General features: G+C 36.1%; 4 protein-coding genes across 4 annotated transcripts; all 4 read right to left on the bottom strand.

Annotated features, from left to right (window-relative positions):
• Positions 1-6,009: 6,009 nt before the first annotated feature.
• LOC114539668 lies at positions 6,010-6,939 on the bottom strand. Its single transcript, XM_028560278.1, has 4 exons — positions 6,644-6,939; positions 6,429-6,544; positions 6,221-6,303; positions 6,010-6,139 (listed from the first exon to the last, which is right to left on the bottom strand). Exons 1-3 carry the CDS (start codon positions 6,801-6,803, stop codon positions 6,229-6,231), a joined length of 351 nt encoding a protein of 116 aa, XP_028416079.1. The 5' UTR covers positions 6,804-6,939; the 3' UTR covers positions 6,010-6,139; positions 6,221-6,228.
• Positions 6,940-37,535: 30,596 nt separating this feature from the next.
• Positions 37,536-38,036, bottom strand: LOC114539651 (integumentary mucin A.1-like). The gene has a single exon (XM_028560265.1). It carries the CDS (start codon positions 38,034-38,036, stop codon positions 37,536-37,538), a length of 501 nt encoding a protein of 166 aa, XP_028416066.1.
• A 2,677-nt stretch (positions 38,037-40,713) lies between these two features.
• On the bottom strand, positions 40,714-42,560 carry LOC114539666. Its single transcript, XM_028560277.1, is given in 7 exon segments — positions 40,714-40,763; positions 40,766-40,881; positions 41,031-41,099; positions 41,176-41,369; positions 41,459-41,590; positions 41,700-41,776; positions 42,009-42,560. Coding segments are annotated over 7 exon segments (1,023 nt in total). The 5' UTR covers positions 42,394-42,560.
• Positions 42,561-55,964: 13,404 nt separating this feature from the next.
• LOC114539650 lies at positions 55,965-56,984 on the bottom strand. Its single transcript, XM_028560264.1, has 3 exons — positions 56,839-56,984; positions 56,333-56,599; positions 55,965-56,124 (listed from the first exon to the last, which is right to left on the bottom strand). The coding sequence occupies exons 1-3, from the start codon at positions 56,982-56,984 to the stop codon at positions 55,965-55,967; spliced, it is 573 nt and encodes a 190-aa protein (XP_028416065.1).
• Positions 56,985-72,089: the final 15,105 nt, after the last annotated feature.

Genomic DNA, 72,089 nt, shown 5'->3' with positions numbered 1-72,089 from the left:
GTCGACGGAATCTTCTTTAATATATGTATCCACACACACCTGAGTTGTGTTCTGAGTTTATAACATTGGCGACGAGGATTCACTTAAGCAAGTATGCCTCCTAAACCGAGGAAAGCGTTGAAAATTGAAGAATTCGAGCCAGACGAAGACATATTAGAAACCACATGCAAATGGAAACTGTGGAGACGAAGACTTGAAGTTCAAATGAAATACTTCGACATCGTAAAGCCTGAAGACATGAAAGCAGCGTTGTTAGTCCATGGTGGGGATAGAATTCTTTCTATAGACGAGAATGGAGCTGAACCGGAGGGAGATCTTGACGAATACGAGAAGCTTATTGCTAAAATCGAGCATGTATATGTTGCAACAAACACAAGACTTCACGCCAGATTTAGATTCAACAAAGCCGTTCGACAACCGGGCCAATCTATCGCACAGTATGAACTTGAACTTCGACGACTCGCTAAAGAATGCGATTTTCACGGACAGGATGATGAGATGATCCTAGATCGTTTAATATTAACGTGTAAAGATGAAAGCCTACAAGCGAAAGCATTAGAGAATAATTGGTCGCTTGAGAACTTCTTGAAATATGCAACTACAAAGCAAGACGTCGAAGCACAAAGAAACGAAATGAAAATCAAGAGCGAACTTCCCGAATTTGAAGTGCGAAGAGTAGCTAATAAAAGATTCGCGAGAAGGAAATCACAGAAGTTATATTCATTTAGAAATCGCGAAAACCCGAGGAAACTCTCGAATGACGAAAAAGAGAAGAAAGCTTGCACCAAGTGTGGACGTGATAGATCACACCCTATATGCCCAGCTGCCGAGAAAGAATGTTTCAACTGTCGGAAGGTTGGTCATTTCAGTGCACAGTGTTTCTCGAGAAAATTGGACAACAGAAATAAGCAAGTAAAAGCTGCCGAAGCTGCCGGATTGTGTGGTGGTCATGGACGAATGATTCCATACTAGACCGTGTTGCTTCATCTGATTCTGATCCCGAATTTTACAGATGTGTTAGCGAGAAATTGGGTATACGGGCGGTCAAAGGACAAAATGCTAGCAACATTTTATTACCCGTCCATATATTTGGAGTAAAAATCATCGTTGATCCAGATACTGGCGCTGACGTTGATCTAATCTCCGTAAGCGATTTCAAGAAAATTCATGAAGGAAATCCCGATGTTGAGAGGCAGATTAAGAAGCCAAAACAGAAGATCTACGCCCTGAATGGTGAAGAAATTGAAGTTATAGCTACAATTAAAGATGCAAGGATGTCAAACAAGAACGCAGAGACACTCGCCGATCTCTACATTGTTGAAGATTGTATCCATAAACACTCCTTGTTATCCGAAAGAACACTGATGAAACTCGGTATGATTAAATACAGCGCTGAGGGAGAGTTTGTTAAGAAAGTCGATGCGGGCGTAAGTGACGACACTGAACGAAAGTGTAAACCTGAAGAGGAAATACCGCTCAAGAAGAAAGAACTCAGAAACATCCTGCAGAAGCACAAGAAAATGTTCCATGGCATAGGAACACTAAAAGATCCTGAAACAGGTGAACCAATCCTTACCCACATCGAACTGAACCCCGATGCACAACCTGTCATACAAACCCAAGACCCGTGCCACATCATCTCGCAGAAAGAACCAAAAAGAAATTGGATTACTTCGTGGAAGAAGGGATAATGACTTGGACTAAACCTGGAGAACCAATTTCATATGCCAGTCCACTTGTTATCACGCCGAAAGGAGATCATGATGTTCGAATCACTGCAGACTTCCGATTGGCTAACAAAGGAGCATCAAGGACTCGCATCGTGCCTGGTTTACGAATAGACGAGCTGTCTGCGTCCTTTGGCGATTGCAAAGTGTTCTCACATTTGGATATGAATAATGGCTATCATCAAATGAAAGTTGACGAGGAATCCAAGAAATATTTAGTCGTGACCACGCCATGGGGGAATTTGAAGCATGAGACGCTTGCGCAGGGATGGATAACCAGTCAAGATGAATTCGACAGACGAATAAACGAGATTTTAGCGGGAATTCCTTATGTGAAATGTAACCGAGATGATTGTCTAATTGGTGGAAAAAACTGGGACGAGCATAATCGAACACTCGATCTAGTCCTGACGCGTCTGCAAGACCACGGATTGACATTGAGATTAGAGAAGTGTGAATTTGGAAAGGAAGAAGTCGAGTTTTATGGTGTCAGATTTACGGCAGAAGGAATCAAACCATCAGAGAAAAAAGTGAGAGCATTACAAGAATGTGGAGAACCCAACTCAAAAGAAGGAGTAAGAAGTTTTCTGCAAATGGTGGGATATATGTCTCGTTTTCTTTAACTTCGCCCAGATTGCTGCACCGTTGCGACAGTTAACGAAATCAACATCAACTTTTTCCTGGGGACCTAAAGAACAGGAAGCTTTCGAAAGTCTAAAGAACAGTTTGACGGAGCAAACAACCCTTGCCTATTTTGTTCCTGATAGACCAATGAGGATCTACGTCGATGCTGGAAAGAAGACAGAAAAATCTAGCAACGTTCCAGGGGGACTATGTGCCATTCTATGCCAACAAGACGACGAGGGACAATGGAAAATGTGTCATGTGGCCAACCGTGCTTTAACTGATGTTGAAACAAGATACGGACAAACCGAATTAGAAGCTGCTGCGATCAAATTTGCGTGTGCTGATGCCTTCTATAAGTATTTGGTTGGTGCGCCAAAGTTCGAGATTATCACGGATTGTAAACCACTTGTGCATCTCTTTAATAACCCAGCGTCGAAAGCACCGTTACGAATCGAGCGACAGATTCTTGCCATACAAGGTCTAGATTATGTGGTCAAGTACCAAAAGGGAGCTGAAAACATCGCTGATTATGGATCAAGACACCTGACGAAAAATCATAACGATGTTCCCACGGTGAAATCAGTGAACGAGATGGAGGAAGGATTACGAGCAGTAGTCTCTGAAGAAAACGTGTACCTTTCGAAAATCGCGAAAAATGATAGCGACTACCAGTTCCTGAAAGAAGTGATTCAGAATAACCTTTGGAAAAGACATGAAATGATGGAAGAATTGCAAGATTTCTCGGAGTAGCGTCCGACCTATCTGTTGTTGAAGAAATCATCCTGTATAAAGATAAAGTTATTCCCCCTCTCAGTTGTCAAAGAGAATTTGTCCAGAAAGCGCATAAGATTGGGCACTCAGGAGAAACCCGCACACTGAAGCTTCTTCAGGAGAAGATCTGGTTTCCTGGAATTGCCAAACTATGTAAAGAGATTGTACGAAATTGTCAAAGCTGTCAATTCACCCATCATCGCACCTACGACGAACCGCTCCAATCAACACCATTGCCGCCAGGTCCTTGGCATACGATTTCTGTGGATTTCAAGGGACCGTTTAAGGATGGAACTTATGCCCTGGTCGGGTATGATCTCTACAGCCGTTATCCTGTTGTAAGTTACTGCAGATCCACATCGTTTTCATGTGTGAAACCAATCCTGGATTTGTGGTTTTCAACGTTTGGAACAGTGAAAGAATTGAAGTCAGATCGAGGACCTCCGTTCAATGGACATGAATTCAGTGAATATGCTCGTGAGAAGGGATTCATACATAAACCTGTGAAACCTAGACATCCGAGAGGAAATGGTGAAGCAGAGAAATTTATGCAGAACCTGAAGAAGATGGAGCGGATTGCAAAAGTAGAGAAGAAGAAATACCGCAATCTGATTGAAGGAATGTTAAATGCATACCGTGCCACACCGCATCCTGCTACAGGGAGAAGTCCATTCGAGCTCATGTTTGGAAGAAAAATGAGACTTGGTGTATTGCCGGAGATATCAGATGCATTCAAGCACGAATATGATTGTGAAGTCAGAAAGAATGATGCTTCGTATAAACTCAAGTCCAAGAGATATCATGATAAGCGTAGAAATGTGAAAAAGTCCAGAATTGCTGTTGGAGACAGGGTTCTCATGAAGAACAGGCGAACAGATCCACTAAGTATTATTCCGGGTAGAGTAACCCAGATACATGGACACGGTGTAACAGCTCGATTTGATGATGGAAAGTGTTCGTGCGAGACAAGTCACATTTCAAGATCGTACGCGAGACATCGCAGTTTGAGAAAGGAGAACTAGCAGAGACAAGAGACGATTGTGACAAAGTAGTAGATCAGTCAATCAATCCACAATGTGGCAGACAACCTGTTTATGTGACGCGCCGAGGACGTGAAGTTTATCTGCCGGATCGATTCCAAAGTTGAGGAAGAAAGGGATGTTGTGAGATCATTATTGACATATATTGTAGTTATAGGCGAAACTAATATAAACTCATTATGCGAATTAAACAATTAAGTATTGTTATGTTAATCAAGTAAAAAACCCAAAAAGATTTGCTATATAAACTCGTGTAAATATTCTGCTGTATGTAGTCGACGGAATCTTCTTTAATATATGTATCCACACACACCTGAGTTGTGTTCTGAGTTTATAACAATATATATATATATATATATATATATATATATATATATATATATTATATATATATATATATATATATATATATATATATATTATATATATATATATGTTTATATAATGTTTTATATAATGTATATATATATACTATATATCAGATATATATATATCAGATATAAACTAGAAAATTAAATAAATTATGTGATGCTGCATGGACACAAAATTAGCTACTGACATGCATGTACATATAGTCAGACTATATCAAATAAACAGCTGCTAAGATTGTATACGATACCAATTATTCGTAAAGAGTTGCTGACCTTTTTCCTTTTGTCACGTCCCTTCGTTGCTCCTCTCTCCAAGATCTGTATTGGCATGAAAAGGTTATAAGTCAAACCAGGATGAATAAAAGCGGTCTGGATTTGTAGATTACATTAATAAAACCGTATAATCCATACATAGAAGGTTATATTTAAACAAAAATTGTATGTTTTATTTCATTCTTTTGTAATATAGATTTTATTTAATTCTTTAAATTCGTTAATCTTCATTGTGAAACTTACGAGTGTCCAGTTTAGCGAGAGTCTCTTCAGCAAACCATTCCCTTTGTATGTTAACAGCACACAGTTGCTGCCCAGCATGCCCTGCAGAGCAAAATTTAACCAGTCAATCAACACAGCCAATGCCACTGGATTTAATAAAGACCTTAATTGACTCTTCTGTTAGGCCTTGGACCATGTTACCTCCTACAACCTCTTTCACCCAATGCAACATCATCTCCACATTAAATTTTTAGATTAATGCTAGCTTTTTTAGATTCCAATGTTTCTGGAAGGCAACTGCACCCTTGCGCCTGGCCTCGCCTCGTACATCTATGCTTTTACTTTCATAAACAGAATTATACTAAACTAAAATTTATTGGTTCCCTTGTAAAATGTTCATTGTCGTGACAGATAAATTTAAACTTTAACAATGTGCACTGGAAAATAAACCTTTTAGCAGGGAACTTGCTACAGGCCCCTATTAGCTTACGTCTTTTGGATCCATCCTCAATACTGCCAAAGGTTAGAGTATCCTTCACAAAATCAGCGATTCGATTTTGATTGTCCATCCTCAATACTGCCAAAGGTTAGAGTATCCGTTAGAGTATTGTTTTTTGACGGCCCACAGTCTTTTTTTACGATGTCACATTATAATGGTAAAATAACTGCAGACAATTTTTTTACCACTAATTCATACAAGTGCAACAGGTTCACTTTTTCCAGAATCTAAAAGAAAAATATAGCACTAAAGTTAATCACTCCACTCTGTTTTAAAAAAGAAGGCTATGCATGAAATCTTTGGATTTTAAGCAACACAATGGGTGTTTAAGCAACACAATGGGCTGTAATTGGTATACCTTCATTGAACAAAACAACAATGTCTAATTTGCCTCTGCAAAATTTTGTTCTGAATAATTTCTTGGGCTTCTGATAATCATTGTCTTCTTCGCACTTGCACAACTCGCAAAATAGGTGGGATGTCACCATGGTAATGCTTTTTCGCGCATCTACAATCTTTTGGTGCAGATGTTGGGCCTTTATCAACGCCATTCCCTCAAGTCACGGAGATAGCTCCTTGAAATATAATGGTAACCATCGAGACTTGATTCTAGCAAACGAATGTAGATACACTTTGTTAATAAAAGTTTAAGATATACTAGATATGTGTATGCATTTCCCATAAACTCACTTCAACTCCTAACACTTTTCGTTTTTAGTAATGAGCGGGACCGTGTGAAGTTTTAGGGATGATAATAAAGTCGCACTTCCAGCCTAAAAAGGACGGTAATTGAAAAATAAATCGCTTACACATAACTCAATTAATAATATTATATATAAGAAATTAATACATCTTGCGCGTATACAGATATTGCCATAACTTGTTTCTGAGTACTCACAACATTGTATAAATTTACTGTCACGTTCTTCATAACTTTGACATTCAACAAATCGTCCCATCCGAAAGGAATCGTGGTCATAGACTGTCGTTTCTCAATGAATTTACTTGAGCATTCTAAACGTATACAATGCGTTATTTGTTATATAGGCATATACATTTGAGAGCCTGGAACTGGAAGACTGGAAGTACTATCATCCATTTAACCAGACATACCGCTGCTGAACTTGTGGATACCAAATACACTGAAAGCGGCTGCGAGAGCAGTCGTTTTCCCAGATAGGGGTTCGCCCATAAAAACTGGTGTAGGGCACCCACCAAATTCTTGAATGAGTAAATGGTACTTTGCCGCCATTTCACTTGCAGCATGCCCCATTACAACTTGTGGAAAATTGTTTTGAAATAAGTCTTTTTTGGCAAGAATCAGTTGTCTTAAAGCTTCACCATCTTTAAAGTCTAGAAAAAGCGATAAATGTTATTCACGCAGTGTAAAAAACGGGCTAACGTAACACCGTTCATGCATGGCGTTTGCATGAATTGCATGGCTATGAGGTTGGAATATGGCTGGAGGCGAGAGGGCAGGCGGAACATGCACTTATTCCATTTTAAATAGCTATGGGATGAAAAATGCATACATTTATGCGTGTGCATGGTACACATTTCAAGAACGAAATTGATGTTAGAGTAAAGTTACATTTTAAAGTTAAAAGAAGCGAATTTCTTTACGTTTGGGTTCGAAAACCAATCAAACCAACCAGGACCATGCATGAGTAAAGTACAAATGTATGTATAAGCAAATAGAAAGTTCCTCCTACTACGTCAGTTATCTGTGTGAGGGCGGTGTCTTTGCTCATTAGGAATGTCTTATTTTCGAGCGGAATCAATAATCCATTTTCATCCATCTGGACGTCTTTATTGAATACCCAAACTTTTTTATCCTGCTGCTTTCCAATAATCTACATAAAATGGCAGATATAAATCATGAACAAGCGTGATTTGTGCAAAAAATGAGGCCTCTGTACTGGTTTTTTAATTGTTTTTTATTTCATACGAAAAACAATAAGCATAGACAATTTCTAACACCAGGAAAGCTGCAAATTTCTAGTATAGACCACTTGGAGGCATGCACCATTTCGAGGGGCAAAAGTGCTTTCAAAGAGTCAAAATACCAGTTAATTTACCGCATTTTGCCCCCCAAGAAGGCGGCTAGTGAAACTTGTCATGTGTGACATCATGCGGAAGTGATCAAAATTCATTGCTGAATTATGTTATTTATGTATACAATTTGGATTCAGTAAAATGTTTTTACGAATATTTTCACGATTACCTTCACAGGCTGGAAGCGTTTTTTATCGCCTTCAGAATTGATATAATCTTTACACAGGTTAGAAATATATTATAAGCTAAAAATTTGCATTTGTCCTGAGCAAGGGCTGATCGACGATGACTATGTACAATAAAAGTGGATTAATGAAATTCTGCAATACATCATTAAAATACGTTATATATAAAGGATAAAAGCTATGGTGTAATAATGTATAATGTACAACATAGGACTAATTAAAATAATTTAGATTTAATAGAATCCGACTGTCTATTTAAGCTGGGCTTTAGTTCTTTAATGAAATTAATTTCTGCATTTTCAAAGAACCGAGAACCTCCCAAGCAAGTCATCCAAAATCTGTCCATGCGCTTCCTTGGCATGCCTTCCAACAATTGTGGTTTTATGCTCATCAACGCGTTGATATAAGTGTTGGCACATGTATCTGACATAACCAGCATCGCACTGGTCACACACGATACGCAACGCATTGTTGAGACAATAACACCGGTTTTCTTTCACATAACCTGAGCTGCTCACCAACTTTCTTACTGACCAAGACAGGTCTCAGGAGCTTTCCTACTTCGTTAGACAGATCAGACAGCTGCTGCTTGACAACTGTTGCTGATTTCTGATCTTTTAAGGGTAGGCTGATGTTTATACTGTCGCATCTGTCAAACTTACCAGAATGGACGCTATCTTGTAAACCAGGAGTATTGTCTACAGCATCTGCTGTCATAAATTCCAAAATCACGGATTTAACCAACGCCTCGGGGTATTTCAGCTGTACAAACCTTGAAAAAATTCTGCCACATTTCTCTTGAAAGAATTCAAATGATGATGACAATCTCTTGGCACGATATAGCATGGTTTTGATCAGTCCGATCTTGTATCGCTTGTCAACATGACTCTAGTAGTGTAGCAACAGCCCCGTATCTGTAGGCTTTCGATAGTTGCTGGTGGAAATGGAGGTATCTTTCTTTGTCATAAGCATACCAAGGAATGGGAGTTGACCATCCTTCTGAACCTGAAATGCGAGTGACGGGCGAGCGTCATTCAGCGTTTGATGGAATAAATTTGCTGTACCAATGTCAGTAGAAAGGTTGAAAGTGTCCTCAATGTAGCGACTATAATCTTCTGGCATTTTCCCATCTCTCTCCAATTTACCTTCGATTTTACACATTATAGCATTGGCCATAAATGGACCCAAGGGTGAGCCCATAGGCACACCATCCACCTGCTGATATAATTGACCATCGAACTGGAAGAGCTGGTCTTTGGTTGCAATTTCAAGCAATTCGGTTAACTTTTTCTTAGTCAAGTTAAGATTGTATGTTTCATTAAACCAGTTGCCTTTAAATGCCTCTTCGACAATGTATTCAATGGTTTCATCAACTGGTACGTTGGTAAACAAGGCTGTTACATCGTACAATACTATGACATCGTAAGCATATACTTGCTTTTGATTAATCCGATCAGCAAACTGAAAAATGTCGTCGATGACATATTTGCTTCTTGTCAACAGCTTCAGTTTCTTGTCTAGCCATTTGGCAAGCTTGTAGTCATAGGTATTAGTTGCGGACGCATTTCCAAAGTTACTTTATGTGTCTTTGGCAGGCCATAAAGATGTGCAAGTCTTGAACCATGAGGGGACAGGTTGTCGGCAACTCCCTTGGGTAGGATCTTCTTAATTGTAGATGCATCAATTTTTTCTCTTTGAAGTAGAGGGTGATATTGTCTCAACAATGTGTTGTGTATCGTTTTAAGTGTGACCAGTGCAATGCTGGTTATGTCAGATACAGGTGCCGACACTTATATCAACATGTTGATGAGCATAAAACCACAATTGTTGGAAGGCATGCCAAGGAAGCGCATGGACAGATTTTGGATGACTTGCTTGGGAGGTTCTCGGTTCTTCGAAAATGCAGAAACAAGTTTGACTGTCTGGTTTTCGAAATGCTTTTCATTAAAAACTAAAGCCCAGCTTAAATGGACAGTCGGATTCTATTAAATCTAAATTATTTTAATTAGTCCTATGTTGTACATTATACATTATTACACCATAGCTTTTATCCTTTATATATAATGTATTTTAATGATGTATTGCAGAATTTTATTAATCCACTTTTATTGTACATAGTCTTGGTCGATTATAAATATATTGGGGCAAGAAGGTTTCTTTTGATTGTGCTATCCACAACGCTGGAAATTTTGTAAGAGAGTTGATTATTTCAGAATGATTCCCCAATTCGCGATTTGATGGATAAATTTGGCTAAAAAAGAGTAAAAAAGCTGTTTTACATCAATTGAAAATAGCAGACTAATGAAAAAAATAAAATTAAAAAATTTTCAGAAATTTTTATGAAGCATACCCAAAATGATTCAACCCCCTTGGCATTGGAAATGATTCCATATAATTTATCTATCTTTCAGTTTGGTTACACAGGGATCGGGCATAGACAAATGTCTATTGTGCAGTTGTACGCAAAAGCTTGCACAAAAGTGGAGAAAATAGACTTGGCTCTGGTCAACATGAAATGCAACATCGTGAGTTGACTAATGAAAAACGATGCTCGCACCCAAATGAGATGAGGGATGATATTGAAGTCATTGGACATGTTCCAAAATTAATGGCAATCTGGCAGACAGAGTTTCTTAAACGAGCAACAAACTCTGATGAAGCAGTGATCAGAGGCAAGCGAGTAAATAGAGATGGAGGTTATGGGTTGGAATTTCCATGCAAATTTCATTTTACAGGTAGAATTTTCGATCAGTTGGCTAAGGGAAAAACTCAAAAAGGAAGGATTTGACGCAAAATAAAAGCAGGAAATAATATTTCGCATTTCTATGCTCTTTACACTGACACTTTTCTACTGACAATGCTTTTGAGGTGTAAAGTGGCATGTGTTATAACAAGTTTTAGGCATTATATTACAAATAAAGTAAATATCGGGACTTCGATATGTGGCCATTTCATAGAGGGTGGCCGCTTAATGGAGGGCCACTTAATAGAGGTTGTACCATATTTTAAGACAATGTAGGTATTATATACTGTAGTATAATATATCCTAGGCTAAGGCAGCAAGCTCTATATATATATATACGGTTTCTATAAAAAAAATTTGAATCCAACTTTGACAAGCTGCTGTGTATAAAATACTAAAGTAAACGATATAATTTTTATGTGGCAACAAAGATTAGTTTATTTAGTTTACGATTATACCGTTCTTATATCGACACGATCAAAACTGGCCGAGTTATCGTCTTTTAAAAATTGTTGTTTGAAATCAAATTTTTCCGCTGATGGGAATTTGAAATGAGACCCCCAGACAAAAGAAAATGCAAATCTAATTAATGAAGGCATTGTGTTCTTCAAACTTCAATCTTGAACATTGAATAAGCAGAATTCTTGCAATAAATTTGCATTTTAGTTTTCAGTAATGATTAGATTTTAAAGCCATTTGGGACTAATTTTCAATAAAACAAAGGTCCAGTTCCCATCGGCAGAAAATTGTGATTTTTATGAACTTTTTTTGTCGCACCAGTACTTTTTTCATTTTTCAACTAAATTACACGTACAATGTGTCATTTGAAAGAGAAATAAATTAACTTAACAATGGTGTAAAAATCAACCAAATTTGTCATATATATTTTGCATTATTACACGCAAAATTTCAATTCGAATTTTTTTTATACACTCTGTATATAGAAGTTGCCTACCTTAGCCCAGTGAGCTTTATATATATATATATATATAAAGTTATATACAATATTGAGGTCTACACATGCAAATAATCTGAAAAAGGCAAAAATATGTCAATTTATCCCTAAAACAAAGATAAAATAACAACAGAAATTAAATCTAAGATATTTTTATTATATACTGACTATATTTTATATTGAAAAAAAGTTATGGTGGCGAGAAAAATGCGAAGAGTTTTTGAAGTTGGGCGGGAAGATATACTGAGTATATAAGCTGAATTAATTTTGTTTTTTGACACACTAGAAAACTGACAATTTTCGCAAATACAGTGAAAATAACATAGTCATTGTATCAGCTTCAAATAATGCACTTACTTGGACGAGTTTACAATCCCTGGATCCAGAGGGTCGACTACAGCAAGCACAACGCTCAAAATATATCCTATAACATTTCCATGACCATCACCAACATAGCCAACAGCATCCAAGGAAAAGTTAGTGACTTCCTCAAAGCCACCAGGCTTTTCAAATCCTAACACATTTCCATCACTGTTTTTTGTTAATTTATTCGGATTAACTTCCACTGACAATTGGGAATCTACAAAGCAAGTTTCCGATGACATTTTCTTATGGTTTGCGTAAAAACAACAAACAAGTGCCAAGTTGCAAACTGCCAAGGTGGAGAGAATGAGAAGGGAAAAAATACTATTATACCATTTGTCAAAGTTTGGTGCTCGCAGTGTTTCATTGGTCGAGAGTGAATCACATGAGATGATGCGTTATTTCATGGGAAATAACAACTTTAATCACATGATGCACACATGGACATCTGACGTTTGGTTGACATTCGGCGAAGTTGACCATTGCAGCGTAAGCGCGCAAATTTTGTTTTTGACAACCGTTGAAAATGGAAAGATTTGCAAACAATACTACCAAAGAAATCGTACTCGGCTTCACCTCATGAAATATCGAAATGTTTCCTTCAGTCGCAGTAAATAAGTGTCAAATATACAATGCTTCCACTTCAAAATTTTTATGCCGCGACCACTGAGCTATATAATAATTCCTGGAGGACCGGTTCCAGTCAAAAAAGTGAAGCAAGAAACATGGCGGATTTTTTGTGCTGACGCCAGATATGGGCCCAACTGGCCATGGCAATGACCACTGACATGGCTCAATATTGAGCCCACACCAGTGATTTTTTCCCCCGGTTACTTTTTGTCAGTAAACGTGTTGGATTCGTTGTTTTGTGAATGACTGAACGTGTGTTTTACTTTTATGTTTTATAAACAATCCTGCCGCAACGGACATTAAGCAAATACTAAAATCACAGGGAATTGGAACAATTTTGAAGCTAAAGATGTATTTACAAAGTTTTCTATAATATTTTGTGAAGATATTTTCATTATTTTGATTGTATTTGATGGTGCAAATCTTTGAGATGTAACTGCTGAGATTGTTTTCGATCAGTAAAGAAACAATGTTGTTCATCTAGTAGTAGGCAAGAAATTTATTTAAGAATTGTTAGAAAGACACATTGCTTATAAGCCTTAATACCTGATCACAGATGAAAAACAAAAGCACAGTATAAATCCATTTGAAAACATGCGAAAATCTGTCGTTTACTTTTGATTGTCGTGTACTTCCCGATTCTCTAAATAGTTTTTGTTTTTATTGGCCTTGTCAAAGAAATCTAAAAACGACTAAAGTGGTAATGATATTTGAATCGATCTTGGGCTAGCTTGGGTGACCAGGTATATAAATATGGTTTTTCCATCATATTATGTATTTAAGTATTTCAGTTAATTATTAACTTAATCTAAACTAAAACTGTAGTCAGTTAGTTGCTAGCTTATGCCATATGCTTCGCCTGATGCCCCTCTGGGCAAGTCAAGTAAAGGAATACACATGGTATACAAGACATGTCCTTGTCTAGGTTTAAATCAGGTGAATCCCTCATAGTCCTCAAAAGGCCAATGCATTTTTCCCTTGCTTCATATTGTGAACTTCCAGGGTAACTAAATATAATAAACATGTGTTGTATGTGGGGTTTGTTGAGTACTTTTGTTTGGCTACAATGCACCAATCCTAGTATTTCACAACATATTATTTGTCTCCACCAAATTATGTTCTATGCAGAAGCATTTCTGTATTTTGAGTCATTTTCATTATCACATTTTGCAGAACCATGCAATCTCTGATGAACTAGCTGTGTTGCTAATGTGTTTGAAAAGAAAGGTATCACAAAATACTGATGGATTATTTTATTAGGAACTTTAACATTAACTTTTAGAAATTTAATTTTAAAATTATTAACAATTATATAATACATGCATCTTGTAAAAATAGTGAAAAACAGCAATAATTTATTTTGCAACATTGAATGTGCACTCTTGGCAATTTTTTAAAACGTATGTCAGGCCAAGACGTTCAGCCTGACAGTTTCTTGCCAGGTGGCCCACTTTTCCACACTTGAAGCATTTTTTTCTACAAAATACATACAACAATTACTGTAACTGGCTTTTATTTTATATCTAATAAATACTAGTATTAGTCATGCAATAGTTTGTGACTTTTCCTATTGGTTGCAAGATATAAGACTTTGTTCATCAGTGGAAGAGTTGTTATATGGTATAACAGCATAATATTTCTTACTTTTGTGGTGATCTCTGTTAAATTCTGAAATAAATAATATTTTAATTGTAATTAATAAGAGCAAATACATATGACAGGTGAAATGTTTCCTATTTCCCCTCAATACTTGTGCTTTGCTATCAAAAAACTTTGAAAACAATACTTCTTCTGCACATGGCAGCTTTATGGCCCCTTTGGCCACAGTTGTAACATTTTCCTAAATAAAAATAATTATGGTCAATATAATTTTATTCCTGATGATTTGTTATAAGGAAGCAATAAATTTTAAATGGTTTACCTTGGAATTGTCATCTTTCTTTATCATCTGTGTGAAAGATATTTTTTGAAAATTTTTTATATATGACAGGACAAAACACCTTAATCATAACAATGCTTTTTTTTAAGCCTTCAATGATATATAGGAAAGTTGGCATGTTTTTTATACATGGCTGTAGCTCTGCGGGCTATATGCTTAGAAACAAAGATAGATACAGGCATACTCTAGCTATGATATATTTTATCAAAAACCGGTCCAAACTTATTATGAGTACATGTCTTAAAAATTCATACTATTTTGGCGATTTCCTTCGGCTTTGCCAACCTCGGCAGACGTTGGCTCGTCGTTTTTGTCATCTTCGTTAGGCCCTTCAATATAGAATTTTACGATTTACTGAAGTGTAAATAAGGTAGTTATAACAACTATTACCTAACTAGCTTTTTTTGAAAGGCATCCTAAACTTTTTTTAAGGGCCTTTAAGCTTTAAATGTGAAATACGTATATCGCGAAACACATATGTACCGACCGTTTTTTTCTCCGTTTTCCATTTGAGCGCTCTAAAATATAATTTTTTTCTCAAATGTTGAAAATAATAAACTGATAAAACCCTATATAATTTATTATATTTAAAGACCAGCTCGTACCTTATTACTTTAAATACAATTTCCGGTCAATTACAAATGAAATAAACAAAAATTAAAAGAGACACTTTCACTATCTGTGACACTTTGCTTAAATGATTGATCACAGAGGAAAAATTCTTCGATCATATACTACGCACAACCAAATGACACTCTGCTAAGAGTATATCATTAACCCGTTTTCTTCACTACATATCATCCCATGATTTTGGCAATGTTTTGGATGCTATATATGGCTTGCACAGTGTGTGGTATCTCTTCATGGTAGTTGTATATTCAAATAAACTTGATAAAATGCAGTAATGCTAACAGTTGCTGTAATACATTGACATTTTTTCTTCAATTCACTTTTTTTTTGCATTAGGCTGTGAGGATTACACTTGCAATAATGTCGATACATTGCCACTTTTTTCTTCAGTATTAAGCTGTGAGGATAAATTCATTCACTTTTTTTTCAGCATTAGGCTGTGAGGATTACACTTGCAATAATGTCAATACATTTCCACTTTTTTCCTCAGTATTAAGCTGTGAGGATAAATTCATTCACTTTTTTTTCAGCATTAAAACATTCCAACAAACTTTGATTACCATGTTGATCAAGTAAAATTGAGGTGTTTTTTTTGGCTGAGTTATACTTTTCCAGTGAGTTAATTGTTGTTCTCAACTCGGTATATAAAGCGTCAAGAAAAATGGAATACTTGCTTGGCAAACTTCAACATCAGTATTTTATTACATATAATGCTTTTATGTCTTTGTGTTCCTATATTCATGTTTAAAATACTTTGTTTGACTCACAAAATAAGGTCATTTCGATCTGGTTCAAAGCCTAATTTGGATTGATTAAACCACCCAGATTAGGCCCATAAAATTTTAACAACAAGTTTACATCATACATATATAAATATAAAACATAATTAGTATATTACAATATATTTCACAAAATTATAATCTAATTCTTAATTTATTATTCATGGTTGCAGTGAAATCTTTCCATTTGCTCTTAACCTATTAAACAGATAAATTAAAAGGCACACAATTAATGGCACTAGAACTGAATAAAAACATTTTAAAAAAATTAGAAAACAAAAATGTAATATTACCTCTAGGGACATCATTAAATTTCAAATATATAATTTGTTTGTCCAGTTATTAAACACCATACATACACATTATTTCTGTCAACCCCTAGACACATCTAAAATGTGCAGGTTACGTTGACAATGCATGATTGTACCAGGATTCGCCCAACCTTTCGAAAGTGCAATGTCTATAACTGAAACATTGGAAACAAGGCAGATATAAATAATATTGTTTACAAATATAAGCAACTTTTGTCTTTATAGTCAAAGGTTTGCTTAACTTTGTAAAGATTAAAAAAAAATTTAAAAGATGTAAAGGAAAATGAAGGAATTTCAATTGATTCTGCATCATAAAAAAATGATAAAGGTTAAATAAAAGGTTAAATTCATGCAAGTTATATTGACATTGCATTCCAAGGCATACAGGCAAACCTCAAAAGCACCACTGCTGTGCCCAGGTCACTTGTCAGCTTTACTGGTCTTTGAATAACACAAGCTTTGAAAACTGCTTACATATTACCTTCTCATGCATACTTGCATTCCTTAACTTACATAAATGATGCATTCGAATCGTGACATAAATCTGAGAACAGCACTTTATCAGAGTGAACAAGTGGTTGTCCACTGCACTTGAGTCAAACATGTGTTGGTCTAACGTGCTAAAGACCCCACTCTTCACACATGTTTCCAGCATCGTCTTCGCAATTGCTCCTGATAGTCCAGCACTATGAGGTAAACCACCTTGGTTAGCATTCAGCATTCTCATAATGCACTTCTCCCGTTTCTTCACAAATCTTAATCAGACCGTGTGACGGTAGCTTCAAACCTTCGTTCGTTTTCCATGTTACAAACAAGTCTGGTATGTTCTCTTCCGTCGTCGTCAGAACCGTTGTACATTGGGTGTAATGGATCTTTTTCGTCACCATCTTTGAGACGTATCCAGCAATATACGATATTGCAGCTTCCTTGTACTCAGACAGTTCAATGGCATTAGACACATCACAGTAGTCATGATCAACGGCAGCTGGCTCTCTCAACTCCAGGTCGTATCGCCTTGCAATCACTATGTCTGAGATCCCAGTTGGCGTTTGTTCAATTTCACACTGATCTTTCACGCAGTCTAATATCTGAGTGTCATCTTGAGCAACGCAGTTTCCATGACCTCCTTTAATATTATGCCTCATCAGCAGTTTCTTGTACGCGGCTACAAACTGCCGTGTGGTTGGATTGTTATTCCATCCTCCGCATGCTCGCACAGCACCGAAGAACAACTCCAAGTGATCTTGACTCATCTTGTACATCAGAAGGTACTTCAGGACAGGTTTCTCCGGCATAACCAGATCGTCAGCCAATCCCAAAACTGCTTTGATGCAAGTAAGAAAACCAAGAAATCCGGTTTTTCTTTTCGACTTGAGAATCGATCTTCCATCAGGACCCTTTAGATTTTGAATGTACTCACTCGCCTGGTCCAGAAACTTCTTTGTGTACTGATAATTTGATCTCCTGATTGGCGCTTTGTAATTCTTTGCCAGCCGGTTTCTGGAATTCAGAACATCAAATAAGCGATCAAAAACACGAATAAACTTCACAGTTGGACCACATCTCTGAAATTGTGGCAATTTCAACTTACCTTCGCAGTATTTTAAAGCATCAGCGACACTCGAACTGAGCGCCTGTGTTGCTATGTTTACCTTCATCTTCTGTGGTTTCCATTTGATATGCCCTGCCCGAAGCTTATTTGCTAGATGTAAACCCTCTGATTCTTGCAACTGATGCATTTTCTCGATGAATTGCCACTGAATTGTGTTCCCTTCTTCATCCTTCAGAACTTGCCAGTCCGACATTGCGTTTCGCACCAACTTTATCATGTGGCAGGCATCCAGAAACACGTAGATCTTGGCCTCTGGGTCACACAGATGTGGAAAATACGCCTGCAGGCTATCAGCTGTAAGAATTACACCAAGCTGCTTTAACATCGCCTGGTGGGTTGATGGACCGTCGCATGTGAAAGAAATTACCTTTGCTCCGACTTCGTGCAATTTTCGAATGCATTCTTTCGTTAAGTTGGCCTTCTCTTCACCAGTCAGCCCATTCACCAGAAAATATCCACAGGGTATTTAGTTTGCGCAGTTTTCCAGTCTGCTGTTTCATCTCCATAGTAAAGTGATCTGAACATAATCGGCATTCCTTAGTAGGTACAAACTTAACTGGGGATATCTTATTCACATTTTCAATCCATATGGCACGTATCTTAGGATAAATATTCATGTCTGGAAAACTGCATAAATAACAATAATACATATTTTAATTAATAGTGACAAAAGTTAGTGACAAAAATGCAACAAAATAGTGAAAGTTATATAATTAATTGATGTACCACAACCAAGCAAACTTCAAATCAATCATATAATAAAAATAAAATTATACCAAATAATATCTAGGCTAGCTATGTATTGAAATCACATACTTATGTAATAATTGTCATTCCTCAGTTCAAAAAATGCAAAATATACAGAAATACTACCAGTCTTTAAGACTTTTCTAACAAGTGTTTTTGATACAACCTCACCTTTTTAGCAATACAAGAAAGACATTACTAATGCTTAAAACACCAGTCTGAGTGTCTGGCTATTCTGACATGATCTGATAACATATCCCTGAAGTCTGTTTAGTATTTACCAACCACTTACCCACTGCTTCGCAGTTAAAATTATAAAACTGATAAATTCAACTGACAAGATAATAAAACAATGTCTGAAAAAAACCACTAAAAAATATGGTTAAAAGTTTCTTACCGATGTGAGAAAATATTTTCCTTTAACAATAAGTTATGGCATCCAAAAGCAGCACAAAAACGCTGCATTTTTATGAAAATTTTTTCAAAAAACTTCGGTAACGTTTCAATACATGATAAACACTTTGAAAAAAATTAACAATGTGGGAATTTTTACAAAAAACCGGAGGGTGAAGGACAACTTCTTTTGGCTTGGATCGCGGTTGGTCAGTGGTCATTGCCATGGCCAAGTTGGGCCCATATCTGGCGTCAGCACGAAAAATCCACCATGTTTCTTGCTTCACTTTATGAGAAAAAAACATTAGGAGCCGGTCCTCAAGGAATTATTATATAGCTCAGTGGCCGCGACCCCCTGCAAAGTGAGATAACGTCAGATAATCTGATATACGTTTATTTGTTGTAGAAAATTTACAATAATCGACCATGCATTAAAACTAAGTATAACAGTTCTACAGACTTTACAAAAACAACTTAACTAGAATCCCTGATGTTTGAGTTCCATTTGACAAGGTGATGTCATTAAGTGATGTGATGGACAGAGTCCTCCAACTTCAACTGCCACGAACACATACCACACAAGCTTTAAGCAAAGCAAAGGCAATCTTTTGTCGTAACCAGCTAGATAATTAGCAATTATTGAAAGAGGTTGACATAGAATGACGGTGAATGACATAGAATTACGGTGGATGACATAGAATGACAGTAGATGACATGGAATGACAGTAAATTACAAGGAATTGCGGTAGATGACAAGGAATGGCGGTGGATGTCAGAGTAGAAGAATTGAAGGTAGAAGACAGGAAATGATGATGGATTACTATGAATTACTGGATTAATTTAGATTACGGTATCACTAAGGATATAAATGGTCTCTGGGGTATATTCGTGTATGTAGTACATGAAATTATTACCAAAAAATGGTTCAGATTGTCAAGTCCTTCCTTGATTTAACAAAAACAAAACATAACATTAATGTACAATAATAAGTGTTTCTTCACTAAAGTATATGCAAGGGCAACATCCATAACTTTGTTTTTTAACGTATCAAAGGTCCTTTAAAGTCTTCTCAAGCCATTTGGCATACGAGTCACCACGAAACCCTTAAGTACGCTTCAACAATTGCTCCCTTCACCAAAGAACAGACCATCATCCAAATGTCAAACAAATGTAGTCTACAAAATAAACTGCTCTGATTGTTTGTGGAGCTATATCGGTGAAACAGGTTGAGCGTTTATCACAAGGAAAAAAGAACATCTAAAAAACGTTGGGAAATATAAAGTGGGTTCAAACATAGCGAGTCATGCTTGGTCCTATGACCATATAATTGATTTCAAAAACAGCAAAATAATTGATAAAGCAAGCTATCGCCACAGAAAAACATTGGAATCCTGGCACACCGCTATCACTACTAACGCTGATAACAACTCAAAACATCTACCTGAACAATATTGCTTCTTGTTGAAAAATTAGAACATTTTTTATAACCTAGGCGGAACTGTCCCACTTAATTATTTATTTGTCACTGTAACTATAGATAAGCGTAGGCGTATGATTTGCAATTGTAAACCATATCGTCTTTATAATCATTGTATTTTATATCTACCCGTTGAAGGCTGCAGTCTGGCAGCAGAAAGCTCGTAAACAATAAATATTTTCAACCAGAGAACGTCTCAAGAAATCAATAGTATCAAAGGTCACTTTAATTGTTTTGTTTGCCTTTAAAATGGCAATCATGACTTTCTGTTGATTTGTAGTGTTTAAGTCCAATGAAAGATCCAATATATTTTTAAGTTCTGGGATCTCTTGATTGTAAAAAGCTAGACATCGTTTCTCAGATGGGTGGGAAGAGTTTTGCAACAATAGACGAACCATGCTTTGAACTTCACATTCATCAAGAAGTTGCAATGCACCACATCCATTACAGGTCACCAAGGTTTGATCATCTGGAACAGGGGAAACAATCTTTTTGCAATTGACACAGCTTTGTATCTTAACAACTTCAATTACACCAATGACATTGCCGATTATATTTGTAGATGTCCCATTGAGGTTTTCAGGAACATCCACTAATGGGGCATCAAATCCAATTGTTTGGTTTGCTTCAAACTGTTTATTCTTTGGACGAAAATCGAAGCAAAGACATACCCACAACTTCTACGGCAACGTCATTAACATCACCATCAAGTCAGAGTACTTCAAACTGCAAAGAAGCTCAAGAGCCCTTCAAAATTTCAGATCTTTGTTTGCTCCATACGGGACATGTTCAAGAAACAACTGGCAGCGTCCTCAACCTCCACTTTTAAAAACCTAAAAAGCACCATTCCATCTTAAGGAAACATGGACTCACAAGTTCTTTTGCTTAGCCAAAATATCTGCAATATGTGTCCCAACACAGCTGGAGAAGATAAATCTCCAGAATTCTGGTCTTGGTAAAAAAAAATAGTGTTCAAATGCAATGCCTCTGCTGTTGACTTGCTGAAAGTCATGCGGGGCGTCTATCTGAAGCTAAGCGAAGCTGGGGGATTTGAGTTCACTCCTGTCACTGGCTATTCGGTTCCTTTCCTGAGGAATTCAGCAGGATTAGGGCAAGAATATTGGAGATACAGAAAGATATTGACCTATCAACATTAGTTGTTGAAGAAACTGAACTGGTGTGTAAATAATCTATTAATGTCTACTATTAATTGGTAATGGTGGTTGATGGCTGCACATAAGATATTCATAGTAACAGAATGATGCTTTAGGAATAGATCCTTTCAGTTTGTCAAACTTTTTTGGCACTATACATTGCAAAATATATATTGTATAAAGTATATTATTAGTATATCAAATTTCAATGTGCTTTGGATTCACATATTATAATGTTGGATTTTAGACCACTCAGGACATTTGTTATGAAATTTAATGTTTAAATGTCACAATTTTTTATTATAAGTAGAATATGATAATGTGCCATTGGTGGAATGTCTTGAGCGCAAACAAAATTTTCGATGACACATTTTAGAAGCGTTGTCTCCTGGTGAGTCCTCATTTTATTGTTTGAAGAAACATTATATAAAGGAACATGTAATCATCATTTTCTATCATAGATTTTTTCCTATCATGTTCTGATGATAAGATTAAACATTTTATGATGAATGTATTAAGTATTAAGAGTGAATCATAATGATCATAATGCTGATGATGGTACATCAGTGGTGAAATTAAGTGAGATATTTAATTGCTGTTGTGTTACCTCAAATTCTTTTCAAATGCTCAAATTTTGTTGTGTTGTTTCAAATTTTGTTTGATATTCTTAAATTATGTTTTCTTTTAAATTGTGCTCTATTCTTTCAATTTATGTTTTGTTGATTCAAATTCCGTTCTGCTCTCTTAAATTTTGTCCAGCATGAAAAGAAAAGATACAAAGGGTTAAAAACTTGTAAATGCAGTTACTTGGTGTTGACATGGGCATCAGATTATAATATTGTAATGGCATTGGTTAATTGACATAGGCAAATATGTGGATTGAATAACACTGTTTAATATATATTGCATACAATCCTATATTTTTCTCCAAATTAATTTATTAAAATTAAACTGAAAGTAAACTGTAGATAATGGGTGTATGTCTGCCTCCACAATGGAATCTTACTAACATATTATATGAAACATAGGTCACAATATGACTGGCGCACACTGGAGGAAATAACTCAAGACATGTGCTTACTTTTTGCACAAAATTATTCAACATACTGAATATCTGACGTGGATAGCACGTATGCCAGAAAACGCAGAGTATGACACAGCAGACTTGAGGAGACAGCTCAGCCAACAGCCATAAGTGACACTCAGCTAAGCTGTTTCCTCCAGTGTAACTTGATGTCACTGTATCACAACTTTATGGTAATGAATGAGCTTGCCCTTTGACTAGGCACATGGCAAACTATAAAAAAGCCATGTGTTTAGCTTCATCAAAATTCACACAAACATTACTGGAAGTTAGTTTACCATTAATATAAATATCTAAGCTTTTGAAACCACACACACAGACTTAAAATTATATTATACTATAAACCTGGCCGCACAGGCATATTGTAGTATAAAGCCCGAAGCACACAATGCGATTTATTTCGCTTATAAAAGTAGGTCGAATATGCACACCAGTAACTTTGTAAATTTTTAGGCCAAAGCAGTTCAAACATTGTCAATTTACAAAGTTAAAACTAATTTAATATATTAAGCATCTTTTCTCTTGAACTAGGAAAAGGGCATCAAAACAATAAGTACAAAAACGGTTTTGAAAACACTCAAAGACGATACTTGTGCGCACATGTCTAAAAGCCTTGTTTTGAAGCAAATTTCTTTGAAAGCCATTGCTGATTAATTACTACATATGAAAATCTTATCCTTTCGTGTGGGACGTTTTTAGCAAGTTGGTCAAATGCAATCGGGCAACATCAAAACATTATAACATTGCTTGATAAAAATGCGCTGTGTTTAACAATACATTCAACTACACTACCTCAAAATATCATAACTTTGCTTCTTTATTTGTTCTGGTGGCCATTTTGAAGCCGTTGCCAAGGGTTTTTATAATGTCTACCGCTGCAATGTTTATTTGATTGTGGATGCAGATATTAAGGTCAAAATATACACAGAAAATTTGAAATTTGCTTGATAAAGTCGCAATTACTAACAAAAGTGCCCAACGAAGAACCAATTTACATTATAAATTCTTTGTTATTTATTTATATGATAAATCGTTTGGATTGTTATTGGCAATGGAAATTACCAATTGAAAGTCCTTCATTAGCATATGCTAATAAAGCTAATAGAGGGGATGTAGTTTTGGCTTTAGATATTTCTTATCTGCTATTGAAAGCTTGGTACAGCATAGTGGCATTAAAGAATCCTCTACATCCTATGTGTGACTGTCGTATGGTTTCTGTGTACCAGGATGAACTAACATTTGTGGACTTGCTTGAATATTCAGTTCCTGGTAATTTGTTTGCCATTCATTAGGATGTTGCAATCAGAAACAAAGTAGACGAATCGGTTTGAGTTCTAGCTGCTAAAGTTTTTGGGGAATATGGTAAAACCAAAGGTTGGAGGAGAAAAGCACTGGATGCAAGGACCAGGAGGTTTCACATTTTGCAAGGGCAAACCATTTCACAATCAGAGCTAAAGCAGAAAAGTGAGTTGGCCAACGAAGAGTTGGAAACTTGGAAACAAGCTTGTGTTAATTTGAATTCAGAGAAAGAAAAGGATCAAGAAATTGTTGATCTTCAGTCTAAAAATGAAGAACTATTGGAGTACATTAATTTTCTTGAAAAGTCACCACACTTCCAATATAAAGGTAAGGATATTTTAAAGGTAAAAAACAAGTATAGGACACTCACAATATTTTTATTTCTTGCAAAAATTGCAAAGCATTCTTGTGAAGGAAACTAAAACTGGTGTTGTGACAAAACTATCGTGTCATTCTCAAATCTCAATCGCACAATTCAAGTCAAATGTTAGTCCTTATTTTGCTGTGCTTAGAAATTTAAATGGCTGCACAAAGTGCTGTGTGGAAATTTTTTGAAACGAAACATGAATTACCAGACAGTGCTGTTTTTCAGATCTGTATGAAAGCCATCAAAAACAAGGGAAGCAACACGTCCAACTTGCCCAGGCATTTACAAAACAAACACCCAGTTCAATATACCTCAATAAATTCGAAAAAACAACTGAACAGTTATTCTGCTTTAGACAGTAAAGTGGAATCCGCAAGGTGCTCACAACCTACAGCAACAATTGAAACCCTGGTCGCTAAAGCTACGCCATTAGCCACCGGAGATCGATGTCATAAAGAAATCACAGATGCCATCACACATTTTTTGTGCAAGGACAATGCCCCATGTAACACTGTCAACAAGGGCGGGCTTGAAGCACTTCCTGAATATTTTAGAGCCACAATATCAGGTCCTGTGTAAGACCACCTGTTCGAAAAATAAAGTGGTTAATCTTTATGATTCAACCAAAGAGTCAACCAGAGAATGGAATAGTGTTGGCTATTTTCCCACAACAGCAGATATGTGGTCATTCCATGGCCTAACTCCTTACCTGGGGTATAATATTCTAGACTGGATCAATAACAACTGGAACACGAGAACAAGAAATCTTGGCACCAAGTATGTTCCAGTACTGGAAACACATTGCAGCACTGGAAAAACTGGATGACACGTTGCAGCACTGGAAACTCTACGAAAACAATCAAGTTGTCATCACAACTGACAACAGGGCAAATATCAAGAAAGCGTGCCAACAAAACAAATATGTGAACATTCCTTGTGTTGGCCATAATCTTCACCTTGCCATTACAAACACTTTAGCGAAAGAACCGAAGTTGTGTCACAATGGGGGTTTCCAAAAAGGTGGTATCGGCATTTGGGACAAGCTGGAAAAGACAATAAGATTTACAAGCCGCTCAACTTCAAGACAAGTTAGAAAAGCAGATAAAAAAGTTGGTGTCGGTAGGTAAATGATACAATGCATTAATCACAGGCAATCTGTTACATTCCTGTTCAACATCTCATCTCACAACTATTATATTTTCTTAATTCTTGAAGGAATGCCCAACACGATGGGGTTCAGCGCTATGAATGATAAGCTGTGTTCTGTACAATAAGAGCTGAATAAGAAGAGTGCTGGGAGGCGATTGTGAAACTTCGCACCTTGTCCCAAAATGGCAAGACTTAGAAGTTTTGGAATGTTTAAACTGTGCCCTGTTGCCACTAAAGGATTTTACCAACATTTTGTCTGCCACCTATATGACGATAAGCGTCGTTAAATCAATCTTGCACTGTTTGTCCAACATTGAGTTAGCTGTAAAAGATGAAGATCTTCCATTAGCTCGTCAGCTAAATAACGAAATTCTTTGGTGCTTGGAAACTTTAGTGTGGTATAAACCATGGTTTAAAAGACTATTAAACTATTTGCAATGCTAAAGCTCCATGACTGCATGATTCATTCTGCCACATATGAAAATTGACCATTCCAATGTAATTGTTTACGAATCAGGGTCCCTGACGATCAAATGCCTTTGGCTTTTCTTCTACAACCGACAAAATTAATTGAAGGAATTGTGCTTGCGAAGCTATAATCCAATGGTGAATAGCCAAGTATTTGAATGTAGAGTATTAAAATATCGAAACCTGTCTAAATAGACAGGATTAGTGAAAGGTTTCTATTACACAAAACCCACTCGCATATATTAGCTCCCCATGTGTTGGCCAAAACAAGGAGTAACGAAGAGGGCGAACCCCAAGAAAAATGATCAAATGGAAAACATTGGTCCTTCGACGGCGGACAAGAAATCAAAATTTGCTATGCTGTGGATTGTAGCCTTACCCTGTAATGAAGCTTATATATTCAGAACGCTTTGCATTATTAAATTAATCCCAAGCCACACCACAAATAAAACCACTGACTAATGATGATTTGAGATATTTTTACAAAATTAACACACACAACTAATTATGCTTGTGGAATTTTATGATGAAGTGACTTGCAAATTTAACATTTCATACGGATTAAATATTATTATTTAAGTATGGAGTAACAGTTGGTTTATCTAACACGCAAAGTCGAATCTATCAACGAATCTAAATTATTAAATATTATAATTTCCACACAATTCTGTCATTTTCATGTGTTAATTTACACTCAAAATAAACTTCGATCGTAAATCAATTTTCAGTTTAATTTCTTGGAGATCCATTAAGGCAAATTCAATTTCATCTGTCTTCGCATCAATAGACAAGCCAGCTTTGTTAAGCAAAATGGTAAAACGGTGTTTTGATTATGACGTAACCTTCGGAAAACTCCGTAAATGTCGTGCCATTCAAAGATTGAAGAGTAAGAAGTTGCAGTAATTTATGCGCTGTGGCCGCGAGGGAGACTGCTGCCTAGAACCCCACCAAAAAAATAAAAAATAAAAAAAAAAACAAAGCCGAATTTATGACCTTGTGTCTACCGACCCAAGGTAATTATTTCTGTCAGACTGCAGTTTCTGAAGTGGCTAATTTACAGGTCTCCTCAAATAATAGAAAGTTAAATGTATATGTTAATAATATGTAAACTAAAGTAAAATAAAGGGTTGCTTCATGCATTCAATAGCAAGTTTTTCAATGTAATAGCATGTTTTTGCTCAATTTTTCCAGTGACTAAAGTATGCGTTTTTCTGCTTTGGGACATGAAAAGCCTTGCCTTGATGGGAAATGACACTTTCACTCCATCTCCTAATCTGTCCACAACAACAAGTGGGCATTTTGTTCCCGCTGACCGAAAATTGCGGGCTTATTTCTTCTTCAATTTGCATTTTCGCTTTGAAGAACTAAAAATACAGACTTTGGTGCAATATTTTTGCTATTTTCTCTGGAGAATGTTTATTAAAAATTTGCAACTGTTATTGAGAGAGAAAAGCGGTTTACGATAAGCTAAAATGCGTCGAAATTCGTTATAAAATGGAATGTATTTTCCCTGGCGAAAAAATGAAATAATTGCATCTCTACACCAAATACACGATTTTTGCCATTGCTACAGAGCTAGTTGGGTTTAAGCTGATGTCAAAAAGTAAGTCACATTTGTTCTTCATAAATTAAAATGTCAGTAAAATGTCATTCTAAAGCTCAATCTTGCAGATGTCACAGTTGTCAATATACCTCTACTAATGAATTTTATTGAAAACGACCCATATTCATTGAAGTATAGCTCGAAAATCAGGGTATCCTCACACCCTGAAATTAGGCTTGAATCAAAATTTTATCTATAGTCTTATAGATTCAACATGGGAAAAATGACAGGGTAAAATTGACATTGTATGTGTCCACTATCTTTGACATGTTTGTTTGGTATTTTGAAAAGGTCACCAGGAAGGAAAATAAATCTTGAACAATACTGGTGAGCTCGATTGATCAGGAATTTGACTATCCTAACACTCAAAATTATCGTGAAGATAGGGAGGTGGTCCATTGCGAATATTGAAATTTTAAAAATTATTAACTTATCATCTGAACCCGAAATTTATACAAAAATTATGCGCGAAAAGTACGCATTAAAAATCTTTAAAAGTTTACTGAGCCTTAAGTTTTAATAGCAGAAACATGTGTGTCGAAATAACGGGCAATAATAGGAAATTACATCTATGGAATAAAAACATGAATGCGGTCAATTTGTAAGCCTGAATATCATTCATAACTGTTACAGCATAAGCCAGTATTGCTCCAAGCTATGCTACATGCCAAATACTATGTGCTTAATGCCATTTACACTTTACAGTATTAAAAGAGTCACAGTAGGGCAATATTGTTTATAATGCGCCCTAATTGCCATATTGGTTTGGTGGGTAATCATGATTACTTTGTACTGTTTGACATATACATGAATTACATGATTTTACAAATATATAAATCTTCTTTACGCGCCTAGATCTAGTATTATACATTGGCTGTTTGTTAGACATAAATTCATACAGTAAATCTTGCTTGATACTTGATACAAATAAACAATACAATAATCGACCTTATGACCGAACAACGACAGGCAAATGCAAATATATGCTAATACAGAACCACGTTCAAATATACAGTTAACATAGCAAATTATAGGACTATAGTTTATACAAACTTATACGAGTATTGTTTATATGAACATCGACATGAATCTTTACCTTATCTCAGTATAGACCTTATGTTGGGCCTGAAAACGTGTACTAAAATTTATGTTTCATTTCACCCCGCTGGGAACAGGAAAAAATTATTACGACTTACCTTTACTTTATGTGTTGAGTTCATTTCTGAAAAGTTCCCACTTCTACCGCCTGCAGTTTTTTTAAAAAATGCGTTTGAAGATTCTCTCATTTCAAACTCTTCTGTCAACATTTTCACCATTTTGAATAATCTTAAGTCACATTAAAATTATTTTCCATGCTTCAGAATGCTGACTCACTCGACCCCAGTTTCCCTATTTTAACATTCGTAGCCTCCAGTATGGAAATTTGAAGTATGTAAATGTGAGAGGTGTTTCAATCCATGCGAGATTGATTTGCTGTTGAAAAAAATCTCATTTCATTTTTTTCCAATTTGTTCCAAAACCTATTCCGGCAGACAATCTTTAAATCTTAGTGATATAAAAGAAAAAGGTTACTTCTAGTTTTCGTCGTTCTCGCTTGAGCTGCCGTCATCGTAACAGTCATCCGAATCGCTTTCCACATCATCACCATTAGTGCTTTTGTTTCGACACTCCGTGCACGAACATAAATCACTGCATCTTAAGGAGGCCTTGACACACGAACATCTTCTATTCTCGCATCCTTTCTTGCATTTGCAGCTTGCCTTCTGCGTCAAGTTTCCACCCGTGGTTGAAGAAAGATGGCAAATTCAAAATTGCTTGCGTCGATTTGCGCCAGATAAAACACTGGTAGTTTGCTCTGTTTATGTGCTGGTCGAGTGAATCCTTATTGGGTGGTAACAATTCTTCATCAAACTTTCCACTTTTAAACATTTCATAACGTACACGATTAATATCTGAGTATCCTTGTTATCCATATAAATGACATACGAAATGGTAAAGCTGAGTGAAGAGGTCTTCAGATGGATTTAACTCGGTGCCTAAGTTTGAGAAGGTGTGGGAGTATTCTTCTCTCGCTTTCCAACTTTCAACACAGACACTTTTCCTTTGCCATAAAAGGCGCTCGTTGTGTCACAACCTTAAAAAAGAGAAAATATATTAATGATACAGAAATACGGTCTAGTGGCAAAATAATTTACAAACCAGTGAACGCGTGAAGACCAATAAGAGAAGAGCACCACTCATGCCCAAGGGACTCTCTGACGTTACTCAGGGAAATTATCCGTCGTGCACTTCCAACGCCAGTTTTGAAGTATATGTTGGCATCAATTTCCAAGCATGCATTTAGTGCAATCACCAATACGTCTGTATCAGGACTCTTGATTATGATGTTTTTGTAACTCTGGGTAGCATGACTTGCGTGGACCAACATCCGAGTATCTGCTTCTTCGTGATCGCAGCATAGCTCATCGACTTCACAAGAAACCAATGCGTTGTTCGATTGAAAAAACTTATGGCACATTTCTTCGTGCGACAGAAATACTTCGATATCTTTGAAGAGATGAGGATCGGCCTTTGTCCATGGTTGATAAATGAATTTCATCAACTGCTCTTTATTTTCGCCGCTCGACAAGAACTTTTTCCACTGGCGCGGAACTTTTTGATGTTCGCTGTAAATAGAAATTTTTTGAAACCATCGATTGCCCTTCGATTTCTTTCGAGGTTCTTGATGCTTTGGCGCGGATACCGGTCACAAACGAAGTCAGCACGCTTGCAGTGGCAGTTAACGGCAATCTTTACAACCTTTGTTAACAACTGAACCGTCAGTTCACCAAACGTATCTGGTATCGTCATCAAAGTTTGCAAGATAGCCATTGCGTCAAGAATACACACGTTGTCATCAATAGGAAGATCAGAAACGGAAGAGTTTTGAGGTTCTTCTTCAATTGCATGAACCAGTTTTGACTTTGATGTTTTCACAAGATCCCCTTCGCTGGTTGCAATGGAGCAAGGATATGGTCTTAGAGAATATGTGAAGACATCCTCCAACTGAAGATTTCGACTTTTTGCTATCAAGAGCAGCTTCGCAAACAACACCTTGGAGTTTTTCATGGCAACGAGTTGTCCTTTGCTGTTCTTGCTCGTCACTTTCTTTCCCAAACATGAAAATGTCTTCAAATTAGTCTTCTTGATGGTTGAATATATGTTCGGCTTTTCTCCAATAATATTATTCTCAAAAAAACTAGTAAATGCAGTCTTTCCTTTGTCTACCATGTGCTTCATGTCATCCTCGATATCAGAAGACGCAACAACTCCACTTGCTATGTGCACCAAGCTTTCATGATCATTATCGAAAGGATTAACCATTGATTTAATAACGTCAATCACATCTCTAACTGCCTTCTCTTCACCTTCGATTCGAGATTTATCCAGGTCCTTTCTGCTCCTGTTAAAAAATACGTGATACATCAGCGAACAATTATACCCATGCAAATGTATTTTTTCTTAGAAAATTATTACTACTGATCAATTTCTGCTACGCTGGACATAGTTTCACACTGCCTTGTTATCGCACTTCTTTCTGCCTGCCCCATCAACCAGCGGTGCACAGCGCCTTTATTCAATGTTATTCCAACTAACCCTCCTTTCATTTTGAAGGTTGTCATAATTATCACCTCGTGCTATTGCCGGTCATGCTGCGAATTTTAACTTTATTTTTGAATGACTGTTTGGGAGGATAGACAAACCTGTTTAAAGTCTGCTCGATCGTTTGATCGCATGCTACACCGGAGAACGAATATCGATCTTGCCTTTGTACTGTCCAGTTATTTGAAATGTTGTGGGCAACGTCTAATTAATAAAAAATAAAAATATTAGATTATTAGAATAACGCTATTGAGTGTGAAAGTTGAAATCATACTTACAGGGATTAGTTTGTTCCAACCGCATCATTTCCATCCAATAACAAGGTGCGTAACGTGAATAATTGACACAATCAGTTACAAAAAACCATGGAATCATAGATCGCAGAGCACTTAGATGAAGACTCCAGTTGGTAGTTTGTGTTGCTCTTATGTACAATAAAAGTAACTGCACCATTTCTATGTATTTCGACCAGAATGCAAATAAAGGATTCGTCTCGCTACGTTCTTTCGCAAATCGATCGTACATTTGCTTTACTTCTATGACGTTCACTCCCATGCACTTCTCCAAAAAACCATCCAAAGATGAATCTTCCGTTACAATAACTTCAAGCGAGTAGAGCTTTTCTTTCTCTTCTGTCGTAAGCGACTTCTCAAATACTTCCAAATGCAATCTTTCCATTGCTTCATATAGTATTTTGTGGCATCGGATTGCTCGATTATAATGCTTTCCGGAAAGAACCCCCTTCACTGATCCTTGCGAGATGATTTCTGCTTCTATCATGATATCCTGAGATAAAAACCCAAACTTTAATTAATATGAAAAGTAAACACGTTCTACTCTATATTCTAAAGTGCCTATATGACACGAAAATATCCCTTTACCAGTTCAACTCTCATTTGAAACAAACAAAACTTTATAGAAGGATTAGTAATACTAAATGTTTCCAATGTGAGTTGAATTGCTAATTTCATATACTATACTCACTTGTAAACCAGCGTCTTTGAAAATTTTTCCAATACCACTACCGTCACCATGTCTGATTACCAACCGTTTAACGAATTCATCATTGCTGCATCTAATCATTTGAACTTTGGAATATATTGCTTCGTCAAAAACTAGCACAATCTCAGGTATATGAAGGCGGTCGCAAATTGACAAACTGTGTTTGAGAAGAGTGTAAACTGTTAAAATGTTGGTGACCGGTGCATCAATAACTGGCAGATATCCAATGGTAGATGACTTTCTTAACTACAGAAACAATAGAGATATTACTAGATGTTTTATATAGTTACACGTAAGCTTTATATGAGCTACATATGTTTTCCTTGTGCTTACCTCTTTGTAGATGTTCGTGTTAAATCCAGTCCAGCCTGGTAAATACTCCCCGCTATCTGCTGTCAATTTTCTGCACAACATATACACGAAATCAGCGTTTCTTCCTAACGTTTGATCATAGTGATGGATGTCCTCCTCAATTGTCCTACTCGTGAATGGCAATATCTTTGTGTCAGGTGCCTTCATGGTGCGTTGCTTCTTACTGACTATTGCTTTCTCGGATAATTTGGCAAGTTTTGGGTGTCCGCTTTGTATAATGATACCATTTGCGACATGAGTCGTGCCTTTTCCAGAAAGTGTCTGTTCGTTAAAGTCGTTGTTGTCCCAGACAATGGTCGTAAACAAGCCTTGCAAAATATTTCTTGGAATCTTGATCTCATTCTTATTTCCTTCGCTGCTGATAATAGCCAACGCAGTGTCATGTTTTGAAACTGTGTCAGTCGACGCTGTGTGTCCAAGGCCATGAAGAATTTTGAGTAATCTTGTCGATCCTGTGATTTGTCGAACAGCCATTCCAAGCGCCAGTGATTTGTGCGTCTGTTTTCTTCCCTTTGATTCTGCATAAATTAGATCTTGTGCAATCGACCCAACTTTGGCATCTTCTTTGGAACTAAGATCGACCTTTTTGTCAGTAACTGGATCACATGTGAAACCTATATAAGATTACGGGAATAGATTGTTTTGCATGTGCAAATGCTAAGTCGTGGGAATCAGGGGGCCACTCTGCGTTGATGCCTTCACTTTCTCTCAAAAGCTTTCGAATTTCTAGTGCTACAAAATAAATGTCAATAGCTTTGACATCTTTAGTGCTACCAATGTGCTGCTCATAACCATAATCAAATTCTTCATTCTCCAATTCAGATTCTGATTCAAATCCACTTCCCGTGTCTGTAGTGCTATCTGCAATATCACCAACAGTTAAAGTGTCTGAATAGACCAATGTGCCTTTGTTCATGGTCTTTGATGAGTGAAAAATGAGTTGAGGGAGACGATCCTGAATGCGTCTTTTCAGTTTTTCTGCACGGTACGGAATGTCAATATTTTCCAAATTATGCACAAAAGCAATAAACTCTTTCAACAAATTGCTGAGTAGTAAAATCTCACCGTTCTGAATGATTTTTTCTCAATTACTTCCTGGCAAAACTCATCAAAAGCTCTGTCATACAGTGTTGGTCCGACAACTTTTTTAGTTTTGGAAAGACATTTAGTGTACGCTTGATAACATTGTCTATGATACTTTGCTTCAATTGCAACGCAATCCCGCCTGCCAATATGGAGAAGAATACTTTCATCATTCCGAAGCACTGCTGCTTGTTTCAAAACACCAGCATCGATAGTTTGGGCCACCGACAACTCTTGCTTGACACGCTTTTTGGTCACCTGAAAAAAATTGCCATGATTATGGCAATAGAATAAACGAAATAACTTTAGGTGACAGAATGTAAGTGATAGAAATTAATTAAAATCTGCGGCTTACCGTATCAGTGATATATAAGGGTCCCGAACGCTTACAGTTAAGCAAATGTCTGGTAATATATTGGATGACACGCTTTTTAGATTAAAGTGGATCGAACTTTCTCGGCCAAGCGAGTGACGTTTCGTACGGGCAACTTTGACTGGCTTTTTTTGACTCACTTTATCTGTTTCGTGTTCGACTTCTACTGGGCGCTTTATGCTGGAATTAGCTATAGTTGTTTTCGCTCTTTTAAGTTTACTTATGTCAGTAAAATTCCGATAGCACTGGATGTGGTAGCCGCAAACTTCGCCTAAGGTCTCTTCGTCTGAGTTGTCATCAATTAGATTAAAAGACTCTTTTGCAGCTACTGTAAAATCTTTATATGGCTGAGGAAGGCGTAGCCACTGTGTTCGTAGATCCTTTACTTTGGCTAAAGTCCCTGCCGTAAATCTTTTCAAATCTCCCTTTTTGCCATCAAAATGAATTGCGCATATGCGATCATTATTAGCTGCCATTTTGTTATGAAAAAAAATCTCTTTTGATAAAACGCCCGAGCAAAACACAAAAAATGCGCGAAACTTTGAGAAACTCATTTACATATCTCAAAAGGCAGCGCAAGCTAAAATGAGGAAACTGGGGTAGAGTAAATCAGTATTATGAGGGATGGAAAATAATTTTAATATGATTTAGATTATTCAAAATGGCGAAAATGTTGACAGAAGAGTTTGAAATGAGAGAATCAGGGAATTGCAGAGCCAATCAGGAGGATCCTGAATAATTGTGGTATAAAAGTTGCCTTAAAACCCTTTCAGACATTGGGACATATTTTCGCGAAACCCAAGGATTGCGTAACGACTAAACAGAAAACTCATGCTGTATACTCTATACCATGTGGTGATTGCGAGAAAGAATATCTAGGTCAAACAAAATGCCAGTTCGGCACACGTTTAAAAGAACATCAAAAGGCCGTATCGAACTTAGACAGTTCAAAATCAGCCTTGGCGGACATGTGTGTCAAACTAACCATAACATTGGGTGGAACGATTCAAAAGTCATTACCACTAATGATCGTTATGGACAAAGGCGTTGTTTGGAAGCCTGGCATATTAATGCGAGTCTTTGTGCCCTTAATAGGGATGACGGAAGCTATTTGCCAAAAGAATATTTACATCTGATTAATAGATGACGTCATTTTGAGAGTATATAAGGAACCGAGTTTCAACATCAGATCACCCCTGATGAAGACACTAGACCAGAGTGTCGAAACGTTGGGTCGTGAAAGTTAATCTTTGTGTGGTGATTACTTTCATTTACTAAAACCAGAGTAGCGATAATTACGATGGATCTTCAAACACATTTTTTAAAAAAACTGCAGGCGGTAGGTGTGGGACTCATGGACTCAGCACATAAAGAAATGGTAATTTGTCATAGTTTTTTTTCAGTTCCCAGCGGGGTGAAATGAAATTTAACAATTTTCAGGCCCAACATAAGGTCTAGTAGATTCAGTTCTCATTTTGACGACGAGGTAACAGAATTATCCATATAACTCGACAACTGAAAGCTATTCGACATACTCGCTATTTGTAGTGTGAACTTCCTAATAAAGATCTGTATTGGACCTTGCAGGAACCTCAAATCTTTACAATGAAATGCCATTTTGTAAAATAAAAATACGAATTCGTATAAATGGCGAGATCGAGCAGTAGAATCCAACAGATTTTTAAAAACATCCACTGTCAAACATCCAGAAATTTTTCAATATTCCTTATTTACTTGAAAAGGATATATTTTTTCCTTTAAGTCAAATAAAGCAAACCAATAAGAAATCAATATTTTTCTTTCACCAGCCAATCGGAAAGCTTAAATTTTGGCGAATGAGTCAGACCCCGCAAAGATAAGGAAAGCATATGAGGAACCAGTATTAGCCCTTCACCAGCCAATCGGAAACGTTTAAATTGCGCAGATGAGTCAGACCCCCGCAAAGATGAGTCAAACTCCTAAGCCAATCAAATGCCTAAAATCAGAAGTCAATGAGGCAAAATTCAAGCGGGCATCCGCTATTATGACTCATTTGCCGAGGGCTCAAAAGTCAGTGACCAGCAACTGCATGAAGCTTAATAACTTTTAACTGGACTGTTAATTTATCGCATGACTATTTTCTCTGACTGAAGTTTAAATATTTCGACCTGGACTTGTGTAATTTTTGACTTAGTCGCATGACTTATCTGACAACCCCTAAATATGCCCCTGCTTTGTCACTAAATTTTTCTTTTCACCTGCCTCTGTGAAAGAAAAACAGTTTTAGGACCACGAAAAAAATTAGGAAAAGTTAAATGTTGCTTTCCACTTGTCAGTGTATAAATTAGCTTATTCTAGTGTGTTTACTCAAATTTTGGTCTAAAATATGTCTGTGGTAAATGAGCATTTGTAGAACTCATTTTGTTGGTCTAACTTATGCTCTTTTGCTTTTTTCAGCTGATGGTATCTTCTCATATGAATGTTGGTATTAAATTCTGCACAAAATTCACCGTTTTTCCTCTGTTCTTTCCAAGTGCTTAAGTTATTGAAATATAAGATTGAGCAGATGTGATAAATCCTGATTTCTTTAGAAAATAATGAATAACAAGATTTAAGTGGTAATTTTAAGCAATAAACCGCTAATAAAACTGAAGAATGTTATTCTTTGTCGTTGACCACTAATATTAAAGGCTTCCATCTCCACGCATTGTGTGAGTGACCGCGTATAGGGGTTGATGACTGGAGACAAAATTGTTTGATTTGACCGTTGAGTCTTGGACTAAAATTTTCAAGTTTCAATCGAAGCATTTCAAAAGCTCTATTTTCTTTGAATTTTTAACGTTTTAATTTGTTGTTTTCACCTTATTTTAAAATGTCCATCAGCAGAATGTGTGGAAGTGCCCCAAGTGATTCAAGTCTGTAAAAAAGCAGGTCGGTTGTGTATGATCGCCCACGAGGGATGATTGTCCTATAATATGATCTTTTCAATGCAATCGCCCACAAGGTATCCGATCTGACCGATCACAAACAGGAGAGTTTTATCAGTATAATTTGAATATTTTTGGTGTTAATTTTTGACAGCTTGGAACATTGACTGTTCTGCACAGATGGTGTAACAATTTTTTTGTTTTATTCCTTTTTTATTCTTCATTCAAACATTAATTTTTGTTGAGAAAACACCAAGAATGAAATTATGTACAGTATGTAAAGCTAGATAGAATTATTATTATATTAACATTGATTTCATTATGAATATTGACAAAACAATTTTTGAAATCCAGATTACTTAAATGGTTCTAACCTTGCACCAGCTAGACCAGCATTCCAGTACTGATGTGCCATTTTAGCCAGATAATGCACAAAATCCTGCACTTAGCCAGGGGAACATGCAATGATCCCTCCATGTCTGCCATGAGCACGACTGTCCATCATCCCAAGCTTTTCATTCTTCATGTAAATTGCAACTGATTTGTCTGGTAGAATTATCAACACTCCAACAACTGTCTTACTTGTTACTTGAAGTGTTTCAAAATATTTCGTTATTTTGTCCTCGGAAAAGGATCCAATGTCTTCTACAACCATTGTTATTCCAGAGATCATCATGACATCTCTCACTTCAAGGTTGGGATATAGTTTCTTGCTGTTGTTGTTCTGCTTGTGGCTGTGTGGTTGCTTGGGTTAGTTGGAGCTGTGGGGTTGCTTGGATTTGTTGAGTTACTTGGGGCTGTGGCATTGCTTGGGGTTTTCGGTTTTCTTGGGATTGTCTGGTTGTTAGGGGTTGTCGGTTCTCTGGAGGTTGTTGGGTTGCCTGGGGATGTTGGATCACTTGTAACTGTCGGTTCTTTTGGAGCTGTCGGTTGCCAGGGGTTGTTGGGTTTTATTGGCCCTTGTATCAATTCTTCTTCGTTCGATGAAAGGGATGGAACTTCATTGAACCAATCTTTCTCTTGACTTGTTTTCTCTTGAGATGTCACATCAGTTGGCTGTTCTGGCTGTATGTGTGTAGTGATTGCCTCCTGTGCTGTTATTCCAAGTTCATAAAGCTTATCGTTCAATGTCTCTTTGCAATGTGGGCAGTTACTGGTACCTGAAAGACACTTGTTGCACTGCATGATGGTAAATCACATCTATTTTCCACATCTGGCAGCCTATCGCCATGAAAGCCAAGTGGCAAAACACATTCACTCATCAAAACATCTCCAAACAGTTGAGGCATCTTTACAACTGTTTGTTTTTGGATTTGACATCAAGGAATTATCTTAATTTGTCACAATGGCTTGAAATATTTTTGCCAGAATGGTTCCCACCTTTATTTTTAAGAACTTGAGTTGTTTTGTTGAGAATGAGTACATTTTTGGTGGAGTAAATTGGTTGCGGAAATTATGTTGATCCTGTTTGGATTAAAAAACTGCTTTGACGTCATTTGATAGACTCTCAGCTGTGTCTGTATCTTGTGTTTGTGCTCTGATAATGCTGTGAGTGTTCTCTACTGGGTATTCATCTTACACAATTTGCCAATTTTTCATGATGTCATATAGCATTGGAAAGTATTTGCCCCGATGATCGATCGTGGATAACCATACAAGAGGTGTTTTGTTGTAGTGTCTTCGCTTTAAACAAGTGAACATTACCCAAATTCGAATAATTGCACTGAAATGCTCCTGGAAGTTATTTGCCTTGAATGTCACAGAGTAAATAGTAAGCACCAGTGGCATATAATTGTCCAATAGGTTTATAACCGTTCCATACTGCGGGATACATGCAAGGCTGAAAAAACAGTCATCAAGACTGTCTCACATCATTATTTGCCTCTTCCTTCTCATTTTGAATTGGTTGAGCTTTTTTCACATACAGGAACATATTCTCGTATACTAATTGTCGGCAATAGAATTGAGCAGGCCAGTCTCCAGGCTGAAGAATAACAAACTTCTTTAAAGGAGCTGTGTCACCTCGTGCGCATCTTTTCTGCGCATAACAAAAATGATCGGAAATTGTCGGAAATCATTCGGAACAAATGTCGCCATACGGATGAGTGAAGCAAAACAATATCAGGAGAATCAATATGGTAAGTCAAATTTCCATATATTTGCATATAAGAAAGCAAGTTTTTTAATTTTGAATGTGTTATTATAACTTTACGGTATAGGCAAGCCGTTGTGATTGCAAAAGCTCGTGTAGCACCAAGAGAAAGGGAAATAGAGGATGTCCATGCAAAGGGAATAACTCATTGTGTTCGAGCGAGTGCAAATGCGGTACCCGTGCAAAACCTTGCAAGAATAGGGTAAGTCCCAAGAAAATATTCTTCTTTTGACTAGAAAGCCTTTCAAACTGACAATATTTATTTTTTTTGTTTTAGGAAATAGCAGAAAATCCCGACAGAGAGCGAGACGACAGAAGCAGACCAGCAGCACGAACACGTGCAAAATCAAGCGGCGGAGCGCAAGGTTTTCGTTTGAGCCACAATCCCATGGAATCCGAGGAAAGTCAGAGAGAAAAAGAGCACAAGGATGTTAAGGTAGAATTTATATAGCCACATAGCAGTGGCAATTTATCATCCTTTAACATTTTACCCTTTGTGAATTTTATATTTTGTCATTTTGATGCAGGACTTCATTGATACATTGGACGAGAGTTTAGTAAGAAAGCTTGCAATTCGAGTTGCGCAGGGGAATTGGTAGCATGGACTACATACACTCCTTGTTACTAATGGAGGATGACCTGGATGAGGCTGGTGATGAGAGTGAGTTTTGGGAGGGAACCTCCACACAAGATCCAGAGGCACAGGATCAACCAAATGAGCCACCCACCCAAGATCCAGAGCATTTTGGAACAAATAAGCCTGACTGGTGTAATTGTGGAAGATGTCAACCCATGCCACAGGAGGTTGAGAACAAATGCTGTAAATTAAAAAATGCATTACACTTTCTTCCCGCTTCACAAAATTATGCCTCGACCCTGATGTGCTGGAGCTGTGTATAAGAAATACGGGAGATATACGTAATGACAGGGAAGATAACAGCACAAGAGCATTTCGAAAGGCGGCATATAGACAATTTATTTTGGCACGCCATGGTCACCTGGGCAGGGGTAACAGACGAGTATGCCCCTCATGTGTTGTATTAAAAATTAGAGAACGTTTTCCATCAATCACAGGAATTTACATGGGATTTAGGGAACACTAAGTCAGATAATTTTAAATGGGGACAATGAAGTTTGAAATATAAAGGGTTTCTCAATAAAAATGGGGAACTCAAAAGTATTTTTTTGAAACTGAATATTTCTAGCACACCAGGGGCTGGTTGTACAAAGGCTAGATAGTGCTATCCACCAGATAGTGTTTTTTTAATTGCCCTAAAATTGCCATTTGCTGAGTTGCTATAACCTTAATATTCTTACATGGATATTATTTTCATAACTGATAAAAAAACACTATCTGGTGAATAGCACTATCTAACCTCCATACAACTGCTCCTGGTACTGTAATTTATTGTTATTTTAAGTATATATATATATATATATATATATATATATATCAAAATGGTCATATCATAAATTTATGTACAGTCAATACATTTAGTTGCGAGTTCAGGCTGTTCACTTGTTTGCACACATGTCTATGTAAATCTGCTCCTTCGTTCAACAATTTCTTTAGTAGGAGGAGGTGGGACATGAGCAATTGTTGGAGCTATTAAAGCTGGATCACTTGTATTCAGGGCAACAAGTTGTGTCACGCCACCACTATCACCAATTCTCCTTCTAAATATTTTCGAAATGAGCACTGGCACATATTCATAGCTCTTTGTCACTTTCACAACTTTGTTATCCCACTGCCTTGTCCTTGGGTTATATTTCCTAGTAACCACATTTTCACCAGCTTTTGTTGTTGCTTGTGCAAGATTTATATGGAAATTCCAGTCAATTGCAGTGAGCTGCCTTCTTGCCTTGTATGCTCTATAGCTAAATCAAATAGCAATGTGTAATAATCTTTGAATTATTTGTACCCACACAAGAAGAGTTCAAGGCTATCGTGTAACTAGTTAACAAACAACTTTGCATTTCAAGATAAGTATTAAAGGTGTATACCATCCTGTTTACAAAAGGCTTACCTGAAGGGCGTTCGTTTTGGGGTGTAGACTAAACCAAGGCTATTAGCACACTCAATACCACCAGTATGCCTATTAGATGAAATAAAAAATAAATGAAAATAACCACAAACTAGATTGCTTATTTCAACCAGTTTTTCTTCCTTACCTGAATCGGGTATAATACTTGAAAGAAGCAAGTAATTCTGGGTTCAAAATTACTTTTTGCAGTTCAGCAAAATCTTTGTCTCGTCGATCAAACCAAGGGAGAGTTTCATCATGCTGACCCTCCTCATGGTCACATTGGCCACCTAGCCATTGATGATCATTGCAGATGTGATGCAACAATCCGATCCATTTGTCCTAAAGATAGTATTTGGGATATGTTAAGAATATTCTGTTGAGCTGTATCAATGTGCAAAAAATCCTACACAGCATTAAAATAAAAATACCTTCATAACTTTTAAAGCCTCTTCGTCAGTGGTTGCTTCATCCTCCCTACATCTACTTGAACAGTGCCAAAAATGTCTGATTATGTGGGGTGACCAGTCTTTAATTTTGGCCATTGCTTTTGAATTTCCTAACTGAAGAGAGATGCAAATTGAAAGTAGTTTTGCTAATTATAATAGCACAGTTACATTTGTGTCAGTCTAACAGCAAGCTAAGTGTGCACATCAAAAGTGATATACAAACCTTGGCAAGGCATTTTTTAATGCTTTTGGACTTGTGCCACACATCCAAGCTATGTATCATATCCTGATATTCAGCTTCTGTGAAAGATAAAACATAAATCGATTTTTATTTAACTATTATAGCACTTTGTGACTTTCTTTTACCTAAAGGTTTTAAAACCTGGAGAAGAGCTAATAGCTTTCTTCTAAAAATGCTTGTTGTGATAACTTATGTTAAGACAAAAGATTACTATTTAATGAAGTTGCAAATCATCATCATTATGCATCTTTCAGCCATTAAAAAAAATGAAAAGGAAATATTTTAACATACCAAGTAATGCTTTAACAGATGTGGAAGCATCTGTCACCAGTTCGACGATTTTCAATTCATCCCTTAGACGATCAAGGCTTCTCTTGACTGCCATTTTTTCCATGTTGGTGGATTTTAAGCCAACATGTCTCTTATCCAAGACTTCAACATCAAGAATATAATTTGACTCTACTTCCATCATGAAATAGCACATATTCTTGGCATTGAAGCCTGGTGAGTCACATTGCCCGTCACCGCCAACAACTACATCTTTTCCAGAAAACTCGCCTATTATTTCTCCTCTCATCCAAGACCACCATTCATTTATCTCTGGAATCAGATACAATCGTTGGAACCGGTAGTATGTTGAGCTAGAAAGAAACTCCAGATTAAGGAATCTTGCCATCCTTTCAACTTTGGCATAATTACTTCCAGACAACAGGATAGAGGCAGCTGTTTGCAGATTATTAGCAAAAATGTCATTAACCACATGTGATGATGTGAATCTAAATTTATGTCCCAAAGGACACTCTGCATTGACAATCACTGTAACACCAACAAAGTGATACTTGATGTGCGGTTGAGCAATGCACCCAGGTATCTGGCATCTGGATTCAAACACTGACAGAAGCAGATCCAGGGAGCAGACAATTTTTTTTTCCATTACCATGTGGTACTCTTCAGGCATTGCATACAACTCCTCCCTCCTACTCAGTTTTCGATGGGGCCCATAGCCAATAGTTGAGGGTTTTATCTCTTGTGGCAGGTGAGATATTTCTGGCAAGACTTTTTCTTCAGACTCATCATCATCTTCCAACTCAGGGTCTAAATTGATGAAATCATTGTCATCAAAATCAGACATGTTGTCTTCACTGATAAAGAAGGGGACAATAAAAGCATAAGAAACATGATATAAAAAATGACTAAACAAACTAACTGAACAACATTATATTTCTTACTCTGAATCACTTTCTTTCTCTATAGTTCTTTCATCATTCATGTCTTCAATGGCCAGCTGTGTAATTTCATGTGATCTGTACAAGAAAAATCAAAAATGTTTTATGAAATCGTAGACTTTTTACATAAAAATTGTTGGGAAGAATTTACCAGAAGACCATACCTAATATCCTCCAAACTGCTATCATCAGAAAACTCTTCTTCATCATCAGTAAACATAGATGTATTCCCCTTATCCTCATCTCTTGGTGTGACATTATGACTAATGTAGTATAAATAATATTTTCTTCTTAATAATCTTATCAGCTTGTTACATGAAAGGTAATATTCATTGATACTGAGAAGTCAAATTATTAATAGCAGTATACTCAATAGGTTTATACCTTTCAAGTGATATACTTGGTCCACCAAAGCTTGAGTCACTGGCCATTGGTGGTAAAATCGGCGACTCCACAGGGACAACAATGTCTCTCACAGCTTTTAACGGAGTCGATGTTGTCGGACCTCAAAATGCAATTTCAATGTTTTATTTTGGCTCACTGGCCATATCTATGGTTACGCAAAGCATGCACTTTTTTGAAAGGAAATCAATATTCTCCGTAGAGAAAAAAAAGCCTTTTCTTACCCTCGTTAGTGACATGTGACATAACCCCAATGTCATCTCCTCGTGCGCCACTGTCACATGGCTGCGTTCTACCTGTCGGTCCTTTCCTTACTGCCAAAACTTGCTGATTTATATTTTCCCTAAAAAATGAAATTGCCTTTCTAATAGCCATGCTTTACTTTTAATCGAATTGTTTCAAATAATCAACTTTACCTTCTGCGAAATTCCAAGGACAGAAGATGAGCAGCAAAGTCGCTATTGCTACATTTTTCGTACCCTGCGTCGCTTTTCGCATCTCTCCATGCTTCAAATATCTTTAATGATAAACATATGCGTTTGTTCGCACTATTCCAGCCTTTTTGTGAACTTATCGCACCACTATATTTTCGTTTCCTTCCTGAATTGTCGCGTTTGCCGCCATGCGCTCCCACACATGGCGCCGCCATCTTGGATATGAAACTTGATATCTACAGGCTGTAGTTTTCAAGTTTCTATATGCGCAGAAAAGATGCGCACGAGGTGACACAGCTCCTTTAAGTATGATTTTAAACTAGTTGATAGTGCTACATCATGGGAGATCCCAAATGGTTATTTCCCTTTTAGCTCAAGTTCAATCTTTAAAGTCAACCTAGTGCACATTATCCATTTTCCTCATTTGCCTAGCTGAGTTACTTTTGCAATATTCATGTATTCTTAATCTTTGCAGATGTAATTCCATGTCGGGGCTCACAAAGTTGTCTGTCATCCAATGTGGCATAATTCATGCATAAGAGTGTGCTAAATTTGACATCTCACAGGGTGAAGTAATCATCTTTGTAATGGCAGGGATATTTATTCCTTTTGGGTAGTGGAGGTTAGTTATGTCTGTTGGTCTTTTAACTGCAGGTAGCTGTTTGAATGCTTTTACAATGATTGTAAACATGATGTTGGCTTGTGAAAATTTAGTTTGAGTTGGTCTTCTCACCGTATGGACAGTTGTGTAGTCATCAATAACTAAGGGCATTAAAGTGCCTCTGACACAATTTTTTTTCAAGCAATATCATTTCTTTGCATAATTTCTAGAGTATTTGCGAAGACAGAATTTAATTTTATGTATTAGTTCAATTTTTATGGCAGTTTGAAAATGGCTAAATTGTCATTTCAGTTGTCTCACTTCCAAGAGAATAATATGCATGCGGGGGAATGGAACAAGTATATTTTCTGACGTCACGCAAGGTACTTGTGCAGTTGCGATATGCAAATCCAATATCATCTACATACAAAGCGTCTATAAAATATATTATTAAAAAAGATAGTTTTTAGTTGCATTGCTGCTAATTGTACGGTCTTAAAGATGGCATAAGGCAATTATGTTTTTCAACGATGACCGGCCTGAAGCCAAAAAGCGAAGAAAAATTTGGGTCGATTTCGTCAGAGCAAAACGGATATTCAAACCTTCAAAATCATCGATGCTTTGCTCTGACCATTTCAAACCTGAGGACTTCGAGAGGAGATTTTTTATGTTACCTGGCCAAACAAAACCAAACCATCAAAAGCTGAGGACTGATACAATCGAAATTTGCGTTTATTAAAGCTCTGCCTCAAGTGCCAGGAGCAGACGGATGGTGAGCAATTGTCTTTTTTTTTATACTCTTAGTATTTCTGGCAAAGAACATTTTAACAAGTATAATATTTGAAATCTTTTGATTGTATTGCTTTTTATGCTAAAGGTGATTAGAAAAATTCATGACGATTTGTGCCAAGATAATTTAATCGAACCAACGCTGAAGCGAAAAAGGTTATCCACAGGCACAGAACAGAAAAAGAAAAAACAAGATCCCTAAGAGATTAAGAATGGTGATGCAAGTCCTATAGAAGAGGAGCTTGTAAGTGTAGGAACATTTTAATATAAAATAGTAATTCTACTTTATAACATACTTTTTACAAATCATATTATACTTATAGTTTAAAATATGTGATTATTGAACACACTCAGCAAATATATGTGTAAAAAGTGCCCTTGATAGCTTGTGTATTCAGAAATAATTATATGCAACTGTTGTTTCAGGTAACAATGGAGGTGCAAAGTATTCCTGAGAAAGAGAGTGATGGGTTTCAGGAACTGATGAAAAGCAACCGTAGGTTGAAAAATCAAGGGAAAAGCCTGCAAGGAAATGTAAAAGAGAAGAAAAATAAATTGAAAAGGTTGAAACGGAGAGGTAATTAAAATCTAAGTGGTAATTATATTGGAACAAACCACTCTACTTACAACAAACTATAGAGGCGACCATCATCACAAAAATTTGAAATACTATGATGTTTCAATGTAACATGTAAGTATTTATTATTTTTGCAGTAAACAAGCTTGAGCAATCATTTGAACAAATGGATGAAAGCAATGAAATGCAGGATGAGACTTACCATGAAAGTGAAAGTGAGAATGAACTGAGTGATGATGAAGAAACTGAGGAAAGTTATGATGGTTATGATGATGAGTATGAACCCCATGATAATGATGATGAATGTGACACATTTAAACGTGATGAATTGAAAGAAGTATCAGAGTGAGTGAATATTACATTTATGTAACCAAGTGGTATAGTCCTGGTATTCCAATACTGTATATACTGTATTTTCAAGAAATTGTTGTTACATAGTATATTTATTGCATTATATTTATAGTCTTGACAGGTCACTGACAATGGATGGCAACGTAAGGACTGAACCCAAACACATTGTGTTTCTATCCAAGCTGTTAATACTATTCGGGTATTGTCATTCATGTCATCGCCAACTTTACCGGTCATGTGTCGGACATGCTGTACAGCAGTTATTGCCATGAATATTGCCCGCAACTGCCCGAAAATTTCCCGCGAGCTCGTTTCGATATGGCGACAAGAAAAAGAAGTGATGTCGATTACAAGCAATTGAACGATATTTCTTCAGTTGTGTTATACAACACAGCGCCAAAAAGAAAGCGGAAGACTCTTCCGACATCATATCTTGTTGAAAGAATAATTTCAAAACGAAGAACGAAAAATGTAAGTTAAAATTTGCGCGAAGTTAACATTCAACATCTTGTGGTATCATTTTCAATTTAAAGAATTTGTGTTAAGTGTTCTTAATAAATTTTCAAAGGACAATGAGTATCTGATCAAATGGAGTGGTTGGCCTTTGAGTAGCTGTACGTGGGAACCTTCAAGTCATCTTAGTGAAGAGTTATTGAGGTACGAAAATAAAAAAACGATATTTATTATAGCTTGGCCACAGTTTTTTGTTCTAAAGCTTTAAAACATAATGCAAGAGAATAGAGATGCTTAATGATGGCTATTTTCTATACCCTATAACATGTTGTGTCAAACAGAACTGTAGAAGTCTACATTGTAGCCATTCCTAGATGGTAAGCTAACTTCATAGGCATATTTAGGCCCTAGCCCTAGGTAAACTTCCCTAGGCTTCAACTGTTATCCCAGTACTGAATGAATTTTTTTATTCTTTAGAAGTTATGAAAAGCCTCCAGTGCCTAGCAGTGAAAGGTTGGAAACAGCAAGCAGACAGTTTTATTTGGGAATCCTTTCACTGCTACGATCAAAGTCTACTGCACCCACATATGTCCCCATAGACTTAGACATTTGGCGCTATATCACCTATAGAAAAGGTAAAGAGTCAAACCATAAAGGGTTTTGGTTGTATACCATTGAGGACATGTGCCGCTTGCAACTCCCAGAGTATTGGTGGTATACTCTTAACTTGCATGGAGAAGGGAAGGCAATAATGCCTCCATTAAAAATTAAGCCAATTTTAAGTTACAACAACAAAATAATTATGGATGGCATATTAACACAGGCACCCAAAATGCCCATTGAAAAACTTTGTATTGACGTTGTGAGACGCCCATGCAATGTAAATAACTTATAGTGCTAAGTAAATTGTATATACATAAATATTTTATTATATTCATTGTACTTCTTTTCAAAAACAAACAGTGTGCATAAACAATTTATTAAGTTGATATGGTGTCCCCTTGTGTGTGTGGATTTTGTACTGCATCCTGAAACATTTCTTGCAATCACTTAACATTCCTCACACGAGTTTTAATGCCAAATTTTTTCAAAGCCTGCCGAAGCTCTTTAGGTGACATGTTCTCAGCATCAGGTTCATTACTGGAATAATTTTCATTGATATGTATTTGTTTCTCATCATCCATTCTGCGCTTTTGCTTTGCCCGCTTCTCCTTTAATTCATGTTCCCAGTACTGTGCACTTCTCTTCTGGTAGGTTCTTGGTGTTCTTGAAGTTGTGAAAATCCTTCCACTCTTTTCGCCACTAGGAGAACATCTCGAGCAACATCCCACTTGTTTGATTTGTTGAGATGCACTCTTCTGCAATCATCATTGTTTTTTTCAATGCCTGTATTTAAAAAGTAGTTAAGAATATATTGTAATATGATGTATATATTACCTTGATTTAATTGCCTATTTATTCTATATGCCCTTTATTATTAACTCACCTTGGCCTGTAAATTTTTTTATGCCACTGTGTTTTCTCATAAATGAGGGGGCACGATATACCATTGCATGCATGTATGGAGTGACATTGGATTTGCAATATCCATCACATACCCCACCAAGAGAAGTAAATAGTTCTATCCACTTTCTCACCTGAAATGTCAACAAAAATGGTTAATTAACTAAAAAAACAACTATTTAGTGAATGCCTTAGCCTTACTCTTTAAGGTGTTCATTTATATACACAGAAACAAACCTTTTCAAAGTAATTAGCAACAAAATCATCAGATGGTTCTTGTTTATTTAACATCTTGTATAGTTCAGAGAAATTCTGGAATCATTCATAAAATATGGAAATATCAAAATTAAATTTTCTGAAATTCAAATTGAAATTGAAATTCATGATGCTAGAGTGCATCTACATGTTATACACCAGTTCAAGTATACTGCTAACTCACCTTCCACAGATTTATTACAGTCTCACTACAATCTGCCTGGATAATGCCGCCTAATTTTTCTGGGAGATTTTTTAAAAGGAGCTTTTTATCTGTTCCCATTAGGCTGGTAAAATCATGTATGCCACTTGCTACACCATCTGCATTTTTCTTTTCCCACACTTTGAAACTAACTCCACAGCTGTTTATAGCTGCTATTAGTGAGTCAAGATGCAGATTTGTTCTTTTACATGGTGGTTTATTGAAGTTGTCTAGCTTATCCCAATTTATTGCAGCTGACACAAGGTTTTTGATCAAGATATCTACAAAGATGAATATGCACTGACTTTATAACCCAACTAAGGCTTACTGGTTTTAATGAGGAAGGAAACAAGAGTACTGTACCCAGAGAAAAACCCTTGATTGTCACATTTCATTAGAGGAAAGGGGTAGTGTGGTAGAGCAGCTGATGATACAGGATCTTATATTGAAAAATGCTAATAACCTTTTAATTAATCTAACTGCAATTTACTAGATTATATTTTTCAAGAGTATTAAGGATGTTATCAGCTTACCTGTGATCCTTAGCATGAGATGTAACTCATCAAGGACAACATTCTCCAAAGGAACATTGAGCAAAGGCTGGTGAACACAAGAGTAACTTTGCTTCCATGCACATTTTTTTATCTCTTCCAGAGTCCTGGCCATGGGTTCTTCAGAGTAATGTTTCTCTGACTTAGACATGTCAAACCTAATATATAGCAAACAACATGCACCTTAGCCGCTTGTCCAGTAGTTCCTATATTAGGCTCTGTATAACCCTTAACAATATGAAAAGTCAGCTTTTGCTTTTTAAGTCAAATTTTGCAGTTGATGAAATACAGATGGGATTCCACACAATAGCTTAGCAGTATGACATCTTAATCATCTTACACATTTACACTGAAAGCTTATTTACGTATTGTGATACAGTCTTTTACCTGTTGTTCTTGTGAATGATGCACCAGATGCATGCATGGTCTGGGTGTGGCACCTTTCATCCCCAGAAGCAAAAGAAGGAACTAAAAATATTTACAACATTCCATCAGCAACTTGTGGGAAAAATGACTTGAAATAAAATCCTATTTACTTTATAGTCACCACCAAGGAAGATCTCAACTGGAACACTGATGTCATCTATCATGATTTTTCCTTCCTTGATTATATCATTCACTGCAGAAAATATATCTGAAAAGGAATTTCTCAGCAAATCATAACTTTCCTGTCCTTTAACAATACCAATTGTATGGCTACCTGAAATAGAAAAATATACATATCATTAATTTAAGGTAGCCAATCATTAACTGGCAGTATTCCCGCACTGATTTCCTCATTGTAAGTTGATTTTCCAAATGCATACTTGGATTACTTGCTATGACTAATTAACAGATTATTTTCAGACAAATATACCTTTTGATGACATCACATCATCAGCATCCAAAAGTGAGAAAGACATGATCACAAAACTTGTTATTCTGGTCATTTGTGCCCCATCACCACTGATCTTGACTCTAAGTTTGTGATCACTGTTTTCATTGAACTTCTCTAAATCAACCTGAAAAGGAGCATACAAATACAATCATTTGGGGCTATACAAAGGCTCATATTGATTAAGGCTTTATTGTCTGTCATTAGAGAAGCTGTACCATAACAATTTTTACATATTGGGTTAAAGAATAAGAAAACTTGCCTTTTTCCTTATTGTGTTCCATAATTCAGACTTCAGATCCAGCTGTGCACCTTCTTCCACACCTGGGGTTCTGGTTATGTGACAAAGACTATTTAGGTCAGTTTTGCATTGCTTTACCAAGTAAGAGGGAGGGAGCTTTTCCCCACCATCTGTCATTGTCAATTCATGATAAGCTGCCTCACTTATACAAAAACTGTCCATGACAAAAAGGACCTGGTGAACCTTTTCTCTTTCCTCTTCAGACAGATCCTTATAAGGTGTACCTCTCCCATCTTCCGTCTGGTAATCCATCTCATGAGATCTACCACTACCATCTTTGAATGTTACTTTGCTCAACTTGAGACCAAAGGTCTGAGCAAACCATAGAGCTTGTTCCACATTTGTCTTTAGCTCCCTTATCTTTCGTCGTTGTTGCCTATCTTTAAGTTCAAGAATGGGTTTTCCACTGTTCTTGAATCCCTCTTGCTCTGAAATTTTATCAAAATATTGCCACAAGTTGGTATTTTCATCCTGAAGTTTTTCTAATTCAGCCTTTGCATCTGTTAAGTCATCATCTGCTTCCTTTCTAAGAGCAACTGCTTGAACTAAACGTTCATACAGTTCCTCGGACCGTTCGTGAAGCCTCCTATTTTCTTCTTCTAACGCTTCTTTTGCAGCATTTAGTTCATGCAGCTTGCGTTCTAATTCCCCTGCAGTCAAAAGTTCTCCATGACGAATGGCAATTCTTTTACTTTGACTTGCAAATTTTACATAATTTCCGCCAATTTTCCCCCTAAAATTGCTTTTAACCCTTGAGCAAACTTTCCTCAGTATTTCCTCAATTCTTTTGCAATCTTTCTTGACCAGCACGGCGTGGCTTTCGGAGAGAAAACAGTTAAGAATTTCGATGTAGCTGAACGATAACAAGATAGCCTTCTCTTTAAAGTCTTGCCAGCTTTTCAAAACTTCGTTAGTTATATGAAGTGTGAAAGCAACTTCTTCCGAACTAATGCATTGCCTCCTTACATATTTCAGACAATGATTTGTATCAACAATAACGTCACTTTTGTACTTCTCAAAATTATAATTTTGTTTAAAAATATCAGACATATTATAATTTTAAATGAGCGCGCGTAAGAGCGCCTTCGATTCCCGGTCCACAAAACCGGAAGTAAACATTGCAATGGCTTTAACCGCTGATAGCGTCGATCGTGATTTCAATATCTCACAACCGATCACAGCATTAGAAATTTCAGATCATGGCGAGTATTTTGATACCAAACACGTCGTCTAAAGGGAAATTGGAATGCTTGAAAGTAGACTTCAAAACCCGAAGAACTTTAATGAGCTAAATATGATCGAGTGTTTACATGTAATGGTGATCTCATGCAAGCAAATGCAAAAATTACTCGATTTCACAAGCTAAATGGAAAAGGTTGTTCTCCTAATTTGCAGACATATTTTGAGAGCAGTTTGCAAAGATGTTCACGTTTTGTGTCCTATTTGAGCAAATCACAAAGAATGGGCAGATTTTCCAATATCTGGAAAATAAATCTTGATATTTGACATATTTTAATGTTTTAATACGTGAATGAAGGACCTGCGCTAGTAGAAATAATTCATTAAATGGAAAAGTAAATTGACGTTTTTCCAACATTTTTTTTCATTTAGCTGTATATTTTTAGTAGAGGAACAGTATTCCATTTGAGCAAATGAGGAAGACAAAGTCAATTTCTTTTAAAACGCGGTTTTTATTGCTATTGCAATGTATTTACTATGATTTACATAGTAAAATTGTTTACATTATTGGGAGCATCCGCTTTCGCACTGCAAGCGCAATGTCCGTTAAAGTTGGCGATGTAAAGCTGACAATCCTCTTGTTACAACAAAGGCTGTTGGTACGAAAGCTGTTGTCACTACCACATGCAGCAACCCGACTTGCCCTCAGAAGACAACAACGAGGCATAGCCCCTTGTTTCTGGAACAAAAATATCTGCTGGAAATTTACTGCTATGCATGTCAGTTCTGTTGGGAGGTGATTCAATTTCTAAAGTTCGCCAGATTTCCTTACATATGGGCCTTGGTTGTGTTTCTTTAAATACCTACTTTTGCTATCAAAAGGTTTGTACACACCAAACGACTCCGTATATACAGAATTCATATATACAATATGCTGACAATGTAGGTTAATAGACTAATTTTGTAGTTATTGATCATATGATGGTATGTGACTAGTAGAACAAAACAGTTTTCATTACCAAGAATAATTATACTTACATGTACATTTTATTTTTCAGAAAATGTTTTTCCCTACTATACAGGGTGTATCAAAAAAAATGTCCCAAATGTAAAATTTCCGTTTTGCAGGATATTTTGCAGAATTTGGCAAATTTTTGTGTTCCTAGAGATAGTTAAGACTTATCTGGTATACCTAGGCCAAGTTTGGTTTTTCATTAACAAAATTATGTTACTGGGGGGGTGGTTCCTTTCCACTGATGTTGAGAGGGCTTGCGTGCAAAAATGTGAAGCTGAAATTGAGATATTATTTAGCTGTCTAAAAGTAGGAAAGCTTTTTAATAAACTGTCAAAGTTTCAGGAAAAATAATGCAAACTGGGAGCAACGCGCGACCCCTAAAAGTGACAAATATTTCATTGCGCGCAGTGGATTAAATTGCATCGTTGATTTATTAAAGCGAGAAACTGAACAAGAAGACGAAGCGATTTAATAATAAGATTCTTATTCTTGATGTTAATCCTCAACATTTCCACCATTTCTTTCTAAGCAAACGTCTGAGCATGGTAAACACTGAACGGCGAACCACATTTGTCTGTGCTGCCTCAAATTATCCATTTCGTTCGAAATTCTTTCTTCCAAATCGCCTACGCTACCACCGGCAAATCTAGGCGAATGGAAAGACAAATGGTTCACTGTTCAGTGCTTAGTATGCTCAGACAAGAAGCAGTTTGCTTAGAATGAAATGGTGGAGATGCTGAGGATTAACATCCCGAAGAAATTGCTTTGTTTTTGTGTTCAGTTCCTCGCTTTAATTTATTCATTTGCCCAGCCTTACATGAGATCAGTCACGCTAAAATCAACCATGCATTTAATCCACTGCGCGCAATGAAATATTTGTCACCTTTAGGGGTCGCGCGTTGCTCCCAGTATGCATTATTTTTCCTGAAACTTTGACAGTTTATTAAAAAGCTTTCCTACTTTTAGACAGCTAAATAATATCTCAATTTGAGCTTCACATTTTCGCGCGCAAGCCCTCTCAATATCAGTGGAAAGGAACCACCCCCCCAGTAACATAATTTTGTTAATGAAAAACCAAACTTGGCCTAGGTATACCAGATAAGTCTTATCTATCTCTAGGAACACAAAAATTTGCCAAATTCTGCAAAATATCCTGAAAAACGGAAATTTTACATTTGGGACATTTTTTTCATACACCCTGTATATCTGTACTGGAAAAAATACCAGGCTAAAATATTGGAAAAGGCTAAACTATTGGATAAGCTAAGGCAGTAAAAGAAGGCTTGGTGTTGGCAGGAGATGGCCGTCACGACAGCATGGGGCACTCTGCCAAATATTGTGCCTATACAATGTTTTGCAGTTCAATGGGAAAAATAATTCATTTTGACCTTATTCAGGTACAGTAAAGTAGGATAATTGGGTTGCTTTATATGAATTTGGTACAATATAATCACTGTAATCTGTGTTACCATTGTATGTAGTTATATATAAGTAGTATATTTCTAATATAGAGAAAATCAGGCAGGAAGCAGTCCAGCCATGGAGTTCATTGGCTTAAGTCCTGTATGGATTACCTGTTGAAACAAGGATTGAACATAAAAACATTCATCTCGGACAGACATGCCTCAATTGCAAATTACATGTGAGCTACACTGAAAAGCATCACACACTATTTTGACATATGGCACTTAAAGAAAAGTAAGTTGAATACCAAAAAGTAGTCAATAAATGATGTAACATATATTATATTTTCGGCAGTTAAAGAACTGATTGCGCTGTTGTTATATCAAGATGCTGCAACCTGATTAAATTGGATTGTAATACATAAAGCCCAACAAATTATGTAAAACATTTAAATTCAATTCGGTTTCCTGTTTAATTTAGAAATTTGAAAGGCTCTTTCGAAAATTGCAAAAAAGAAAAACTGTGAAGCCTTAGAAGAATGGATTAAACCCTGTGAGAACCGTCTGCAGTGGAGTGCGACAACAACATTTGATGGTGATGGTATGGTGATAGCGGCCAAATTTAAGTCCTTTTCACACCACATTACCAACCAACATACAGGTCACGATGATCCACTTTTCAATAAATATGCTCATGGCAATGACATTCCAGCAAGAAAGTGGCTTAAAACTGGTTTGTATTAAATACCATATTTATATTACTATCCTAAAATTGGATTGTACTCTGGCACTTATTTGCTTTATTTCTTATCCTTCAGATTCAACACTCCATGAGAAAGTCTCTGCTGCATTTAATAATGCAAGACTGGTGAAAGGAATTAAGCAGGCCTCTCCATTAGACCAGACAAGTTGCCTAGAAGGGTTTCATAGTGTTTTGAATCAGTGTTCCTCAAAGATGATAGCATACTGGTATCGAGGACAGTACTGCAGGTTAGTAGTAACTTGTTGCATGAAAAATTTTTGCACACCTCTATTGAAACTGCTCCAATTGTTTTTTAGACATATACTGGCTGTGGTTTATTTTAATTTTAACCTGCACAGAGATTAAAAACAAGAAAAAGTGACAAGAGTGAAAGGTTGAAATTCACTTACCCTAAATTTAAAAATGGTGAAGCAACAGTTAGAATGATAAAGTTGCACCAGATTTCTGTAAGTTTACCTTACCATATTATAAAGTTTACTTAATATACTGCTGTTCTACATACAGTACAGAAGATAAAATTTTATCTTACAGCATATATCCAGGAGATTTATGGAACATTTTGCTTTTTATCTTACAGCATATATCCAGGAGATTTATGAAGCATTTTGCATTGCTTCACAAAAAGAAATTAAAGATGCGATGCTGAAGCTCAAAGACATTTGTCCAAAGCCAATGGACACAATGCTTCAAAAGCAAACAAATGCAGAGGCTCTAAAAAAATGGTGAGAAAGAAGTAAAATGGTAATCAAAGACATCCCACCCACTACTCCAAGTACATATGTTTATTGCTTCAAAATATGACTTCTCAGTTCCTTACTATTTAGATATATTACTGTTTCTAAAAGCTGGTAAATTCTTACAGTATCACAGGTTTTGGCACAGAAGAAACAGAAGGAAGCAGCTAAGAAGAAAGAAGTTGTAAAGCGCTGCAGAATGTGCAAACAGCCAATGAAAGGGCACAAAAATGTAAAGGACTGCCCTAAAAACCAATAACCATGTGAACACTTCAAATAACATGTAATGTCGAAGCAATGTAAATATAATATTGAAATAAAAAGCACAGTTAAACCCTAAAGCCCAGATCAAAACAAGATGCAAGTCATGGCACGTTTTGACTTTTGAGACATGGAAAAGAGGAAATAAGTGTTCACAACACATGAATTGAGTATATAAATTCAAATATTTGTGTGTTAGCCACTTTCCACATAACACATAATCTATTTTACCCTATGTTAGTTTCCTTCACTAACTTTCATCTCGGTTGATCCAGGCTTGATACAAATAAAAATATTCTATGTGATTATCTTTTTACAAAAGGGGAGCTGTCCATGTCTGTACAAACTTTCAATACAATTATTTTATTCTGAGTCAGATTCGTCTGCATATCCCAGTATAGTTTTCCTTTTCATTAACTGGAAACACTTTTCTTATGGCCATGTATGCACAAGATGGTAGGGGTATCTGCTTTTTGCCAATTAGTCCATGCACCAACCTTGTAAACTCTCTATAGGATACACTGCGAAGAAATCTGAAAACAGGAAAACAGCATAAAATTATGCATACAAAAACTGTTAAAATGTCAATGTGAGAACCTTGTTGTGTGGCAAAAATTCACCTTTTCCACATACTATGTTATGCATACAGTATATTTTAATACACAGTATTTCATGTAGCTACTCTGGTGGTAATTTGCATCACTGTTGCCATTATGCAGTGGATGACAGCATTGAACCTACCTATTCTCTGTTCCTTCTTGACAATATCTTGCTCTAGATTTTGTCTTGTACCTGTCAGCAGCTAACTTTAAACTCCACTTTTGTAAGCAGACCTGACTAAACCCTGGGTGCTGCGTGATGCATTTCACATCTAGAATCCCTTCGGCTTTGAGTTCTTCCAAAACTTCCTTACTTTTTAATGCTTCCTCGCAACCTTCAAGCTCAGAACAACAAAAGCATTCATAGCTATTGCTAAGAAGGTTTATTCCGCAGTTACCACACTTGCACCTAAAAATAACCCAAAACAAGGTATGTGAACATGTGTATGATACATATACTAAAGTTTATAATAGCAAAATATTTGCTATTAATACACTAATACTAAGAATTGCTTACTACTCACTTAATTTTTGTCATGCTATTTAGTCTTCTCAAGAGCTTCTCTTCTATCTTTAACCGCTCTTGCTCTTATCGGTTGTAGTTTTCCAGCCAGGCTTTGTCTGCTAAAGGTTCTTTGGCATAAGCGCCAGCAATACAAATCCTCAGAATCGTCATGATGAATATTGCCATCGTTATTTATTCCCACATCTTTGATAATAACATACCCCAGAGTAAAATTTATATCCGAGTCATCAAACTGATAACTATCAGAAGTGGATTCACTGCTGGACATGATTACCGAACAATATGCAAACTAAAAAGTCGCAACACGTTTGACTGTAAACAACGAAAGCTCAAATGAAGAATGAAGATCAAAGCAAAATACCGACTACCTTGTGTGACGTTAAAACAAACGCTAGACCCAGACTCCCAATTTCCACGTCCTTGAGCCATAAAAAGCTTAATTCATGACGCCATAAAAGCTAGACATTTTATCTAAATTCAATTTTCAAAAAAACTGTGTTAGAGGCACTTTAATTATTGAAGTTTAATAATAAATGATTTTTCTAACAAGGAAAACAACAGTCTAGAATTTATATGCCTGTAAACTCTCTCAAATATATACTGATCAAAACAAGTTTAATTAGTAGCCGTATATTACAAGACGGATTTCCATCTGAGACGGAGAACTCGACGCAGACGGGTAACTCGTCTTGATATAAATTCGGTAAACCATAGGTTCTTCGTCTTAATTTCTCCGTCAAACTTTTCCATTCAAACAACGGAGAAGTTGGACGAATTTCTTGTCAGAGATGGAAAACTCATCCTAAATTTATATCAGAGGAATAAATCAGACAAATTTTAGCTCAAAAATAAAAAAGACTGGTAACTAAGATTCGCTGTGTATATTGGGATACAAAATGTCATCCAAGAGGCAGAAGAGGGTACAAATATGAAAGAAAAATGTAAGAAAGTTAAATGGTTTGCCAGAAAACAAGAAAAACAAAGTCTGGTCAGATGAGAAGATGAATGTATTTGCTTGTGTGTTGGTTAACACCGATACACAGGAACATTCCTGGTTAAATCAGCTTGAAAATTACGCGTTAAAAAGCACGCAAATGAGCAACTGTTCATAAATATTCAAGAGGAATTTGAAAATAGTTTCGAAGAAGATTCTGTTGAGGATAAATTTACAATTGAACAGTTGCGTACAAAACACAAATGGTTCAAAAAAGAGTGGCATCGAATTGACAATAAAACTAAAAGTGGTAGTGGGCTTGGAGGGAAGGACACAAATACACCAAGTTGGTATGATGTTTTAAATCCACATTTCTGTCAAGCAGTGGATGACATGACATCTGTTTTGACAAGAGCAAGTGATTTGAATAATTGTAGTGATGAAGACCGACAAGAAAGTTATAATGACAGTTTAGATAGCAGTTTTGAATCAAATACCCGTCAGCATATCAGTACATCTGGTGAAATGTCGGACGATTCCACTAATAAGAATTAGCATTGCTTCAAGCAGTGCCAGAGCATCATCCAATGTTGATACTATGGAAGAATCTGAAGGCTCAAGCAACACCATTGCAAGAGGCAAGTAGCTGACTAAAAGAAGTCCAAATAAGACAAACATTAAATTTCATTCACGAAGAAATTCTAAACCCAAATCTCAGAGTGAGGCAATGATTCAAGTGGCTAAGAGTATTGAGAACAGCAGTGTTCAACAAGAAAAAAATAAAGAGGTCCGGCTTCAAGCACTCCTGGAAGCTGATTGAAAACGTTATGAGAGCTCATCCATCTGTTCGAACATCTCGGTTTGTGCATCGTTTGCCTCGACAAAGTGGGACTGTTATGTAAGTTTATCTTTTACGATTGTTATTTAGTTAGTTTGTAGTTTCTCTTTTAGCTTGTTAGTCTTTGTAATTGCATGATAAGATTGAGCTGTTTTAGAACATGTTTTGGTGCATGTGATACGTATTCATACATAATCTGTATAGCTTATTATTCCTTTAGTTTAAGATACAGTTTAGTAGTTTTAGCTGGTATAGTAATTAGGAATTCATGATATATATTCGTTATTTCAGTTTACGACAACTATAATCGACAACTTTAATGATTCTTGAGGTGTAAAGTTGTTACTTGGTCAAGACTAATAAATTGTTGCCTGTAAAATATATCCCTGAATTTGTTTCTTCGAACTCTAAAACACGTTGTGACGTAGGCAAATCTTTGTTGTTTCGAAAAGCTTGCGCTACGGCCGTTACATACTTCATATTTTTTCATAGCATTATAAACTCCCAAATTAACAAGGTTAAAACAATAGCTTTGTTTAAACTTCATATTTCTTGGTTATTAAAATAATTTTGTTCAGTCTTTGTTTTCTGTGTGTCTTTGTGAAAACAGTAATGTGAAACATAGACTTGACTTGTGATTTCTCAGTGCAATGGAAGTAATAGTGTAATGTGTAATAGTTATTAACTCATTATCTGACAGTACTCTACCACAGATGAGTAAAATTGTGTAGCATTAGATACAGTAAAATACTGGAGTAGGTCACATCTGGGTGCATTGCAAGCTAATAGGTTAACAAGAGACCCTGACAGATAGTTTTGTTAACTCATTAACTGGCAGTACTCTTTCACTGATGAGTAAAATCATCTCACATAAAAAATACTAAAGTAGGGCACACCTGGGTGCATTGCAAGCTAATGGGTTAAACTTCTGTTTCTATTCCTTAATAATTCTTTACAGAATTACATAGCCATGGGAAGAAGGCTTGAAAGTGACAGGGAAATGGCCTTAAATAGATTTAACAAATCGTTCATTAGTTTTAACCATATTAAGAGAATGCCTCTGAATGTTACTTGATGTTGATTAACAACCTTTTGCAAATGCATCAATTTCAAAGTACATAGAGACTACGTTAATACTTCTGTAGCTTTCTTAAGATCGCAAGGACCATAACCACTTGGTGACTCGAATTTTCTTCAATAATTTCTTGTCCATTGTTGTCTTGGTCGGCTTTCGGATTAAATTAAGCTTTTTCACCTTTAGTTGCCATCTTGGTAGACATGGATCGTGATACTTGATGCACAAGTTGTGCAATGCGATGCAAGCCATGATAACAGATGCAGCATTACGCTTGCGACACTCCATCTTTTTTTATGTTATACGCCACCGTCCTTTTAACATTTCATAAGCGTGCTCAGATACAACTTGTGCGGACCTTAGTTTGGTATTGAAGTACTTCTGTTTTTGATCTTTTGTAGTATCCGGGTACGCCTTGCAAATGGGATTGCAAGGTGTACTCGGATACTACAAAAGCTTGCCACCATTGCAAATGGGATTTCCCCATACCCTGGTAGTTTAAGAACTTTATTTGGAAGCAAATTTCCATCTTCGATTTAATTGAATGAAAATTGGAGTGGACTTGAGAAGGTCGTGACGTACATGACGTCATAAAATTTTCAATAACCCTAACCCTAAGGTAAAGCCAGAGATACTATTACATAAGTATATGATCACTCCTATACTGGGTATGAGGGTACACTTTTTACACTTTGTGTACATTTATAAATGTATAAATATATCATCATTCATCGCCATTTTTATTTTATAATTTTTATGAACCAGCTCTAGAAAGACTTCATGTAAGACTTCTGTTATTATACTTCTGTTATTATACTAATTATTGTAAAATTTATGACGTCATGTACGTTAGTTCGATATGATCTAACGCCGACCACTTGAGAAGGGTAGAATCATGCATTGATCCAGGTGCACCCACTCCGGCCCAAAGGAACCTTTTGTTTGCCCCAACCAGTCCCATGCTTGTGATTGAATACCTTTTTTTGAAGCAATAGAGGTTCTTCAAATTACTAGCGATGTATATGTGAAAGCCATCCCAGGCCCCAACACATGGAAATCCATAATCTTTAAGGAAGGCTTTTAATTCAGATTCCCATTCCTGTTCTGTTGAAGGTAAACGTACGTTTTCATCATAGAAAACAAAGATTATTAGGCGAATTACCTCATTGAAAATCTAGCAAGCGGTACAAGGTGCAATTCCAAAAAGATGGCCGACTGTAATGAAAGCACACCCATGCGCCAATCAATAAAGAGTTAGTCCTAGCTGACGTTCTGGTGAAACAAGTACCTTAAATTTAGTTGTTTTCTTTACAAGTAGTTCTCTCATGGCCGTCAGACGAGTTTTCTGTCTCAGACAAAAATCCGTCTTCTAATATAAATTCGGCTAATGTCTGCCTTACAGCTAGCTCATTTAGATTCCCTTCTGGTTCCCAAGTATTATATAATGAACTATAGCTCTTCCATTTACCAAGATATTTAGCTTGAAGTTGAAAATTTGTGTAGTGATTATAATAGTAAATACTCTGTATACTATACAAATATATCATTACAATATTATATTCCAATTTCTAAACTGATAATTAAATGTTAAAGCAACTAACTTTATGTTTACGGATTCTTCTTGACACTACCCTCTTAACTTTGAAATATCTTCCTCGTTTTGTCTTGCCCTCAGTATAAAAATCAGCTGTGCTCAACTCATTCAACTCCTTGTAGAAACAAACCGCCATGTTTATTTATGCCAATCCAAAAATTTACGCAATTTTGAGCCTGCACATTAAACCGCATACTGTATTGGATTTCTAGCCATGACGTCCGTTTCCCTTGAAGACCAATGCAAAAAGACCAAGCACATGCACCCTCGTAACAGTTGCCGTTGGGGTGTAGCGCATGAGTATAATTTGATGATGTCATATGCTGGTGATCAATCGGTGTGATAAAATCCTATTAAAAAACACCCACTTTGACTGCATTATGTCTTCAGTGTTTTTTCTGTGTTGAGTTAGAATTGCTATTGTGTATCAATATCAAATTTGTAAATAATTTCACTGTATGTATTTAGTTTATTAAGAGTAAAAAACTGTTTATTATTATAACAAGATATTGGTATACATTTTAAGTATTATATAGTGAATGGAACTCTTGGTACAAAAGTGTAATGTTATTGTGATCAATGAAAATCATTCATTACTTGAAAGTTGTCAATGACATTGTGAGTATTACACTGTAATAATATTGCAGAGACAATGTCCTTTCAGTATCTTCTGTCTTTATAAGATATAAGTCTGCATTTGCCATGTCCTTGCATGTAAACATTTCAGTGGTATCTGAACAATAACAATGTTTGGATCTTTGTCCTCATGTATAGATGTTTCATATAGCTTTGATAGAGCAGTTACTGCAGATTCTGTGCTATCAGTGCCCATGTATACTCTCCAGTAAATTTTTCGAAACAATTGGTTGTACAAAACATTGTAAAGAACATTACACTGAGGGATCCACATGACATGACACTTCATAAATCAAACTGCATCCAATTGTAAGTACCATTTTGTTGAACTATATAATTCTGTGTAACCCAGCTCATAACACCAGTGGATGCTGTTTTAGCAAATGCAGATGAATGACGAGCATTAATATGAGCAACTTGATGCTCAAGTTTTGTTACCTGCTCATGGTTGTAATTACCAACTTGTTCATTACTTTCCAGTCTGCAATTGTTGACTCACCTTTGCGTAGTTGTAACAACAAGTGTCTAAATTGTGTCTGCTCAGATGTAATACCTTGTACTCGTTGATTTACAGTAAGTTTAACAACTTTGTCAAACATATGATATGCTTGATAGCCCTGTTCACAAACAGCATTTGTTGGTTTAGCATGGTAAAGAGGCTTCTCCCCTACTGGTGGTAACTGTCCTGAATCACCAGTTAATATCAGTGATTTTTCTCCAAATACTTATCATTACAACCAGTCACTTTTGCAACGCTTGTCAGTCCAACCAAAAGTAACTTGGCCTAGCATGGAGCGTTCATCAATGATGATGTAGTGATTGTAATTGAGACTGTCTTGTAATCTACACAGACTTTGTCCTGTTAGGTCTTTATTACCTCTTATTCCAACAGGTAATTTTAGGAGGGAATGCACTGTTACACCTCTAATGTTACATGCTGCTTTACCTGTTTTAGCAATGACTGCACATTTATTCTGTAAAAGGTCCTAAGAGCAGTGATAAGGTAATTCTAACCAGTACCTGCAACACCATTTATAATTAGACACAATGGGTCCTTTTTTGATAATGCATCATGAAAATGAGACTTCACTATATCATAAGCAAGTTTTTGCATTTCAAAACTGTCTACACAAACAATGTCATATTGTTCATTAACAGTATATTCCTCTTTGTTTGTTTTAATCCATGTTGGTATTTCAAGGATTTGTTGTTCTGAATTATTGGCTCTGTCAAAATGCCAGCCATGTTTTGATTCTGATGTTTGGTCATAGTTTTCAAATGGAGTGTGAAGGTCTGATAATATCATCCACTCCTCTCTAGTTCTCTGCTGTTCGATTGTCCATATGGTGTTCACAAGAAATCTTGCCATGAATTGATTAAGATCTCATCTGATTCTTCTTGACCACCCCAAGCATCACTTTGGGTTGTTCCCCATGGTTTACACCTTAAAAGTTGATAGTTACAATAAAGACCAAAATTTGGACCTTTAGGATTAGGAGAATATGTTAGGAATATTCTTGGAATAACATTCTCTGGCAATTCTGTCTGCTTATTGTTAACAACCTTATATGTTGTTGCAAATTCCACAAAGTTCATATTCATTATATCTTGTGAACTTTCATATTGTTGGCGATTAGCATACACATAAAAAAGGGAGTAATCAGTGCATGATTCACCTTCGTCTGCTGTATTATGCACTCTATGTGATCCATTTAGACCCACTGGCACCACTTTAAATGATGAGCTATTTGGTTTCAAAGACAACAAATGATGTATTGTCTTAGGTGATGTATTGATGTATCGTATAGGCCTTCTGCCACTGTTAATTAGTTACCCAGAAACGCTGAGAAACGCTGATCGGTAATTTTTGTGACGGTTCCGGCGGAGAAGGCCTAGTACATTTTGTAAACTCAGTTTTAGTCTCACGCACGCTTTTCTTTTAAGATGACTAAATATGCTGGAAACGAGTCGATTAGCATGCCCACACATCCAGTGCAAAAATGCGAAACAGATTTATAAAAATCTTAAATGGCACTTTGTTTCTGAACATGGTGAAAAGGAAGACCTTGATTTGGATGCCGCTAGAAGTTGGACTTTACATTTGCAAGAAGAAATTATGATTGAAAAGATCCATCTTGCCAGGAAACAAAGTAAGTCAAGACATTTTATTAAATATATCACAGCTTAGTAGGGTCATAGACAAGGAATCAAAGTAATTTCTTTGATTGTCTATGGTAAAATTAACTATATTGGTCTGATTTCTAAATTTTTTAATCACCAACATTTTATTTCATTAACAATCATTGGTTGTTTCAAAATTGGCCTTAATTTTTTAACTAGTACTGTATTTAACTACTGTATTGTGTATACATATTTTACTTTGTGTTTCAATTGTATATAAAGTTAAATATTCTGGGATTTGAAGTGTCTGCCCAGCTTATAGTGTAGGGAATCATTTCATATTAATTTCATTTTATATATAATATATAATATATATATATATATAATATATATATATAATATATATAATATATATATATATATATAATTATAATATATATATATACATCTAATATATATAATATACATCTAATATATATATATATATATATATATATATTAATATATATATATATTAGATGCCATCTCGGTCATGGTATTAATTTCATTTCTTCATGGTGCATATGATCTGGTGAAACAGGCCTGGTTTGCTGATGATTCGACCGCAGCTGGCAAACTATGTGCTTTATTGGCTTTCTTTGAAATGTTAAAGTGCATATGACATGAATACCATTTTTTCACCAAAAATTCACAAAAATCAGGCGATTCGAATGATATGTATCATTCGATGGTCGGATAAATACTTCTAAAAGATATGCCGATATGCTCAAAGTACCTGGTGGAAAGCGTTGGCATTTAAAGGATGGTGCTATCACTTTAAAGGCTGGACAGCCATTAAAGATAAAGCATAAACCACCTACAATGAGGACTGGTACAAGTACAAGAAAGAAATTTAAACTTCATTCTGCAACTGTTAATTCCAGTACTACTTCTAAAACTCATGGTTTTAGGTATCAACTTAAGTCTTTAGCGAGTTCATCGTTGGCTATTGTAAATTTGGTATATATATATATATAGGCAATGGCTGCAATAATCCAAGAGACTACACACCAGTTGAAAGACGCGCAACAAGAACTGCCCAATACAAAGCTGAAATTACAGGAGAAGATATTTGGGATTGCTGTTATTAGTAAGAGCAATGAGCTCTGTCAGCATCGTAAAATTGTTGCTAGGTGATTCTTAATCCTATGTTTTGAGACAAGGATGATGAGATAATGGCTGATAAAGATTTTACTATTGAGGATCTTTTGGATCATATGGGTGTTAAATTAAACATTCCCATATTTCTGGAGGACAAGGTCCAATTTTCTGCGGAACAAGTCATCATAGACATTTTTTTGAGTCATTACTTACAAACCTCTTTGCATGTTTTTCCCACCCCCCTTTTCCAGTGAAAGACATCATAAACTCTGGAAGCTGTCACTCTACATTTACGTTGCTCAAACCATAAAGCATTCTGAGATTGGGACTGTGTTGCCTGTTCTAGAACAACTGCCTGTTCATTTGTAATTTTGATTTTATTCAGCGCTGCAATTTGAGTAGAATCCAAAGTTGATGTATCATTGTGGTAATACTGAGAAATGTTTTGGTGTGGAAACTTAGGGTAAGAGATATCAGTAGCTGAATTGAAACAAGGTTTTTTGTCAATATTTTTATATAATTTAAAGTTATTGCAAAGTTTACTACACTGATAAGCGAGAGGAGGAAAGATGGGCACCCTTCCAAATTTTGTCTCACACCACGTGTCTGGGGAAACTTAGTTTTGCAATCCATTAACAATTGGAATATTTTTATTTTCTTCTGAGATCTCTTTTAAAATCTCTTTAAACTCAACAATAGCGTTGATATCAAAGTGTTGTTGTTCAGATCTTGCTTCATAAAGATTACACTTCACCCCACCTTGTGCCTTTTTTTTCTAATTTAGGTGTTTTAATTATTGTTTCCATTACAGTCTCCTTCATAACATCCATCATTCGGACTTTTGCAACTGTCCAATCACAGGGTCTCAATGTCCAAGGAAGCTCAGATGGAATTACATCCAATTTGTCACAAATTCAGCTGTCAGTTTCAGTAGGGCATAAACATGGTTGCAAAATCCACCTTGTCCAGCTTTGCATGTACAGCAGGCATACTTAACATGGGCATTTGACAGTGAGAAGGAGCAGCTTAATTGATGGTACTAGTTCTAAGTGTATGAAGCACTGCAAACAGCTTTGATGTAGAAAAAGTTACTGTCATGAGAACATAAAATACTATCCAAAAATTTTTCAAGTAGGAGGTTGTCAGCCCTTTTTTTAGTTTTGCCGGTTTTTCCCGAGCATTTGGAGTAATCTTTTGTTTCATGGATGGTCAATACAGGAAGCCCCAAAAGAGATTTTGACCATTTCAACATATTTGTACTTTTCCAGTAATGACAAATGTAAGTGAAAAAAAAAGATACTTTAGGTTGGCGAGAACATGGCTTTCAGTGCGGTCACGGACAGAGTCGCTCTTCAACTATTTGTATTCTTATGGCTTAAGAAACCTAGTTTTGAATCCTCAAGCTCAGTTTGTTACTTGTTTCATGGCGAGGAAGCTGTGGTTGGTGATATTCCTAGGAAAATCGAAAAGTTTCCTGATGTGGGTCATGTACCGCCCCCCCGCCGAAAAAGCTTTTCTTTGCATGCAAATTTTGAAAATCTGTTTGCAACTCACTAGCCTCAGCTTCAAGTTGTTCAAAAGAAGTTATTATCATGGGAGACTTGAATGGCAATTACCTGAAAAGAAATGATCACCCTGAGATTAAGAGGATTTTATCGCTTTATGGGTTTTACACAAACAATAAAGGAATCCATGCGAACCACTTTGAATACTGCAACACTAATTGACATCATTAGTACCAACAACCCGTCAGTTATTGCTGCTACTAAAGTTATTCTAATTTCCTTTGATCACTAATCATGATCTGATAGGCTGTGTGAAGAAACTCCATCACTCAAAATATGCAGCGCAAGTGATAAACTGTTGTAACATCAAAAGTTACAACAAGGAAATGATGTGTAACCAATTACTTATGCATGACTGGACACCTGTTTATGAATCTTCTGATGTTAATTATTCTTGGTCTTACATGAAAAACATTATCTTATCCTGTTATGATGAATTGGCACCTATCATACAGAAGCGCATCCGAGGAAAACCTTGCCTGTGGTTGACAGACAAAACCAAAAAGGCAATGAATGCTTGTGATATGTTATTATGTAGATCCAGGAAAACAAAGAAGGCATCTGACATACTTGCATATAAGAAAAAACGAGATGAAGTAAATTCCCTAGTAAATAAATCAAAGTTGGCGTGGTTTTTATCAATCTTACAAAAGCCTTTGACACTCTTAGTCATGCAACCCTGTTGAACAAACTAGAGAGCTACGCAATATTAAGTTTTGAACTAGAATGGTTTCGAGATTATATTTTCAACAGGTCACAACAAGTTTAGCATAACGATTGTCTGTCAGAAGTTGGAAAAGTCACATTTGGTGTCCCGCAAGGGTATATCCTTGGTTCACTCTTGTTTATCAACTTCTTTAAAGATTTTCCATCCTGTTTGAAACACTCAAAAGCTATTATTTACGCAGTTGATACAGTGATTTATGTTGCTGAGATGGACACCTTCATTATTGAAACCCAACTGTCAGCTGATATGGAACTCATTTCTAAATGGTGAACCAAAAACGAATTAATTCTGAATTTACATCCCGGTAAGACCGAATCAATGCTATTTGGTGCCTCGCGCTAAAGGAGAGAAAGCTGTGGCAAAACCTTTAAAAGAAAAACCAACCTATGGTATGAATTTCATCTTCCGGTTAAAAGGCCATATATTACAGCACACTTTTAAGCAGGGAAAAAATTCATAGATATTTATTATATACCATATTGATAAGTTCACAAACTTTAAATCTAATTCTATATAGTATGTACATTTGATATTAAGTCAAGTTATAAAACTCCGAAGGCAGTACCCTACATTGAAGAAGGCCAAAGAACATGCAAGCAATGTACTACCTCCAGAGCCACAATCACTTGTTCAACAGTACTTGGCAGGAAAGGAGAGACCCTAAAAAGAACAAGTCGTAGCTAGCAAGAAGTCACAATTCAGTAAGCCAGCTTTACCTACAAGTGTAAAAAGAAAGGCTGGTGTCAACCCTTATGCATGTAAAGGTAAATGCGCAACACGAAAATGTGACTGCAGGGCAGTGGGAACAATATGTGATAAGGAATGCAAGTGCCAAAGGCCAAATGTATCAATCAGAAGAGGATCCTTCATGCACAAATATATATGCTCAATGTACATACTTCAAGAATTAGAACCATAAAGTAAAATATTACCGTTTTGATTTTTTTGCGTATTTAAAGCGAGTGTATAGGCCGTCAGGCGACTCGAAGCGTTCTGTATCTTTGCATATACACAAGCTGGAAAGGGTCTTCGCTTTTTCTTCCCCAAGATCTGGAAACTCCACCGAGAACACCTCTGATACGCTACTAGTCGATAGAGTTTGTGTACTCTTTCTAGATCCTCATCATCAAGAGGCCAGTTTTCCTCAAGGTAACGACACACATCGACTTTTAGCACTCCTTCTGAAAGCATGTTTTCATTTAATTCTCGATGTGTTGTAACACACTGCTTGTCTTGTGTTTCTGTTTGATAAACGAATAATGTACAGAAATACATTTTATTTTTGAACGTTTATATTACTTTTAGTTTATATTAGAGGGTTGGTTAATTCAAGTGCTAAAGCAGAAAGATGGTGTTTAGAGAAAGATCATATGTGAGAAGTATGGACATTACAAAAAAGGGTACACACCTGATATTATCACATACTGTATTCTGGCTGTCCACAATCAATCACTGTGTTATTGTTACATCTCGTTCCGTACACACTTACACACCTCCGCATTCACACCCCCAATATTGTTTATTCTAATGCTATACTGCCGATTCTAACTGTGCAAATATGCAATAATACTAAAACCAGATTGGCTATTTGGAATTAGATTGTGGCGTGCATAAAATATGCAAGTGCATGTTGGTAACTCGAAGCATGTTCATTTCAGCTATAAATTTTCCCTGCTCTGTTTGAATTTTACACATGCAGTCAAGTAGAAAAAGTTAATTCAAGTGATCGCAGTTCAAAGGAAGAATGCAATATATTTGTCGTAAAAATGGTAGATCAAACTCTGGAATTCAATTTAAATTTCATTAAATTGATTATTTGAAATTGTTCGAAGTCCTATACTTTATGTTGTATCAACATTGTTTTCTGTGTCTGCAATCTCCAATCAAAAATCAAATTTATTTTGCGTGCTTTTATCCATATAGCTGTATATACAGGTTTTTGCAGCTAGGAAGGCAATAAATACAACACTAAAAAGGTTTTTAGAGTAGCACTTTATTAATAATTTTTGCCTTAATTTATTAAATATTTAATTGTATATCTTCTATATAATTTCTTTAAAGCTTCTGTATCATTTTTTTTAAAGCAGGAAGATGGTCGATAACAGGAAGGAAAATGATATTGATATTGGTACATGAATGATTGTTGTATTTGAACTTCGAGTTTAACTCAAAATCTTTTTCCTGAACTATGAGATTTCGTAGATAAATTGTCCTTTCACAATATGGTGTATTTTGTGCTGGCATTTAAATAAATTATCGAGACCGACATTAATTATCTAGCTCCCACTGTATGTTGCGTTTTCGTAGTAGGACAAGCAGATGAAGAAGAAATTGACAAGCAAATGCAGGGCATGGAAGGTACTTTTTTACATACTTTCATGACAATTTTGATATCATGATTTAATGATAATCTCCGGACCCCAAAGGCGAACTATCAGGAGAGTCTAAAAGTAAAAGCGGTAAAACACCACATTGCAATGAAGTAACATTTATCTTTCTATTTTCTAGTTGAGAAGAGGAAAAACAATGATTGAAAGTATTTGGGTTTTCTATACTTTGATATCTTATCTTTTTTTACTTTGTTACTTACCAAGGCAGAGTGGAGAAACCTACCGAGATTGAAAATAAACAAGAAGTAATGAACATGTAATAAATGTAAAAATTGTCTTTCTATTTTCTAGCTAAGAGCAGGCAAAAAGCAACGTTCCAAGGTATTATTTTCTATATATTTTGACATTTTACATTTTAATAGAACAATACTTTTTATATATGGGTGTCTTATGCCCGTTTTGAAATTTTCATTTGGCCTAATGTTAATGGGTTAAAGTCTTTCTTTAAGTTCATTTGCATTCGATTGGTCACATGAAAAGTTTGACGACTGAAACGGTTCTTAAGATGCATAAAACTGGCTAAGGTTGCGGTCACACTTGTTCTAAAATTGTGCTTGCTAGAAATTAATCCACTTGAATCAGTCAACGCGTCAGCCTCTAAGCACGCAAAATAGCAAGCTAAATGCTAATCCGCAAGCAGAAGCTAGTGACCGCAACCTAAAAAAAATAGTGATACTATCCTATTTACGAGCCTATTTAACAACCTTTTCCTTTAGGCAAGTGTCATAATTGTGGACATAGAGGTCACAAGGCTTGGCAATGCAAGAAAGGTATGTTTTTATTTTTTTTATATTTAGTATATACAACGATTATATTGAACAAGTGTCTTTTCTCCTTTATAAAAGGCAGAAGTACAGAATTCAGAGGTTTTGAAATTTGAAACTTTGCTTACCATGACTATGTTGTTTTTATTGTGGATATTTCCACAGTTCTAACCTAGCTAATAAATTTTCATTTCCAGGAAAATGTCATAATTGTGGCCTTACTGGCCATAAAGCAAGGGAATGTAAACAACATACATTTTCCTCTTTAGTTTATCTTGAATAAATATCCATTCACCTGAATGAAGCAATAACAAAATATTTGTACTTAGACTCTACAAAACAAAAAATATATTTATTGTTTATTTATTGCAGCCTATAAATGAGTTCAAACCAGTAAGTCTAAAATTCCATGATTTACTTATTATTAACAAGTTATATGGTGTCCTATTAGTTGGTAAATGCATCTTTGACAGCAATAAATGGTTCTTAAACAGCATGATGTATAAGTATTTTCAAGTACATTGATATTAAGGTCAGTTCCCACCTGGCACAACTGGACCAAGCTTTCTTCATCTATGTTAATATTAGTTACAAGTTAATATTATCTATGTTTGTTATGGGCTGTTGATCACAACCCCTAATGAATAAATCTCCTTCCTTTGTAGAGAGGAAATGTTTTAAATGTGGTAGACTGGGCCATATTGCACATCAGTGCAAAAAGCAAAAGGGAAGCCAGTCCTTAAGTACATTTTAAAGAATTGTACAAATTGTACAATGAACATAACTGGAGCCACTTTGCCCAACAAAGATTAATCTAGGTACCATCCGGCTATTCATAATTGTTCTTTATTGAGTTAAATGTTCTTTGTGAAATTCTTTAATTGTTCTGGGGCCAGTTGTTAAGCTAACTAAGTGCTAACCTGGGTTAAACTCTAATCCCTTGTTTTGTTTCAAGCGCTTCTGAACTACTGTTCGTCTCAGAAGATTTACAAAATATGGCTTCAGTTAGACCAGAAATATTTATGAAAAAAAAACTTTGTAAACAAAAAATTGAAATTGATGTAAAGATTTGCTTTAATTAACCCTTGGTTAAGCTAACCAGCTTTTGGACAAGCAGCCCCTGAATAATTACATATAAAATTAACATTTCACATGCCCATGTTAACCTTTGTTGGGCAAATTCGCATTTATTAGTTGTTTACTATTAAATAATATATTTCAATTCAACATTCATAACAATGTAATTTTAAATTAATTTAATCAGTGTTCAATAAAATATTGAAATTGTTCACTTTGTTACTCCTTACCTTTTAAACATGACGATGTCATTAAACATCACAGTTAAAGAGCATTTCTTATTATTGTTGCTCAGAGTACAAAAGCAGTTTGGTAATTATAGAAACCACATGTTTATAACCAGGGAAAACAAAATAAGACTTTTAGATTTTTTGCCTTTGTATTTCAAATTTATGAAACAAATGACATTTATAAGAAAAAGTTATAGCTAATACGACTTAGCAAGCAAATTAAAACCAAATGGTAGTCGAAAAGCCAACAACGTTTTAGACGAAAATCACAAAATATTAAAT

This window comes from Dendronephthya gigantea, unplaced genomic scaffold (assembly GCF_004324835.1).
Source record: "Dendronephthya gigantea isolate DGI-Jeju-01 unplaced genomic scaffold, DenGig_1.0 000211F, whole genome shotgun sequence".
Taxonomy (NCBI): domain Eukaryota; kingdom Metazoa; phylum Cnidaria; class Anthozoa; order Malacalcyonacea; family Nephtheidae; genus Dendronephthya; species Dendronephthya gigantea.
This window is presented reverse-complemented; position numbering and strand designations above follow the sequence as displayed.

What these genes read in the sequence shown, in the direction of transcription:
- LOC114539651 (XM_028560265.1), bottom strand. Translation starts at nt 38,036, where the DNA reads ATGCAGTGCAACAAGTGTCTTTCAGGTACCAGTAACTGCCCACATTGC.
- LOC114539668 (XM_028560278.1), bottom strand. Translation starts at nt 6,803, where the DNA reads ATGGGGCATGCTGCAAGTGAAATGGCGGCAAAGTACCATTTACTCATT. An exon ending in TATCCACAAGTTCAGCAGCG is followed by an intron (nt 6,545 to 6,643) that starts GTATGTCTGGTT and finishes GTATACGTTTAG; the next exon opens with AATGCTCAAGTAAATTCATT. An exon ending in CAGTAAATTTATACAATGTT is followed by an intron (nt 6,304 to 6,428) that starts GTGAGTACTCAG and finishes CGTCCTTTTTAG; the next exon opens with GCTGGAAGTGCGACTTTATT.
- LOC114539650 (XM_028560264.1), bottom strand. Translation starts at nt 56,984, where the DNA reads ATGTCCAGCAGTGAATCCACTTCTGATAGTTATCAGTTTGATGACTCG. An exon ending in TCTGAGGATTTGTATTGCTG is followed by an intron (nt 56,600 to 56,838) that starts GCGCTTATGCCA and finishes GGTTATTTTTAG; the next exon opens with GTGCAAGTGTGGTAACTGCG. An exon ending in CAAGAAGGAACAGAGAATAG is followed by an intron (nt 56,125 to 56,332) that starts GTAGGTTCAATG and finishes TCCTGTTTTCAG; the next exon opens with ATTTCTTCGCAGTGTATCCT.